The sequence below is a fragment of the Leptosomus discolor genome, chromosome 1, assembly GCF_034619465.1.
Source record: "Leptosomus discolor isolate bLepDis1 chromosome 1, bLepDis1.hap2, whole genome shotgun sequence".
Classification (NCBI taxonomy): domain Eukaryota; kingdom Metazoa; phylum Chordata; class Aves; order Leptosomiformes; family Leptosomidae; genus Leptosomus; species Leptosomus discolor.
Window position 1 is genome coordinate 121011960 of NC_141391.1, and position 72089 is coordinate 121084048.

Consider the following 72089-nt stretch of genomic DNA (forward strand, 5'->3'; position numbering starts at 1 on the left):
ACCCACATGCTCCAGCACCCACCCTGGAGCAAACTCCACCCTGGAGTTTGCAATCCCATGAACAGTTGTTTCCTTTTCTGGCAGGAACCGCTTGTCCACAAAAAGTCCCTCATCAACACAGAAAAGCTTTCCAGGTTAGCTTGCTGAACATGCTCATTCATACTTGAAGGAGTAGAGGAGGAAAGACAGGGGACAGAAGAGGCATTTGATTAGCCTGTATTATGAAAGAGCACCCATAACTATTCTGGGTACTCCTGCAAGAACCAGTGGATCCCTACCTAAGTGATCATAAATTCCCTCTAGAAGACAAGGAAAGAAAATCAGCACTGAGGAAGAACTCACAGCTAACCATTCTGACCAGAACAGGGGACCAATCTATGGATAAAGTTTGATCAAAAATTGCAAGTATACCTACCTGTTATGTCATGGCTCTTAATTATTCAAAGATGGAATAATCCAGACAGGATTAAGTAAATGCATTATTACCAAGACCCAAGGGAAAACAGAACTGGCTACTCTGCTCATCACATTCACCCAGCACCTTGGAGGCTGGACTAATAAAACACTCAATAAGCAAACACCAATAGCTGGCAGTGAACATCTGCTAGATTGCTTTGCTGTCTCAAAACAACAGCCACAAGCTTATCATGATCTCAGGAAATGGATCTTGAGACAGAAAGAGTGTTTCACCTGTCCTAATACAAGTATTCATGTAGAAGCTTGATGAAACTGGCAAGTGGTGCTGTATCTTCAGAAACAGATTTCCCAGAATCTAGCCTAGTCAATTATGATATTGCAAAAATTACTTAAGAAAGCAAGTAGTTAAAATGAAGCAGTACAAATTGGACATGCCACAGTGCTATGAATTATCAGCGTGCAAGTACAAGCAAGAAACAGGTTAGGCTTCTCCAGCAAATTATTTTAATAGCTGATTTACTTTGAAAGCAAATCAGTGAGAACACTGCAGCTTTTCCTTGTGTTCCATTTGTCAGGGGAAATAAGAAAACTAACAGATGCAGATTAAGAGCTGACCAAGGAAAGTAGTAAGTGTCACAGTTGTGTATGATTTCATAATTTTTTTTTTAAAGCAAAACAGCTTGGGATTAAATACATACTATACAATACCCTGCCAAGGGTCACATTCACAATCAAAATGTTTAAGAGTTCATTTTTAAACCCACATTCAAAGAGGATTAGTCTGTAACATAATTAAGAGAAAACCCTCTAGAGTTTCACACAAGGTCACCACTTGAAGGTGGTTAATTTTGTTGACTACACTGTATGCAGGTTAAGTTGATGACATTTTAGTTAGTTGATATTTGGCAGTTTCTCATTCCAAAAGATTGCCCCTCATTGCATCACACAGGAAACCTCATCTCTCTTCCTTGGACAAGACTACACTGGTTTAGCATTTTATCTAGAGGTTTTTCAATAGAAACAACAGAAAAGCCTGAACTCTGCAACTGATCACACCCAAGCTTTGGAGGATGACCCTGAATTTTTCAAAGTTTCTCTCCATTTTGAGCACAGAGTTAAATCAGCATATAAACACCAAACTGGTATACTATACCCACCTTAAACATCATTTGCTACCAGTTGGTTCTAGAGAACTGAGCAAAGAATGACCCTCAGGTAGCAAGTTTCACATCACACTTAATAGCTCAGGGAATCATAGAATAATATAGTTAAAAAGGACCCCCAGAGGTCACACCTACCTTTTTTAAAGCCAGTGAAAACAAGCAGTTCCAAAAGCGGAACGGTTTGCAACAGAAAGAAGTAGAACTCTATGCAGACACCCTTAGCTTCATACAAGGGAGTTATTAAGACTTCCCCACTTACAATATCATACAATAAATTTAATCTAAGCAGTTTCTTTTCTGGGTATAGTATCAACTCTTTCAGTTTAAATAGTCTCATTTTACCAACATTTTGTCCTTTTGGAGGAAAAAAGGAGATAATATTTTATTCTTCAAATGCTCCATTTCTCCAAAGTACAAGGTAAAAAAACCCAAACAACTAAACAACAGTTTCATGGTTTTTGAAAGCTACCTTTAAAGTTAAAATAAGTTTTAAGGTTTCAACTCCAAGAATTACATCTCTACTCCTATGTACAAAGAGTGACTGGAAGGAGGGAGGGGAAAAACAAACAAATACAAAAAACAAGAACAGTTGAGTCCATTACTCCAGCAGAGGAAACAAATGCATCCAGAGATGGACAAAAGCAGGACACACCTGTCATACGCACGTACAGGTATTAAGCACAAGCAAAAACATTTCTCATTTGAGCTAAAGTCTACCTCTAACCTCTCTTTGAGGACAGCATTGGACTTCAATGCTATTCAGTATCTGTAAACAGATGCCTCAACTGCAACCTGTTTTGTATGATCCCTTCCTTGCACACTGTAACACCACCTTGGCTCCCCAAAAGCACCACACCAAAAAACCACTTCAAAAATAATAATTGGCCTAAAATATTTTAAAAAATAAAATTCCCAAAACATCTTTGCAACATGCTTGCAGGTTGTATTGAGGTACATGCAGGAAAGGGATAAGAAGATACACCAACTTAGACCACAAATACACATACACAGCAAGCATTTTCAAGAAAACATTACTCATTTTAAAAGCAGTGTGATATTACTGAAACAACAACTCATCTCCTTGGTTTCTCTGCTACAATACTGGCTGCGTGAAGTTTGTATGTGATGGACAGTGGCAATGCACCTAACACAATCTATATCATAACATTCTGCAAAAGTTTCACACACCTCAAGTTGCTACAGCAACAAACAGTTGATTTATTACTGTTATAAAACCAAGAAGGATTTCTTTGCCAGAAGTTTCAAAATCTGCAGTGGCTCAAATTTTATATGAACACTGAATTTCCTTTCTGTCCCCTCTCTCCGTTCAAATGAACATGGTTTACATAAAATGTTTTTGCTACTGTCAGGGTAGGAAAGAGTACTACTTTTGATCAAAACTTATCATTTCAACTGTTCTACTTCAGGTAACACAGCCGTGAGTGCTGTGGTACCCCACAGGAGGTGTGTAGTTGCTTCCCTACACACTTCAAATATCCTTTGGCTACCTTTGCTGGCACAAAAAAGGAAGTTACTCTGTTCCTCAGGGAAGCATCTTTGCAGGTCCTCTGTATAACACTACCCAAAGGATTTTGACAAGCTAAGGCACAACCATGAAAATCAAGTCTGTACCACTAATGAACAAAGTCTAACATCCACTATCAGAATGAGCTGCTGCAGTAGCCACCCCTAAAGTCTTCCCTATTGACACCTACAAGCATTTTTTTTGCCATTTACAGATAGAAAGTCAGCTTGTTAAGTAAGTTTAGGATCACCTGTTGTCTTCCTCATTTGTCGGTTTATCTACTGGGAAACCAGAAGCCATGACATTTACCCTTGACAATTTCTGAAGCTAGAAGCTCTGCGCAGGAGCTAGGAGTTAGTTATTTTAAGTTTAGCTGGAAAGGGGGAATGTTTTATAAGTAATTATAGTATTTTAGTGTCTTCAGTGTACCATCATGCATTGTGATATTTCATAACCATGCTGGAGTCTTCTTCCCCTCTGACAAGCCACACACACAGGTTCTGCTATAAAAGACATTCCCACTTGATGAACCTCCAGTTGTTAGGGCCAGTGTAAACAAACATTTCTGCCTACCTGCCCTTAGCCTTGCTTAAGCAATCTGCAAAACCTTAAAGAGGACCCCCAGAGGTCACAGCCACCTTTTTTAAAGCCAACGAAAACAAGCAGGTCAAGGGGTTAGAGACTCACAGCCGCACTGACAGCAGACCCAGCCCTCCCTCCTCTTCTGCGGCGGCCGGGGTTCACCTTTGCCCTTACTCACCGAACTGGGCCCTGACACCTAAACATAGGCTTTTCACACGGTCACTACAGCTCAAGCACCCAGCCCTCGGCTCCCAAGCTCCCTCCTGGCCAAGCCTACGGCGACAGCAGCGGACACAGCAGGCCCTTGCCCAGGCACTTCACTAAGGTGGGACACGGCTCCCCTCAGCGCCAGGGGCCGCCCCGGCGGGGACAGGGCCTGCCGACGCGGACAGGCCCCGGCACCAAAGCAACCCCTCCCGCCCCCGCCCCGCCGCCCTACCCGGGATGGCCAGGTTGGAGAGCGGGTAGGAGCGCAGCGCCGCCGGCAGCGAGCCCATCCAGTCCTCGTTGCTCTCCGCCATGGCCCCCGCGGCCCGCCGCCGCCGCCGGCCGCCCTCCCTCCCGGCCGCCGGCCTCATCCCCGGCCTGGGGAGCCGGGCCAGGCCGCAGCGGCGGGGCCAGGGCCGCGGCCGGCACCAGGGCCGGCAGGGTCAGAGCCGGTAACAGCCGCCCGCCCCGCCTTATGTAACAGGTGCAGCCCCGCCGGGCGCGGTGCCGTCACGGCGTCCCGGCGGCCACCCATTGGCTGCCTGCTGTTCACCCCGCCCCCGCCCTGCCACGCCTAGGTCTGGGACTGAGAACCGCCGGCCGAGGGTCTCCATGTCCGGTGGCCGCAGCTGGTACCGGCAGCCCCAGCCACCTGAACTGAAAGGCTCCCGAGCCCACTGGATCTCCCGTCACTGTTGATGGCACTGATGGCGTCAGGTTTTGCGCATACGCGCGGCTTCGTGTCGCCGCACTGTGCGGTGACGCTGTCGGGGCTGCGCTCACCCCTGCGGCTTGCGGGGACTCGCACCCTCAGCCGCCCCACGGGCACATGGGACCGGCGGGGAGCTTGGCCCCTGAGGCTCGCTCTGCTGCAGCAGCGGAGGGGCTTCCCCGACAGAGAGGGCCCCGGCACGGCCCCACGGCGCCGAGGGGTCAGTACGCGTGGCGGCTGGAGCGACGTACCCCCCGCACCCACCGAGGGGCAACGCCGCAGCGGGAGATTTAAGGGTCGAGGGGCAGCAGCCTCAGCCCCTTCCACCTGCTCCTTCAGCAGCAACCTGTCCCCGGGAGTCCCGCGCGCGTTCTGCCTTACGCTGCACCCGGCTGTCACCTAAAGCGCTTTGTCAAAAACCATCTCTGAATTTGCCATGGTACGAGAAATGGACCCTCTAGGATATATTTGTTTCTCCCTGGTGTTGTTACATATTTTTGAAGAATAATGCTGTGCGAGAAAGTTCTCTTCTTAACTGCTTCTTACGAGGACGTACAAACATATAATTTCCACACTCTGCACTCAGGACGTAGAGACAGCCAGGTGCACAGCGCTGAAGTCTACTCCATCATATGGTAGTGGAAAAAAAAAATAATATTGCTCTGAAAGATAATTTTTCACTGTCAAATGACTAAAGCCTGAATATTAAATAGTAAGGGTATATATTTCGTGAGTTCCCTGTTTTGTCTGTAAGGGAACATTTTAAAACAAATAGAATTTTAATTTAAGTACTATCTAAATAAAAAGCATTTTTCATTCAACCTATTAAAGTTTGCGCATTATTCATAGAATGTTTTAATTAATACACAGTAAAACTGCTAATAGAACTGTATATTTAAAGTAGATACAAACTTAATATATCTGTAAATACATGTGTTAGGTATGTATTTTCACCTAATACAACCAGAATCTGTCTTCTTCCATAAATTTGCATTTTCTTTTTCAAGGAAGGGAACAAAAGCATTTTGCTTTTCGAGCTTTGATATTGAACCGTCTTAAAATTAGTGCCATTTCGATAATAGGTTTTCACAAAGCATTCCTGACCTGGGACTCCTCACTCTCATGGGCAAATATAGGTTTGATTGGCATTCAGCTGTCATAGAGTCATCACATCATTAAGGTTGGAAAAGACCTCCAAGTTCATCAGGTCCAACTGTCAACCCCACACCACCATGCCCACTAAACCACGGCCCAAAGTGCCACCTCCACACATTTTTTGAGCACCTCCAAGTGTACCTCCAGTGACTCCACCACCTCCCTGAGCAGACTGTTCCAATGTTTGACCACTCCTTCAGTAAAGACATTTTTCCTAATGTCCAATCTAAACCGCCCCTGGTGCAACTTGAGGCCATTTCCTCTCATTTCCTCTCATCTCCTCTCATCCTATTGCTAGTTACTGCTAGCTACTTGGGAGCCCTGCAGCCCTGGTCCCCTTTCCCATTAAGACCATCTAGTACACTTGCCTCTCACGTGGGAGAGAGCATGCCACACTATGCAAAGCCGTAAGCATGGGATCACAAACATTTTCTCTTGTAATTAAATTTATGTCTTGAACCAAAAGAAGGATTATTATGTGGGAGCTCCAGCATTTTCCGTTACACTACTGGTCCGTATCCCTGCAAGTTTATCTTCTTTAAATCACTGCTTTATGTGACTTCACTCTCTTTATCACGTTCCCACCATCACAGCTCGGGACTGCCCAGCAAACCAGCATGTGAGAGCTCTTCAGATAAGGTCGGCAGCCACAGCTGTTTCAGTGTGGCATAGGGGTAGCCATTTCACCAAGGCTCGTGTGTTCTCAAAGACACCTTTGTGTCTTTGGGGCAGTGTTTCACTGTGGCCAGTGAAACTGTTATCACCGAAGCTGCAGCCTAGAGCCAAAAGTATTAGGGCTGAGCGCTGACACGCTACTCTCGGTGTCCGAGCCAGGCCCCGTCCTGCATTTCCCGTCTTTCAAATGACATAAAGAAGATGGAGGGCGTACGACAGACAGCAGAGTCTGAAGGGGAGCAGGTAGGGTGTGCTTTGGTGTGGGAAAAAGAGTCTAATTGCCACTACCTTGGGCAGCAGCCTCTACCAGGAGAGCGGGTCTTAGCAGTCCTCTGCCATCCCAACGGATGGAAAAGAAGGGGGCTAAAGCTGTAGGGGGACAGTCTCAAATACGCTCCCGTCAGCCTCCCAGAAGTCTCTGACCCTTTGCCATCACTTTTTAATAGTACTGGAGCATGTGAAAGCGTCAGAGTGCTCCAGTGCTCCTGCAGCAGAGCGACTTTCTCACTTGTTCACAGCTAGTTTCAGCAACCCTGGGCTCTGACGTGCAGCGTGAGGACACTCTGGGTCTTGCAGTTAAGGTGGTTCCTAGACCTCCAAGCTGCAAAGGACATTTAGGCTGTGTGGAATGCCAACAGATCAGAACCCGAATGATGAAGGAAAGAGAAGGTGAGTCCATTCAGCGCTGCAGGGTGAGACTTCAGCCATGAGCATCAGATACTTGCCAGTAACCACTAGAAGATCTTTCTTATGGTCCAAAAATTCTTCCTCTGCTTTTCTAGAAAAGAAGAGCATTAAATTGCCTGTTCCCTTTCCCCAAACCTCAACCTTTTTCCGTCTCCACAAAACTCTGTAATTTTGTTCTGTAATCAGTGCCAAACCCTGCAATGATGAACTTTAATTGCGATGGCCAGAGGGAACAAATGTGCATTAATATTACAATTTTATTTTCCGCAGACTAAACTTATGAATTATCTAGGGTCTTGTCACTTGAGACCATTCAAATACTCCACTTCAAGCATGTGGCTGCAAAAATGAATGCCTAAGCAGGAAGGAAAAAAATCCCATCATACTATCAAGGGTTTTTTTAATTCTTTATCAAGGCGAGTAGGTTGTTGTGTTTTTCCACGTTCCTGGAGAATTCATGTATGAATGACATTCAGCAGTGAGGATGACCTGACTAAAACTTTACTATCCATTTTTCCCCACAGACAATATAGCCATATTTACGCCTTATGTGGATTTATTGAAAGAGCTCAGCGATTCCCTTGTGCCTCGGTGCAGAGTACAAGCCAATGTCACGGGCAGCCCAGACAGTCTAGCAGCTCAAATCTCATTCCCACACCCCTAACCCTCCTATTTTCAAATACATAGCAAAAAAGATTAGCTGTGCGGATCAGGCTGATGCTATTTAGGCACGGAGAGGCATATGGTTTTCGCTGTTAGCCAGTTCCACACACACAAATGTGTTTTATTTCAATTTTAACACGTGGCTCTTGGCCTGCTGTATACAGAATATAAAGTCAGAACACTGAACTTTTGAAAGTGCTTTAAAGCAGCTGAAAACAAGCTGACAGCATCAAGGGCTGCAGGGAGCTTAGCCGCCTTCTCCTTACCGCGGTGAATACCCTGATAACATATGTCCCATTATTCAACAGGACGCATTGCTACTGTTAAAAAGCTTTCAGTTCATGTTTTCAAAATCTTCCATTTCAGTCCAAAGTCTATTGTGCCGTGTAAATTCCAGATCTTTACATGCAATTTATCAGCAGACAATAGATCAAATAAGTTATTGAAATGGCTTCTGTGTCATCTGCATATTTTAAAGGTCACTTTGCTACTGATGAGAAGAAAACTGCGGGATTCACTCTCACAGCGAGAAGCTAATTGCTCAACATTTCATGTAAGTATACTCAGACTCTTCCAAGCTGTTCATTTCCATTTTTACCCTGACTGTAATGGAATTATTTAACATTTAAAACCATCAGACACACTCCATCACAAGGCTCTGCAGACATCACTGCATTTAAAACACCGCTTCTTCAAGTGCAGTAGACCAAATAGTGTTGTTCATTTCCCATTTTACATCAAGTCAGAAAAACGCCGTGACTATCACAGCACTTTCTGCATTTCCTAAATCCATTGCAAATACTCGGATGTCTGTCATATAATACACCTTTTGTAATATTGACTTCCCCCTCTTTTTCTGTCCACCACTCATAACCTCGGTGTCAGTTCATATCAATATATTACCTGCTTCTCTCTCTTGCCTTTGTTTGCTCATTTCTTTAAGCCGAGCCCTGGCATCTGCGAGTCGTCTGTTTGACAATAGCGAGCTATTCAATACTTCATTTACACCACATGAGGGTGTTTCAAGCTGTGTAGGATGCCAGAGTTAATTTGGAAGTCCTCCTGTTTGGAAAGGAACCGAGGGGCAAACAGATACTTTTTTTTTTTTTTTTTTTCCTGCTGATTAAAAAGCTTACCGGGGCAACCTGGTATGGGAGACTTGGAAAGGAAAGAGATGAAACATCACATGCTAGAAAACAGATGGAAGAGGAGTTTTAAAGGCATGATCTGTTGTTCCCTGAAATCAAATAATCTTTGCTGGAGCCTCCCCTGAACTTTGTCTTGTCCTTAAGGAATCATTTTAAATATAATATGATTTCATATTATTTCCATTAAAATCTCCTTAGACAGGATTAAGTAACCATTATACCCCTCCAGAGCTTTTCAGAAGCTTTCCATTGGCTTATTGCTCAAAGTTAAGTGCAGAGTCAGGAAAAATTACCCACTAACATAAACAATGGATAAAACAAAATTTCTCCTTTGTGTACTGCTTCTTCTGGAGTTTAAGCATACACACAGATCTTTCTAATGTGTGCCTGCTCTGATAAGTGGTGGCTTTAAATCCAGCAAAGACTACATAAGGTAACTAATACCCTGTTCTGGTTAGCAGTTATAATTTCTGGTCACAGCTTTTTAAAACAAACACGTACATTAAACTGAAGCTGGAGCACTTCACAGGGCTCCCAACACAGCTGCAACGAGAAAAACATCCCCCTAAAAGAGAAAACTGTGGGTCAGCATTGAGACGGGCTGTTTCCCCAGGAAATCCCAGCCAGCAAAGCGTGTCAACAAAGGAGCCAGGTCCTGGGATGGCTGGGCAGCCTCTGCTGTCCCATGGCCTGCTCCCAGGTACCACCGTGCTACCGCCTGTGTGGCAATGCCTGGAGCATGCCGCACAAACTATAGGGGTGCTTCTTAAATAAACAAGCCAAGCTTAATTAATTTACAGGATCAAAAGGTGCCTTGTAAGAAAAGCCACTGCGATGCTGTTTAAAAAAAAAAAAGATGCGTGATTCAGAGTGAGGGAAAAGGTGATTTAGGTGGATTAAGGCTTGGTGGGGCGGCACTCGGGCATGCCAGGGCCAGGGCATGCCCTAGGCTCACAGCTGTCCCCTTCGCTGTCAGAGGTGGGAACAGGCAGAGGCTGAGGATGCCTGCCTGCCCGGGCTCAGGGCTGGCAGCCTCTCCCCTGCCCCCCATGAGTGGGGCTCAGCACGGCTGGGATGCAAGCAGCAGGGTTGTGAAAAGTCACTTGCTCCACTGAAGTCCCCTGGCCCTGGCACTGACTTCTCAAGGTTCGTTAGTGACTGAAAACAAACAAATTTCTTGCTTTTATCCTCCCACCTGCCTAACATTTGCTGTCTCCCCAAAAGCAGGTGAAAACCACTCGTATATAAACCCACCTCACTGCTCGGCTTTCCTGTGTGCTGCTTTTACAGCTGCATAACACAGGTATTAAAGACCATGTACAGTGGACCCAGGTAGTGTCACGGTATTACATTTGTGTTATCCGTGACCTTAGATTCTGACCCAGGTCTGCTTTACGGGTTTCATTGTCGTGGATTTGCATTTAGCGACATACACTCAAGATGCTTTTATAAAATCTTTTTTTGTAACCATGCGGCAAGCTTTGAACACTTTATTCTTATAGAAAAGCTTTTATCTGACACTCCTGTAGCCATCTTCAAGCATCCGGTAACGATCTGGGCAAAATTATTCCAGGGCTGACAGAACCCAAGTCCAAGCTGAATAATTTAAGCCTACGCACTGGGGCAGATGATGCCAAAAATTATGGTTTGAGAGGCTGGGGTTTTCCCTCTTTAAATTAAAGCAGGGGTCAATTTTGAATGTAACCACAATTCTTGAGTAACTACATGTTACATGCTTACCCCGGTGAGGAGCAGGTGAAGCCAAAAAGAAAAATGAACTCTCTTACGCTCAATCTAGCTGCAGAAAAACGGGGAGATAGGGGCTGGCAGGTGGGGGTTTTCTCCCTCTTTCTCCACCTAGGTCCCGCCCTGATGGCTGCCCCCCCCGGAGCTGGCAGGGGAAGGCAGGCACCCTCCTCCTCCCCGTCCGCCAGCCCCGCTCTGCCACCCGGGAGGCGCCGCCACCCCTCGGCTCCCCTCGCGATGCCTCCGGCCGGGTCCGGGGCTGGGGCGGGGAGGGGGCGGGAACGTGCCCCGCTCGCCGCCGGCCGCTGTGCTGCGGCGCCACCTGCTGGTCGGAATTGGGAGCGCGGCTGAGATGGGGGGGGGGTCTGAGGAAGATCGTCCAGGAGAGGCTGGCAGCGCTCCTCGGCCAGGCGAGAGTGGCCTGGAGGTGGTCACATCGCTGGTCCGGGTGTGTGGAAGCAGCAGCAACAGCAGCAGGACCCTGCGGTGGTGGGTGGGCCAGGAGCCGGGCTGGCGCCCCCCTGTAGCTCTCCTTGCAGCCGGGCTCCGGGAGCGGTGGAAGTCACGCCAAGCCTGAGCTCTTCTCAAGGCGCCCTGCAAAACCTCAGCGTCAGAGGGAACATCGCTCACGTGAAGCGACTGTGGGGATTAAAATATCCGAGATGATAAAATTACCCCACTTCAACAGGTATGCCATGGGCGGTCATCTAATGACAAGGGAGAAAGTCCTGGCTCTCCACATCCCTTGGAATACGGCTATCCAGCTTTTTTTTTTTTTTTTTTTTTTTTCCTTTTCCCCCCGATTTGATTTTTTAGGAGCAAAAAGCTGCCTTCGTTGCAGTGACTGATAGTATGACAAAAGTTAAGCTACTTTGCTTCTACAAACGCACGCAGACAAGAAACACTCAAATTAATATTGAGCCTTCCATGCATGTGAAGTCTGTACAGTGTTGTAGGAAGGAAAGTGTTTTCTGTTCAGCACAGATAACCCCTTAGCGATGACTTTTAGCACTGCTTGTGCTATAAGGTAAATAATACAACAAAATACTTTAAAAATATCCGTCAGATCATTCTTTCCAGTAAGTCATTCATTCATCTATATAGTGCTCCCAACCCTGATACTCATCGACCAGTGTTTAGCAGTAAATACAGCAAATCCCATTCCTAAATCAGAAAACCGATTTCAAACTTGACATGATTGACTTTAGTTCATTTGCATTAATTACAGGAGTGCCATTGTGGCAACCATACATTTTCAAACCAGCTGGCAGGGACAGTTCCTTGGCTGTCTGAAGGTAATGTAAGACCACGCTGCTGCTGGCAACAGCAGTGCTCCTGCTGCAGCTCCTGTGCCTTGCGACAGTGATCACGCAGCTGCTGACCTGGGTGAGAACTGTGCAGCGGGCTGAGCGGACCCCACCCTCGGCACGGTCGTTTAATCATTCGTGTCAATGCAAGGAAATGCGCAGCCTAGGCACGATAGGCGTAAGACCAGACCGTCCCTTCCACCTGGGAAACTACCCCTGAGGTCTTGAAAAATGTGAAGGTAGCAGATGACAGAAGCTCATTAAGACTGAAGGAGAATAAAATTATTATAGTACTTTTTTTTTCCTTCAGTGTACCATAAATATAATTTCAGAAAAGCAGGCTCAAGTGTAATCATTGTTTCAAGGACACAGCACTTCCAAAAGGACTGTCATTTTCTGTTACCTCTAGGGTCTTTATTCACTTCAGCCCTTAAGTCTGATCCGCAGGTGGCTTGTACATGAGCCCAACGTTGAGTCTTTCTTGCGACTTCACCAATGGCAACTGAGTCGTCTTCACGAACGCTTCCACCAGGCCTGCACTGTGCCCTTTCATCTCGCCAACCCCTCCCCGCCACCCTGCGCTGCAGCCCCGTGAGGGCAGATGCAGACTATTTTCTTTCATTGTAAGGTGCTGATTATTTTTTGTCTGGTTTCACAGTGATAGGAAATTATGTATTGGGTCATATTAGTCAATATTTGTATAGTAAAATATAGTGATTTTAAGAACGGCTTACGTGAGTATCAAAAAGCTTGTGTTAAGCCAATGTTTCCCGTGTAATCGTGGTGTCCATACGGCAGAGCTGTCATCTCTATACACTTAGTAAAACAAAAAGCTTCAACACTCTTTAGGCAGGCTGGCGGAATGATGTGTTAATCTGCTCCCATTAACAAGACAGCAAATTCCCAGTTGATCACCCAATTCAGATTAATCGTGTAATCTCACAACGGTGACGCTCACAACGGTGTTAAGGTAATGCATACATAGAGATAGACGGGGTGAAGTAAGTGTCCTCAGGAGTGCTCGGCTTCCAACATCAATGTCGTTCAGGCATTCTGAATTTGAATACGGGTCATTAACACCGAACTCCTGCAATCACTGTTTTAAAGGCAGAGCCTTTTAACTGTGTCACCCTTCTGCGCCCTACACAAGGGATATAGGCGGCGTTACAGGTTTTCCAGTTCATGGCAGGACGGGGGAGTCCCATCAGACTCCACCATGGACGTGTACTTTATCGGAGGTGGCGGTGGCTTGAAAGGTGGAGGTCTGTTCATGCTGAAACAGAAGAGAAAAAACGCGCTATCACACAAAAGCAACATAAAAGACTGTTGTAAAACATTCACAGGAGGAGGTAGGCATTATAATGACACTAAGGCATTATAAGAGCACCTGAGATTTGCTCTAATATACTGCGACTTCCATGTTTCTGTTCTATAGCCCCAGTGCACCTCCTGGGATTCATTTGTCTTTCTCGGCTCCCACCTTACAGTTTTACTTTATTCATTCTTTAAAAGAACAGATCGTGGTCCCGGTGAACCGTTCAAAACCCTTGCAGAGATCTTCTGCTCGCACTGCTCTCTGAAGGTATATTTAAAGACTCATAATTTTTTTTTTTTTGTCAATTTATAGGCCAAGATAAAAAAAGGTCCCATCCCAAATCAGTGAAAAAAATCAATCCCATTTTTACCTTCGATATACAGGAGTTACAGTCATGAGTCAAAAGGGGTTTTTTTTAGAACTGCAAATGATTAATTATCACCATGAATTTTCAAACATTTTAGTAATGTTAGTAAGATTAAAAATAATTGGCTCTTAGACACTGCTTTCATCAGTGGATCTCTGAGTGCTTTAGTAGGGGTTTAAACTTTGGTAATAATTACAAACTCAGTGCTTCTTTGATTTGGATTATGTTTCAGGTAGCCTACTTTCACATATATTATTCACAACTCAAATAGAGTTGCCCTAGAAGTACAATTTCATTAAAACATGTCCTTAAGTAATCGTGCAAAATGAGACAGCAAAAGCAGTTGGCAGGGAAGCTAACAGAAGTGGGGGGCTCTGGGGAAAAAAAATGACTTGTATTCTTCCCTCACTCCCTGAAACTGCACTGCAGCTCTTTTTTAAAAGTTTATTTTATAAATAACCCACAGAACAGATGAAAGGACTGAGAACACTCCACATTTCGTACTGCTGTGTGTAAAAAAATGACATTAGTGATCCATGTACCTAAAGGCCTCATGCAGTACGGGTAGTCTCAAATGAAAATGCATAAATCTAAACAGCTGTGTTAGAGTTTGCGCTGTCCTCTGTGCCACCCCTCCCACCCCTGTTGTTCCCCTCCCTAGTACTTACATCTCTTTCTGGTATTGACACCATTTCCTGATGCCTAAAACTATTAGAAAAGTGCAGAAGAGGAGCAGGATGGCTACCACTGTTGGCCAGGGGAAGCGACTGGCTTTTGTGTTCCTTGCGCCACCTGGAAGGGACACACAACAGAGCTCAGCCGAACATCCTCAGAGAGGAGGGAAATCTGGGCTTGCTGCCTGTGGCTCGCTGCTCCCTGCCAGGCACTGGTGACAGCGCAGCCCCAAATCGATGCCAGACTGTCAGATTTCCAGGCTGAGGATCCCAGACTCTGAACATTGCAGCTCTAGTTTACGGACATATCCCACTTTTGTTCTGACCGGGTTTGCGGGCTGATTTCAGCCACCCATTTGTTCATAAGATGAGATAATTTAGGCACAGCCCAGCAAGCATTTCATCCAAAACCCATTGTTTTTCTCTGTTCCCCCCATGAGATTCTCTGAGAAGAGCAAGCATGTCATGGTGCAGCTGGGCACAGCTGCCCGCCCCAGCCGTCCTTCTCACCAGCTTATTTTTGTGCCGTTGACACCGAGCCCTGCCAAAACATCTGGCCAAGGATGCAGCCGCCTTTTGGGGTGGTCTATCATTGGCGGCGCAGCACCCCTGCCTCGCCCTGGCTGCCTCTCCCCACCACAGTGCTGGGATCCTCCCAGCCCTGCTTCTGCACAACCACCCTTGGGGGTGCTGACAATGGAAAGAGGTGCCCTCGGGGTCCCAGCTGCAGGGAGGAAGGAGAGGAGAAGCATGGTCCTCCTCCAGCTGCCATGGAAGGTGCAGCAGTGCGCTGTGTGCCAGAGAGGGCTGGAGCACAAGAGTCACTGGGCGATACCACCTTAGTGTCACCTCCTGTTGTGCTGGCGTCACGACACTTTGCAGGGTTGGTCATACTAGTACATCACCCAGCCTGGATCTTAGCCACAGTGGCAGCCAGTGCTGCAGCCAGGCACCAAGTCTACCACGCTGCATGAGCCGTGAGTGGCCTCTGGGGCGTGGGAGCATGACCGGCCAAATTTTGCTGCTGGAAGAAAACATGCACCGAGGCATTGCTTGCAGATGCAGGGAGAAGGCAGGAAATGCCAGAAACCTGAAACAACTCGTGGTATGGGGACACAGCAGCCATGACTCCTCATTTCATCTCTTTTTCCTTTTTTGAACTCCCCTGGTCAAATGTACAAGGTGCTCCAGGTTTTGTGCTTTTGTGCTTTTCTTGCTTACTGCAATGCATGGTGAAAGAAGAGGATTTGTAGGACAATGTCTCACCTGTACTGTTGAGCAGACTGCTGGTAGTAAATAAATTTTTCCTTCTGGTAACTGAAATTGGCTGGTCTGTGATGCTGAAGGACAGGTTACCTAAAAAGATATGAGCACAGAACATTTTTAGTCACTTATTTGGGATTTTTGAAATGAAGGTCGTGTTTTGAAGCTACTGTTGTTCACCCTGCTGAAGGATAGAAATCAGGGTGCCAAAATTCACTTGGCAAGATGCCTATGGTTTTGGCCTACAACCTGGTGTTAGACAAAAAATGTGCTTTTATCAAGTTAAAGAATAATAGAAGAAAGAAAGAAAGACTATTAGAAAACACCTGTTAAGGTGTTCCAGCAAGCCAGCATTGAGCTGCGCAGCGGTCTGGGAGAATGATAGGCTTTCTACCTCTTTGACAGTAATGAAAAAGCTAAAGATATTAAGTGGCTTAGCAGCAACACAAAGAGTCTGCCTCTGCTGTGACTGAGTGAAACCTCAGTCTCCTCTGTCAAGTACTGTGTCTGAACCACAAAAGTCATCTGTCATCTGTTTATAGACAGACATTTTGCCTTTCCTAATAGAGTTAAGCTACCTATGCTGAAGATCAGTGCTGCCTAAGGATACATTCCTGTTTTTTCTAGCCATCTCCATGTTCACGTCTTCCAAAATAATAGCTAAAATATGCGACTAGACAGTGGCACAGCATTTCCAGAGCTGCCATGACACTTACGATGCACCAGGGTTGTATTCTGGGAGGAGCGTGTGGCATTCCTGAGGCTTTGTGGGGATTTGGTAGTGGAATCGTTCAAATCTGTAAAAAAGAAATAATATCCTTCAATTATCTTACAAGCCTGTATGTGACTATTTCATCAAGCTCAACTATTTTATACCCTTTGCTTTTCTCTGATGTAAATGACAAATGAAATAACAGAGATACCTGAAAGTGTCTAGTATAATTGCTGATTTAGAAACTGAACAAAAAAATTCCACTGTTTAAATGATGTAAACGAGTAACCAGACAGAGCCAGGAAAATCTCTTTCTTATGAGATGCTGGTTCTGATTGAAATTGAGCACTCAAGTATGCATATACTTATATATATGTATTTATGTATGTTTTAAAGAGCCCTACCAAAATCAGTCCGATTTTAAGGCACTCTCTAAAAATTCACTGAGAATTTTGGACATTAATTCAATACAGTTCTTTTCTCCTTGTTTATTAGGTGTTTAATTTTATGGGGATAAGCAAGGTATATGTGGCATTTAAAAAAGTTATATATGTAAAAAAGGACATACATTTAGAGATCCTGTAGCACCATGCTCTATCTGGCATGCTGATGAGCACTACTTATCATTATTTACATTATAGCTTGTGTTAGAGCCTCCAAGAATTGAACTGGTAATGGTAATCCTTGTTGTATGAGCCTGCTGGCCCTGGGAGGGCACAGGGACACACGTTGGTATGCCTCAGCAGGGGCACCGGTGCCTGTGTGCTCTGAAATTGCCCCTAATTACGGCTGCTGGACTGAGGACCCTTCAAGGCCATGCCTCAGCTGGTGGTCAGGCGGGCATGGCTGTGGGGAAGCCGATGAGTGGTGCAACACATGGTGCCTCCTGCAAATACTAGTGTAACTCAGCATGCTTTTAGCAAAAACTGCAACTGGCAAGCTGTGCAAGAGTGGATCATGAGGTATTAGTTGTCACAAGGTTTTAGTCTAAATGTGAGGTTGTAGGTTATACGTGGGTAAATAAGCACCAGAGTGCCACCAAAAATATATTCAGAAAATGGAAAGCAGCTGCGACGTTTGCACTTCAGCCAAAAGACGATGGCCATACAAGTGCAAAAGCCCATTGATAGGTCCTGCCTGTTCTGAAAGCACAAAGACAAACCAAGATGTTAAAATGAAAGTCGCTTCTGGCTTTCGGCTGCTGAGCAGAGATTTTCTAAAGGGAAAGGTTTGTGAAAAAATGACCACCCCTAGTTTTTTTTATGATTTATTGATCTTTAATGAGAACACCTTTCAATGTTCTATTAGCCAGCCTTTATTGCACTGCATTATCTCATTATTTCATTGCTACTCTGTGATTTTATTTAGCTTCTCCAGTAATTTATTTCATCTATAAACTACTCTCAGTACTCACTACATTTGCCTAGCAACTATCTCAATTTTAATCTTATTAAATATGTCTAATAAAACCTGGATACTCAAATTTTTTTTTGTTCCTTTTTCACCATTGCAAATCCTTGAGCGCTTGGAAGACTCAAGGCTTTATCTTGTAACTTAGTGCAACTCAACAGGGGAATTGCTTCTGTGAAGTATTGAAAAGCTGGTACAGATTACACCATGCGACTTCTGGCCTCTGTTGGACACAACTTTTCCAGGTTTAGTGTTAATTTTTGCATGGCAATGTGATGACTATCAACTAGCAGCTGAAAGCACTGCAGAACTAATGCTCTTGGCAAGGGCATCACAAACTGAGGACCATGTAGAGCTGAGTAGCTGCTGCTGTACTTTTTGCAAGATACTCCAGATCTCTCTAGATTTGCAACTCAATACTTGCTAAGTTGGTGCCACATTTGCACATAATTGGCTTCATAACTCCCCTGTTACAGTCCTATGAGGCAAAGAAGATGCACCATCTACTCACGTGTCGTCATGTTGTGAGTTGCCAAAATCTCACTGAATGCTGTGGTGCTGGTATAGCTTTTTGTCTCAGTTGTAGAAATGAGTACTCCTGCTGAAAACCACACAAGCTTGTAAAAATTTCTCTAGAGGAACATATCACCTGTTTCTCATTTCCCCCTCTTTCTTCTCTGTTTCCTGAATAATGAGGTCCAACAGTGGTAATCTACTGCTTGAGATGCTGGCTTCCGTCAGACAAACACCACACAACTCTGTCTGGTTTGAAAGTCTATCACAAGATAGAACCTCAAGAGGAGTTTGGTGAGATGGATAAATAAACTTTGAGAAAAACCTATGGGGCATTTTAAGCACACGTTTTTGGATTTCACCTGAGTTTCCGCTGATACTCAGTAGTTCTGCGTGCACTGGCTTGTTTTGACCTGAAGCTGGTAGAACGATGAACAAATGTATGTAAATCAGAATTTAGACAGGGTTTCACTAGCTCCAAGGAGACAAAACTGTCTTCCCAACTAGCAAAGAAAAGTTTTGAAGAAATTAACATACAGGAGACACACCTGCAATTCCTGGTGCCAAATGCCAACTTATTTAACATTTACCTTTAATCTTCTTTTATAAGTGCTAAGTATTCTAGAGCTCAACTAGCTATTTATCTGATGTTCAAACACAGACAGATTGTGGTTAGCAAGTAGACCTCTCTTTTCCCAAGAGAACCATTTCACATTTACTAAAAGGAGTCCATCTTTCCTTACACCTGTCTCATTTTTGGAAAAGTATCATTAAGCCATCTGAACAAACCTGAGAAGGTGAAGTGCTGCTGTAACCCAGCACTCGAAGCCTGAGCATCTCTGGGCTCAGAGATGGAGTTATCGTGGAAGCTAAGCAAAGACCAGGCTGCAGTTTTAACAGCCTTAGTATTGTCTCCCCACCTCCTTCTTCTGCCTATACCTGTGTACTCTTCCCTCATATCAATTCTCAGCTGGCTCTTGGATTTCCGTTAAAAACTTGCAAAATAACAGGAACTGAAACAAACCCGTTTTCACAATGGCACACTTGGATGTGGCGTCCTGACTTGGCTACAGCCCAAAGGGTCTGCGCAAGAAGCTGATGGTGGCACCAGTGTGGGAACCAGCAGTGAGCCAGAGAGGAGAAGCACTAACCCGTGGTCAGCACACCATGACTGCCGCACGTCAGGGGCATTGGTTGTTTCCTGGGCTATTTACAGAGGAGAAACGGCTCAGCTCTGCCTCGCACTATGACTTTGATATCGTACCTCAACAAGTGAAGATATATAATCCAGGGAGGAGAATCCTCTCTGTTCACATTGTGTATTTATAGCCTTTGTCGTGAAATTGTTTGTTGAGACAGAAGGGCTTTCAATTCTCTTGGACAAGCACTTTGCTGCCCTGCTGACAGCCAGGCTGGGCACACGTCTCTACTTTGTGGATGAGGAAGGCAGCGTGAGAAGCAGCAAACTTTAGTTTCAGTGCTGCTGCAATCTGTGTTCTTGCCTGGCATTTCTCAATCTAGACTCTTTGTGCCCCAAGGCTTTACACTGATTGATTCGCTCCCAGCCAGCATCCTACTGGGGCAGGACAAAGCCTTGTATTCAGCATCTTCCTCCACATGCTACCCATCGCATTACTCGTGCATCTCTGGGTAAATACTGCTATAGCGTAAGGTAGGCTACTTCAAGTGAAGATTGCAGAAGTGAATTGTACAGCTTAAGGAAGATGTCCAATGCCCCACAGACTCATGAAAGTTAGTCTGTTGCAATCAATATTTTTGCCTGGGAGAACAAGGGCGCCACAAATACCAAGGGCCAAATCCACTCTTGCCAGCTTCTGCTTCAGCACTGGATCATTTCTGAGCCAAAGTTTTGGTGCTGCTATGGAGGGGAAGATGGTGTTTGGGAGCGACTTGCCACGTTGCCTGTTCCTTGTGCTGCCTGTGCTGCCATTCCGCACATGCTGTTTTGTCTCCAAAATGCGAGCGTGTGCCATGCCTGTGTTTATTCAGACCATATGGCAGCGAGCACACACCTTGTTGCTGGTAAGGGTAGCCCCAACGCCCTTCTAACTGCTGCTTAAAACCAGCCAGTCCTACAGGGATCAACATCTGGGCTTCAAAATGGAAAGAGACTTGAAAGAAAAAGTGTTTGAAGACAGGCTGTGCTGCAAGAAAATGAACACTTCTGAGACATACAGGCTTCAACCCTTTGCTTTGGGATCACAAGGCAGGAGGTTCACAGCTTCACCTGCTCTTGATTGAGGCTATTGTGCTATTGAGAGCATGCCAGCCACTGGTGCACATACCTCTCCCCAGGAAGCGAGGTTAAACCTTTCCAAGTGAGTTACCCTGCCCTCCACTGGCATCGGTGTCACCAGCCCAGAGAAGAAATCACTGGGTTGAGTCATCTGCTATAAATATTTTTTTTATCGGTGGTTTGTATTTGTACTCCCATGCTCCAGCGTTTGGGTTGCACTTTTTCTAGCTCTAATATCTTTCTATTTTTGTATAATATTTAATTAAAGAGATACAAAGAATAAGTGTTATAAAAATATATACTTGATGTCTATTCGCTTGCTGAAATTAATGTATATAGCCTGAACTGAGCATTAAAAAAGATAAAATCAAGACAGCATCTTCTCATATATTTGTTTTTGAACTGCGGACTTCCTAGTGTATAATGCACTAGGAAAAGGGCTTCAGTGGACATGAAATTGTTTGCTATAAAAATGCAAGATGTTTATTGTGTTTATGTATCTTTCTTCTATGTTCGTGAAGCAATAGAGAAAACATTTTGGCTGAATTCATTACCTTGTGTCGTGGAAGCAGGAGACAAGCTTGCTTGACTTGTGAAATCCAGAGAGGCTGAAGATGTCAACTGATGCTCTAAAGATGAATAGATTACATGGTATCATATTTAATTGATAGGGTCTTTTAAAAATAATAGCAATAAACAGTAAAACAACCTGGATCAAAGACTTTGTAGTAGGACTCCACAGCAGGAATCCTGCTGTTGGAGTCAAGGTTAAATTCCCAAAACACATCCCACAAATTCAAGGGTTACCCAGAGGCAGCTGACGTTATTAATGCTGACCCTTTCATGTGGGCTAGCTGTGTGCTTTATTTATTTATATTTTTATACCCAGGGTTCAGCTTAACTGCTGTGGGGTAAATTATGCACTTGATGGTGGTGCTTCCCTGCCTAGCCAGGGCCTTGGCAGAAATGGTCCTGACAACATGCAGCAGCCATATAAGCCCAGAAGATTGCCTACTCTCGCGGGTTTTCCTCTCAATTGCTGAAGGTAATTTTGTATAGTTACCCATATGCATGCCCTGGTAAAGCAGTGTTTTTTATATCACTAATGAATGGGAATGATGTGCTACTATTGGGTCCAGGAAAAGCGGTGGGTTTAACTTTTCTATCACATGCACTTCTGTCATAATAGGGAAAATTTGTTCATAGTTGTCTAGGGGCTTTTATTCCATTTTATAAAAAGGCATAAGAATAATATGTGATATTCATCATGCCATTTTACATAGTGTTCTAATGTGACAGTTTTAGTAGGATTTGTGTCAGATCTCCGCTTGGGTAACTTCATAGCTCACAAATTTCTGTCCAGCAGCACACAGGTACCATCAGTATGAGAGCACAGTGACCTTTCCCTGGCATGCCTCTGGCTCTGTGTATGTGGCATTTAAACAATCGTCAAGCAGAGATCATACATATATTGACCGAGTAATAAAGGCGGCTTTTTTCCGCCCCCTTACCTGAGGTAGTCATGACAGCTGATGGAAGTGCTGAATTTCCAAGGTCTGTAACAAATCAAAGAAAATACTTTTACTCAGGGTGAGAAAGGTGTTAATTCTACTTTAGAAAAGTGGATGATTCAAAGGCTTAAGGGTGAAAGAGTGAATCATACTTAATTTCCAAATAATCTTTCAACTCAGCCAAGCGGTCTAGCGAGAAACATGAAGTACCTCAGGTAACTGTGCTGTGAAATCCCTATGGAAACAAAGAATTGGGGAAAAAAGTTTTGGAGCCCCTGGCACCTCAACTCAAAAAAGCAGAAGTGAGTTACATGGTTTTATCCCATACAAACAGGTGCACCTTGTTAGCACACATGTTGAAATAACATATATGACCTCGTGGTGGCACCTGCATAGCACCATCCATGAGGAATTTCAGAGACTGCAACTCTGACAGGAAAATTGGGGGTCACTTTGCACTGAAAAGTGCTCACCAAGTCCTCAAAGAGGAGAGGGAGTTATTCCTTGTAATTAAAAGACTGCTAACCAGCCAGTCAAGCACAGCAGGCACCATCCTGCCTAAGCAGCATTTACAGCCTGAGTGAGAGATGTCTCACTTTTCTTTTTTTTTTTTTTTTTTCCCAGGAGGTGAGGCAAAGTACTCCCTGAGTAGGTTAGGAGGAAGGATTAAATGTCCCCAAGGGGCTCCATGAAGGAGGTGATCTATGAAAGTTCACACACCCCATTAGAAAAATATATCTGGGAAGGCAGCCAGAATGTACCTCTGTCTGGTCAGGCATGTTGGGAGGGCATTGGGCGGGGAACGACCCTCTGCAGGATCTTAGCGTAAGTGGGTAACCACCAACTCTCCAGCTGCTTTCCTTTGCAGGGAATGATTTATCTGTCTGCAGTCAGTTGATAAGAAAACAAACTTGCAGGGGAAGAGCATGGATTTACCAAATTTACACAAATTAAGAGGCATCCCATCAGTTCTTTAATTAGGCAAAAGTGTTGAGGATCTTGGCTGTGTACTCAAGCAGAAGGTAGAACCATTAGTAGGGCTGTTATTTTTAATTATCAGTTCAGTGATAAAAGAGCTATATTCAAATGCCAGCTGAAGCATCAGAAATATTGAGTGCCTCTCAAGGCTGAAGTTTAATTATGCTTGGGCTTAATTATGATAGATTACATCACCAAAATATCTGTTTATTTTGTTTTCTCTGAAGTCATTGCTGCAGAGAGGGGTACCTTACTACCCATACAGAAGCAAGTTTGCAAAACCATTTCTCCAGCAGCTTTAGGAATTTACAGATGCACCTCTAACACAACCCAAGCTATTTAGTTCTCTAATTTATCCTACCTTCTGAAGCCATGGTGGTAAAAGCTTCGGATGAGGCTTCATTAGACTTATTGTCTGTGAAGAAAAAAAAAAAGAAAGATGAAAGCAGTTCTTAAAAGTAGTCAGGCTTTTGTTATAAAGGCTGAAAATTTAGTTTGTGTCATACTGTGCATTAGTATGGCACCTTCACAGAACATAGTTGAGAATTAATTTAATTCTTTCCTTTCTGTCACTTCTAAATACATTAACATTTTTATACAGAGTGGATCTATCTTAGTGTTAGCATAGCCTGCAGGCAAGAATGTAGACTACTTTAATTGACAGCTCTCAAATTTGAATATATTTCTACAAAACTGTAAATTGGGTGAAATGAGTCATTTTGGAGAAAAATTATCATTTATCTCTCTTTCCTCTGAAGCTATATTTCCAGAAGAGTAAGCTCTGGCTTTTGATGCAGTCTTCTGTTGTGGAGAAACATACCCAGCCACGAGCGAACACAGCTGAGCTGCAAGTAGTCACTACAGTACTTGATGTACCTGTGGAGGCTGCTAAGGGACTAGCAGTTCAGTTGTATTATCTGTGCAGCAAGGAGCATACACAGTAAAAAAAAAAAGGTGTAACTATGCATTTGCACCTGACGAGGAGGCACGCACAAAATGGTGCTAAAGGAAATCAGTCTGCCCTTCTCTGGGGCCACCCTGCATCCTCAGAATTGCCATAAACATCTGCACTGCTGTGTCTCCTGTTTTCACCGACTACTTGAGAGAGTATTTCTCCACACTTCCTTAATAGCGTAGCTAATTGCTATAGTACAGGTTATAGGGGAGTTTCTCCACTGTCCAAAATAGTTCAAATGTTTTAGAGGCCTTTTGCAGGTTTCTCTGAAGATGTACAACATAAACCTGACTCTAAGGTTTTGATTTTCCAGAGAGCTCTGCTGCACACATGCAGACTTTCTGCCAGGAGTGCTCAGTGAGAAACACATGATTGTAATAGCTCACTGGTGCCATGTGGCTAAGCTAGTGTATTTTTGGGTATGGGAAGCGCAGCAAGATCCTGCCTAAACAAACAGCAAGCATCTTATGTTTGCGCAGGAGTTTCTTAGCTCGTTTAGAGGCTTGAGCAAAGACTTGAGCTAAAAAACCTGCCAGAAATTTCAAGCTGTGTGATGAATTTGTACAATAAAGCTTCCATACTCTTGGCATTTCTTCAGTGTTTTAAATCTCAGAGAATACATTTGTTTGGTGTTCTTAATGTTTTACATTTTAGATGTGTCCTACCTCTGAAAAACTTACCAAAGGAAACAAATATTTCTTCTGATGAAATATTCCATGTTTCATTCCCAAGGAATGAAAACAGGCATGTGCATGATAACACCTTATGTGTCTGCTGGGTCCCTTGCAACATCAGAGATGATCTCAGCTGATAGAAACCTTCACTGTCTTGCAAGTCTTCTTGTTCAACAGAAATTTCTTGGGGAAATAAAAAAAAAAGACCCTCTCATTATACACCAAACTATAAATCAGAGCTGTGCAAAATATTGGTACTGAAAAGCAAGCTCATACGGCTGCAGGTTTCTTTGCTGAGACACTATCAAAGATTTGGCAACAACAGCGTGGTTATGCGAAGCCATTGTTCCTATCACTGGCAATTGCAGGGGTCTATGGTCACTGCTGTTCAACAGCTGCTCCCTTTGAGGAGGCCCAATACTCTCCCCTTCACCCAGGTGGACACCTAGAGGCTCTTGTGACAGGAGTGGATAAGCAACTATCGCTTTTCTTGGAAATGACTTTTACAACTGCGCCATTGTCCTGTTGACAGGTTGTATTACCTCCAGGCTGCTCCGTCAGGCTCGCTCTGTCCACGTACCACACGAGGCTTGGCTTGGGAAATGCCTTCCTCACGACACAGCTCACGTTAGGCTATGGGGCAGTAAAAGCCAGTTGTTAGCCTCCATCATTTCTCACCTGGCTGCCAGCTTCCAAAATCCCTTATGGACAGAACTTATTTACTCACTGTCCTGCTCAGGAAGGAAGCACTTGCTTCCTCTTTATCGTGTTTCTTTCCCCTGTATTTTTCTTGTTGCAGACACCATTGAATGAGAGGCCAGGGGTACCCCCATCGCCCTGGGCCAGGTGGGGGGTGACGGGGCTCCAACACCCTCCAGTCCTGTGCTGTGGCTGGAGAGATGTAGGGTGACCCTCCCCGCCACCCTCTCACCAGCAGCCCAGCACCTCAATGACAAACACCCACATGGAGAAACACTGGAATCAGAAATGGGGGTGTGGTGTGGAGGGAGAAGGAGACACCTCCTGCCTGCCATGTAAATCCTTCCTTTGTTAGGCAGATAGAGACAAATCCATGAAAAAGACTGCCTAGTAAAATGATATGTTGAATATACAAAATTAGGTACCTTTGTAGAGGGCACGGTATGTAAGAGATTTCCAGAAGTCACAAGGACTTGCACGCTTTAGATGCAGCGGTTCTGACTGTATGCCAGTTGCTCCAAAAATCTGTGTTTGTGCTCAATTTAATTTCTCATCAAGCAATAAATGGGAAGGACCTCAAAATCAAGGCTGGATGAAGGGTTGGGCACTAGCAGGGTGGGAGGTCTCATGCTGCTTGCATGTTCCAAATTACATTTACTCAGCAGGTTATGGCACTAAGAGGAATTGCCTTGTCAATTTAAACAAAGAAAAAAAAAAAGAAAAAAGCATGTGCTACTCATGCAGCACAAAGCCCTCTTCCTCCCACTTTCGAAGAAAGTGGTTCACACATTTAGTTGAAAGGAAGCTTGATGCATTGCAGCCAGCAGAAGTCAATCATTCAGTATGGAGACTGAAACTACCCAGCTGAAACTCTCCTCTTGCCATGACAAATAACCTCTGAACTCTTAGTGTAGTTGCTTTACCCTCTTTCCGTTGTTCCCTTATTTTTCAGGCACTTTTAGTGCATAATATTTTTATAAATGCATCCTATGAAGAAATACAGATCTGACATCCAAAGTAGATTTAAGCTCTGCAAGAAAGGGCGGAAAAAAAGAAGAAAGGAGTCAGTGTTTGTTTGGAGGTGAAAAATGAACAGAGGTTCTTGGCAGAGTTTCTGTTGCCTGATCCCATGACAGCAAGACCCCCTTGCTCTGCTCAACAGGATAGTGCAGACAAGAGCCTGCAATGTCCAACACCACACCTGGAAATAGATCACCAAGAAAATTATACTGGTTGCAGAACCAACTGACTCATGGCTTGTCTGAAGCAGGTGGATACGGTTAATGCCAGGTTCTGCCTGGCCACAAGCGCACTTTCTTAATTTGGGATGCTCACAGATCAAAAGCTTCAACCTGGATGGATGCAACAGGAAGCAAAGTGCCATAGCTAGTAGCCAGAGCGGCTTGCTAGTCAGCCACATGGGCCACAAGTATATTTTATGTCGAGTATGACCAGTGCAGTATGTCAGACCTTTAGGTTTTGCCATTACCAAGCACATGATAAAACAGAGGTCCCAGAACACTGTTTAACTGCTCAGCTCTAAATAGGGGCCCTCAGACCTAGATCCAGTCACTGCATTGGCATCTGATTGCTCCATCTGAGTTCTGCTTGCAGCATGACACATTACACCTGTCACGATTGTCACCTCTCCATTGGCACACTAGGCCCTGAGCACTGCTGCCACAGCACCTGTTCCTCCCTGTTCGCAGGGGGGCTGTGTGGCACGAAGAGGCTGCTGCTGCCTGGCCCCTCGGAGCAGCATCCCTGGTGGCAAGTGACCTTCTTCAGATGGGGATTTTAAGCAGTGTGGAGAGGGCAGCTCGAGGCTGCCAGGTGATATCCGGCAGATGGGGAGGGAAAGGGAGCATCACTGCCCCCTGCAACATCATTAGCTCCTCATAGCCTCTTGATCCTGTCCTGGAGCCTCCTCTAGCACTAACACAAAACCAGATTTTGCCCACACCACAGAGAAGCCCTTAGCTAGCTCCAGTTTGTGCTCACTGAAGCAGCTCACTGCTGTGGGGAATGCGAATTGCTCAGAAGAAAGGGCATGAATGGCTGACAACTCATTGACTTGCTCGTCGCCTTGTGAGCTCAGTCACTTTGGAGGTCCCACCTATGTCTGATTCAGCTTAGCTTGGCTAGCCCTGCTGGGGTGGCATGGTGTCGGTCACAGGCATTACTCTTCACTCCAAAATTGCTCACCTTCTGCGAGGTGCCAGCTGATCCCTCCTGCAGGCTTACAGAGATCTCAGGGTAGGCTGGAAAGCAAACAGAAGTGTATTAGTGAAATGGATACTGAAGGTCACAGTAACAGCTTCTAACAAGACTTAACAGCCTTGTTTCATAAAAAGAGTGAAAATTAAATCCTACATCCACCTGTGACAATGTGCTCCCCACCGCCCCCAACCTGACCTGTATTTCCCATAACCCTGCTTGAGTGATAACCACCAGTGGCAGTCATAATGGATGCATTTGGTCATGATGGCTCCACCCAGCGTAAAGTGGATTCGGGAGACACAGTTAACCACACAATAGCTAGGGCCTAATCTGGATAATGCACCCACACAACCACAGTGCTGGCCAATGTCCAACTCAAGCCAGATTTGGAAGAAAATAACATCTGTTGTCAGTATGCAAATATGACTGAGTCCATCATCTTACTACATAAACTGTGGACAGCCCAGGGGTTGTTGAGCTCTCCTGCATAGCAGCTTCTCCCCTTGAGTAGGGATGCCTCTCAAGGTTAGTCCTTGAGGTTGAAAGAAACCTTATCGCATCAGATACTAGGTAAGTGAATTGGGAATAAGAGCACTGAAACTTTGAAATCTTAGCAAAGTGATATAATAGATTGATTGCACATATATAATCTTTTAGACAGAAACTGTTGACCAAGTCTGGGACTAAGTCTGGATCCAGTTGCACCTAAAATCCCCACTGAGAACGAGTTTAGAATGCAAGGGGATCCTTTCTGAACCTCATCACTCAATGGGAGGCTCTCCCTGACAGTTTTGTCTGACCCTGTCCTCTATGCAGTAAATATTCAAGTGTACCTTGCCATAGAATCTTGTCAGCCACTGTTGCATTTACCATTGAACTCCGTTAACTCACTGTCTTATATCAATAAAATATATTGTTGCTTCTCTCTCGTGAGTGAAGTGCATGACTCCATCTGCAACACCACCCACACACCTAGCAAGATAAAAGCTTGCATAGCTCCAATTTGAGGTCAAGGAAGTGGTTTAAAAGCATATATCAGCAGCTACTACCACAAGATCCATGATGTATTTCACTGCCTATCTAAACTACTCTCGGGCAGCTTTGCTGGAGAAATGAGCTGAAACCATCCTTCAGTCACAGCTCCAGCAGCAGAGCCACCTTTCCCGGGACTGCTGTCTCTAGGCATATCAAGGATAAGAGGGTCATTAGGAACAGTCAACATGGTTTTATCAAGGGGAAGTCATGTTTGACCAACCTGATAGCCGTTTATGAAGACATAACCAGGTGGATAGATGATGGTAGTGCAGTGGATGTGGTTTATCTTGAGTTCAGTAAAGCATTTGACACCGTCTCCCATAGCATCCTTGCAGTTAAACTGAGGAAGTGAAGTCTGGATGATCAGGTAGTGAGGTGGATTGTGAATTGGTTGAAGGAAAGAAGTCAGAGAGTTGTGGTCAATGGGACAGAGTCTCGCTGGAGGCCTGTATCTAGTGGACTCCCTCAGGGGTTGGTACTGGGGCTAGTACTAGTCAATACATCCATCAATGACCTGGATGAGGGAATGAAGTGCACTGTCAGCAAGTTTACTGACGACACAAACCTGGGAGGAGTGTCTGACACACCAGAAGGCTGTGCTGCCATTCAGAGAGACCTGGACAGGCTGGAGAGCTGGGCGGGGAGAAATTTTATGAAATACAAGAAGGGAAAGTGTAAAGTCCTGCATCTGGGAAAGAACAACCCCATGTACTGGTTGGGGCTGGGGACTGAGCTGTTAGAGTAGCATAGGGGAAAGGGACCTGGGGGTCCTGGTGGACAGCAGGATGGCCATGAGCCAGCAATGTGCCTTCATGGCCAAGAAGGCCAATGGCATCCTGGGGTGAATCAGAAGGGGTGTGGTCAGTAGGTGAGAGAGGTTCTCCTCCCCCTCTACTCTGCCCTGGTGAGACCCCGTCTGGAATAATGTGTCCAGTTCTGAGCCCCTCAGTTCAAGAAGGACAGGGACCTGCTTGAAAGAGCCCAGCTCAGAGACACAGAGATGATTAAGGAGGTGGAACATCTCCCTTATGATGAAAGGCTGAGGGAGCTGGGTCTCTTTAGCTTGGGGAAGAGGAGACTGAGGGGTGACCTCATCAATGTTTATAAATACGTAAAGGGCAAGTGTCAGGAGGATGGAGCCGGGCTCTTCTCAGTGATGGCCAATGATAGGACAAGGGGCAGCAGATGCAAGCTGGAGCACAGGAGGTTCCACATTAACATAAGGAAAACTTTTTCACTGTGAGGGTGCCAGAGCACTGGAACAAGCTGCCAAGAGAGGCTGTGGAGTCTCCTCCTCTGGGGACATTCAAAACCTGCCTGGACACGTTCCTGTGTGACCTACTCTAGGTGGCCCTGCTCTGGCGGGGGTGTTGGACTAGACTATCTTTCGAGGTCCCTTCCAACCCCTAACATTCTATGATTCTGTGACTGCTGAAATAAAACACTTCCCAGTTCTTGGTTCGTCTGGGTGTTTGACAATCAGTCATCTGCAAAGGCTTTAGCCATTCCCAGAGACATTGATTGATTTTGGACACAAGCTAGCCACATGCTGTTGCTTGGACAGACATATGACACTGTCACACTGAAGATGCTTCCTTCCTTGTTGGGAAGCCCAGAGCTCACCTTCACATCAGAGGAACGGGTTTCTGATGACGATATCCACAAAAAATGGAAAAAGTGTTTTCTGTTGTTTTTGCAGCATTTTTATTCCAGGCATGGCTGACTGTATAGATACAAGCTACAGGTACCATAAGCCTCTCTTAAGTTGGCTTTTCTAAATTAGCCGTTGGGATCACCAGTTTGCAGCAACGTTAACTGACTTGTTAAGTAAGGACTGTTGAAACTGTGCCAACATATAGCAAATCTCAAAAGCCTTGGATAAATTGTGCTTTCAGCCCTTTCTGAGCCTTAAAACTGGACTGGAAACAAGTGCAGCCCCTGGATTGCTTAGGCGATCCATAATTCTTTGTATTTCCAAACTAAATCTCACTTTAATCTCTACCTTTAAAATGATTATCTTTTTTTTTTTTTTCTAACCCTGTTAATTTATATCGGGTCACATCAGTTCATCACGTTCTCCTCCGAGGTGAATTGCTCAAGTTCCCCTGTTGTTTTATATAGCGAATCCACCAAGGACTGTCCCACCTTCTTTTTTTTAATTTCTATTTTTCTGCCTAGTATTGCTGATGGATTATGCCTGGGAGTGACCTGTGCTTAATTATCACGGCCTCATGGTTTTTGGGACTTAAGGTACATTTAAGGTGGAACTTTCTTTTTTTTTTTCTTCTGGACTTGAGGGGGTTTTCTTTGTGTGTGTGGATTCTTCTTATCAGAAAATTAATGTCTTAAGATTTCATTCTTGTTTCTGCCAAAACTGTACAGATGGTAGTGGGGCTGACAGAAGACAACCATACTTTTTCGGATGTAAGGTGAATTCTGGTAAACCGTGCCTTCTAATCTCAGCTAAAAGTTGGCTGGGAGACCAAATAACGTCTAGACTAGTGCCTGCTCTTCCTTTTCTTTTTTTTTGATGAGAATGGGTATGTTTTTCCACATCTGTATTGGATGCTGCCCTCAGATTTCTCAGAAGAGATGTTTGCTGGGTAACTGTTCTGGCAGGCATCTCTCAAGCACAGCTTTGAATGACCTAATAGATCTTTTCCATGTAACATCTCAGCCCCTGTTAACAGTTTGACACTCACTTGTCTTGCTAGGATATTTACCAAAGTTTTGGGTCTAGCAGAAATTCAGTATTTAGCATAGTAGTTTCTGCTGCTGAACTTGTAATCTTACAAAAAGGAGAAATCAGTATTTGGCAGTTAGACATGAAAAGGCCATACATTTTCTCAGAAACTTGTATCTAAAAGAACTCTGTTGTAGAAAAAATATATTTTAAAACATTTCAGTCCAAAAGTACCCTCTTAAAAAAAGCTCTCATTGTTGAATGTCTGTTTTTATTTAACCTATCAAGACTCTCAACTTCACTGAAAGACTTGTTCATGCCTTCCCCATCCTCTCCTGCCCAGCTCTCAGTCATACTCAGGCCACATCAGGCATCTGTGGGGAAGTGCCACTGCTGCCCCTCAGACTTGGCTTGTCTCTGCTGTTTAGCCCTGAAGTGTTTGTCAGAGGGACACTGCACAAGGAGCTTTCCCCAGGCAACAGTACTTTCCTCTCCCTCTCCTCCTCCTGCCCATTACAGCACCATAGTACGCTAGCTGCCTGCCCTCCCTGCCCTTCTTTCATGCCACTGAGCCTGTGGTGTTCAATTGCATGAGTGTTTGGGTGACTGGGGGGTGTGTGCTGACTTATGGAGATGGGAAAACCTCCCAGGTTTCAGTTGGCCTCGATCCTCTAGCGAAGTCCTTTCTAATGGCCAGGACGACAGATATAAACAATATAAGGTGCTGTTGACATTTCATATGCTTACTATCATGCGTTAGATCCTGCCCTGGCCATTTGAGGCTGAGACTACCTGCTAGGACATATATGTTCATTTCTTCACTCCCTGGCCAGCTTTGGCACAAGGAACAAGAGAGGTGTTGTCATCTGAAGTGGCTGTTAGTCTGTCCTCAGATGTCAACTGGAGATTGCTGGATTATTCCAGCCACTGTCTCTGACTGTTCCCTGACAGCTCCTGCCCAGCCAGTGCATGGGCTTGCGGGCTGGGGCAGGGGTGGCTCTGGACCATCTGCTCTCAGTTTCCCCTCCTGCTATAGCACAAGAGAAGTAAATGGAGAAAAGCTGGTTTGATGCAGCTGTGAGCAGCGTGACTTCAGTGAATGGTAACAGAAAAGAGTGAGACAACATGCTGAGAGCACAGAAATGCACTTCTTCCAAGATCTGGACTCCATTGGCCTGAGGTCTGAGAGACCTTCCTCAGCACCCACCACAAACAAGCTCTCAGGGAGGCCCTCCACCTAACCTTGCCCTCAGGACAACTACGAGAGAGGCTGATGGCACAGCACCCTGGTCCAAAGCCAGACAGCACTTACTTGGAACATCACAGGGTGTTCACCACCAAAGGCCATGGTTGCTTTCTCTTGTTTGCCTCTCTCCCCTGTTGCACTAATATGCTGATGTGAGTGCCTGCACAGGCAACCACACACAACATGTAATTCAGAGAATAAGCCAAATAAAGCAACCTCTTAGGCTAACAGATTCACAAACCAAGGCAAGAGCATCAGCAGGGATTGAGCAGAGAGAGAGTTCAAGTATGTTAGTATACTTGAATGATTACCCAGGTAACACTACTTATTTGACAAATATTGATTTTTAAAAGTAAGACCCATGTCTGAATCATGCAAACGCAAGAGGAAATTTCAGATCATTAACTTCTATTTTTATTTCTCTTGCGTCAGTGACCAACAGCCCCCCGAAACAGGTTTTGTTTCTTTTCTTTTTTTTTTTTTTTTTTTTTTTTTTCTTCTGCTCCGTGTTGAATCTTTCTTTGCATTCAGAGCGTCAGCCTCTCATGGCCATGCTGTCCCTGAGCTGCGGGCTTCCTTGGGCAAGCAGCTACAGTCAAGGGACTTTAGACAGACCCACTGTTTAACACCCATTCATTTTAAGAGCATTGGAAATATGTTTTCCAGATCCATTGCTCCATAAGCAGAAAATACAGCCCCGTTTTCAGTGGGCAGCATTCTTCTGATTCAGTTGTACCTCAGCAATTGTAGAGTAGTTCCTAAGCTACTAGAAAGAGAACAGAGCAAGTAACTAAAGATGGGCAAGGCTTCCAGCATGAAATGCCAGCCCACATGTTTGTGATACATGGACGCTGCCACTCCTGACCAGTTTGAGACCCCCAGGCAGGACCTCATTTTCAGAACCAGAGCCTTTGGCAGCAGTTGAACATCACATGCCTTCAAGGATGCGACTTTGCAACAATGGTAGTTTCAAACTGCTTTAGCTGCCTACTAAATTTTGGCCATGATTTCCTAACCACAGGCAGCATGGTCATTTTGTAACGGGAGCACAGAGATCATGACAACCAAGGTACTTACCTGTAACCCACAAAGTGCCAAAGTAAGCTCATGCATCGGGGTCAGATAGCGGCAATGTGCGTGCCAGTGGTGTTGATATATGCACAATGCATCTAGTATTTTTGATGCCAGAAATTGAAGGAATGTACTCAAACCCTTCCTAAGAACTATGGGGTTATTTACTAACGTTTTAACTCATTGCAGTGAAAAAAAATACAATGTAAATATGTATATATAAAATACCCCAGTGTGTTTCAAAAGCTATTACCTTCAGAACCAGACAAGAACGTTACCTTTCTAAGTACAAGTAGGCAGGCAATTGGCGTAAGTCCCTTACCAAATACTCTTACGGTGGTACTGCTCTTCTGGATTCTCTCTGGGTGGTACATCACATAGCAGGAAAACACCCGGCCATCATCCGTGATTTTGGTGGGGAAAATCTTTAGAGTGTTATTCAAACCCAGGTGGACTCTTTGCCTGTACAGCGCACTGCTGTTCCTGTACACTGCAGGACAGGAGGGCTCCTTGGTCACAAGTTCCTTTTCCCTGCCGTTTTCCCGCTGTGAAAAGAGCAACCCACATAATGTGTGAAGACCAGACACCTCCCCCCCCCAATATTTTTGTAGGCCAGCTCCATTCCCACAAAATCCTCCCTTGCACCCCTTGCATTGCATAGTAGTAAGTGGACATTTGCAACATCTATTTTTTTCCAAATACATTCTCTCCCAGAACTTCAAAACCAATAGCAGTCACCATCTTACCAATGAACTATGGAGTGAACAGCTGTCTTCTGAGTCCTGACCTCTGTAGCCTGCAGAGAGGGCAACAGAGTTGCTTTCTCACTGCAGCAATCTTTAAATTATGCTAATACTCCATACATATTAAATATGACTGAAATTCCAAGAAAATCCTTGCTCTTTCAGATTTTAAATGATGAGAACCTGATAATAATAGCTAAAAGTAATCTTCTCTCAATGCCTGTGTGCCAGCCACCCTTAGATATAGGTGCAGCCAGCACATCCTGAACATCTGTGCCTCGGTACATATTTGTCAGCTATACTCTGAATGACGCATGTTGACACATATTGTGATTGTGCTGACCTTTGGGGTTTTTTCCTGCTTCCTTTGTTACTTTCTAGAGTGAACTAGCGATGCTAAAAAGTAGCAATGACAAGGGTGTTCCCTACAAAAATTTTAAGAATTTTAATGTTAAGAAAGCACTGCAAGGGGGAGTTCTAAATAGATAATGAGCTAGGACAAAAAACTAACAAACATAAAATATTTGAAAATCACCTTTAAGAAAACCTTCAACAGTTACAGCTTCTCAGTGATAATAGGTAGAAGTTAACAGGGAAAGCTCAAGGACATTGCTGGCTGATACTTATCTCTACATAGTGAAATTAATGCTAAAAGGTTACATTAAAACATGCATGCAAATATTTATCCAGAAAGTGAGATGCAGACAAAAATATAATGAGCTTTATATCTCTCAGCAAATTGCTTAAAAATAGTTTTTATATGGTTAGCAAGATAACTAGGTTTGCATGTCTTCGGCATGCATCCGTGACACAGAGGTTAACAAAACCAAGAACACTACAATCAGCCCCCCCCCTTTTTTTTCTGTTTCAAAGCAGCGTGATATCTCACTACCCTTCACAGCAACCATGTATGTTTCAGAGATACTAAAGCTTCACTACAGCAAAAATCCCCGAGAATATTTTAGTTCTGTTACATTTGCTAAGTTATTTGCCACTTTCCATGGACCTGCTCTGCATGTACTCCTGAAAAATTAAAAGCAGTTAAGTTAGAATTTTCCCTCTTTGTTTCTTTAACAGATACTGTTTGCTGTGTCTAAGTTTCAAAACCATGTTTGTACTTTTTACTATCACAGTCCAACATGACTGATACCTTTTGTTTAGCAGATTCTGCAGGATAAAGTAAAGTCTAACATTTCTATTTCAATCTGCAAAAATACCCTGTAGTTCTGTCTGAAATTTATACCTGAGATGAAAAATACTTACCACTAGCCATTTGAAAGGATAATTGGACAAATTTTCTGAGGTCATGTCCTGAAGGCACGGAATTTCTAAAGTCTGGTTTAACTGCACTTCCTTCACGTAGTGTTGCTCCTCTTTTATCATTGCAACAACAACAACAACAAAAAAAGCCCAAGAAGGAAAATCAGAAACACGATGTTCATTGTGCTTTAAAAACTGATGCAGACTAGTCTTCTGTTCAAGGGACAGGCACTTTTTTGATTAGAAAGGAACTGTGATTTTCAACCATTACCTGTAGACACATTTGTTAAGTGAAAGCCCTGCATCTGATTCTAGATGCAGTTTCATTACTCTAAGTCACATCTTTACCTGAATTTTGGGGCTATTCATAAAAACCTTTGCTGAACTGCAGGATCAAGATCTCTTTTTGGAGCTGAGAATAAGTTGAAGCTTCAATTTTTCTCTTACAATTTTTCTCATACAATTTTCATCTGCGGCAATAAACCTTCACATCAATTTTGTGAACTGGTATTTCCTTTTCTCTGAAGATATTGACAGACCTTCTTTTCACTAAGCAAGGTGTTCAGCATGTCAGGCAGGTTAAGATTAACCCCGTTGTTCAGTGTAAATGCTCCTTTTGTTATTCTCTAACCTGCCCACTACCAGAAGCAGAGCTCATCACTCTTTCCTTTGTCATCGATTTAAAAAAGCATTTCAGCATCTCCTACCCTACCCATTCCCAGTCCAGACCACCTGTGGAAAGGCAGTGATGCACCGAACAGAGCACAGCTGCAGTTCAAACATCAGGTCTGCACGTGTGTATGCATTTAAACAGGAAGAGCATTGGTGATGGCCAGGAGATGCTACAAGTGCCTTGGTGAGCATTCTTCTGTCTGACCCTCAGCCCGGCTGTGGGTGGTAGCACTGTGCAGCCTGCCTGCCGCAGCCTGCCTGCCTGCCACCGCTGTGTTGCACAGACCTGCCTTCCCTTTTCCCTGTGGGGAAACTCTTGAACCTTGCTCCCCTGGTAGCCCTGGCTTATGTGTTGAGACAGAACAGATACGTGTTTTATTTATATTTTCTTTTACCTGGAGGGGAGGGATAGTATCATAACAGTCCTAGACTGTTATGCTATTTGGCAGTAGGGACTTTCTGGTGACTGTAACTTCCTTTATGTCTGGCACCCCAGCATGGGGTGACAGTGCCAGCACGCAGCCTGTGCTACAGGAACGTGAAGAAAGGCAGTGCCCAGAGTGGTGCCCAGGAGACCCAGTGGCAGAAGCAGCTTGTCTCTGCTCTCCATCAGAGTGAAGCAGCTGAGGAGCCAGTTATCACAGCAGGACGTGGAGTACACAAGCCCTAAAGGGGCTGGATAGTCTGGAAAGGATAAAGAAAGGGCAAAGGAAGCAAATCTATAGCTTCCCCAGGATGAAAACCACAGAGGAGTCTTTGCTGGGGCAAGCTGCCGTGCAAAAATGCTGTGCAGCATACAAGTAGTACGAAGATGAGTAGTTGCCCCAGGAACTCAGTCTGCAAACTGCCTCTGCCTGTTCTCACAGTCACATGTCCCAGCTGCTTATTTTTCCCCTGTCTTTGATTTCCATCTCCATTAACACCCTGTTGGGTAAGGTCCTCCGTGTTTGTTAGTCCTATGTAGGTCTGCTTCTCTGTGGGCTTTTCACAGTATCTGGATTCACTTCACTTTGATGTAGTTGGGAGATGTACTTCATTAATGACTAGTACCCTTCTCCATCCCACTCGTAGGCTGGATTAAGGTCTTTTGCCTTCTTGTGAGTGGAAGTGGTTCATTGCAAAAGATCTGGTTACCTTAAAATAGAGATCTGCAAGATGTATGTTGCAAACTGTATTTTTTGATGCTCTCTAGCAAGCAGTTATCAGTAGCAAAGCGTGCTACGTCATGCAGATGCCACAAAAGTGCTGATATGAACAAGAGCTGCCCACATCTAACATGTAGACAGCAATAACAGCATTGAACATGCCACTATCAACCAAGGGCACCAGCAAGAGAAAATGAGCAATGCCTCATTAGCACTATTACTGTATCAAGGAAGAGACAGACAAAAATTGCATGAAGAACAGAAGCCTGAGAGTGTTTCACACGGCTAGCATCACTGTTTGTACCTCACTGCTCTCTGCTTTTTCCAGCCCCTCTGCCCTCTGAAGTGCAGAAAAATTCCCAAAGGGGAGCCTACTGCAGCACACCCCTGTACAGCAGGTAAAGTGGCAGTTTCGTCCTTGACACAGCTATCCAGTGTGTTTAAACACACTCATCCTCTATGGGTTGCGCAGAGATGTTGGCTCTAATTTTGCCTTTGTAAGTTCAGCAGGGCAGGAAGGTGCTGCTGGGTTGCCCCTGAGATGTTTGTCTGAGATAACAGCACCAAAATGCACCACTGGCATGCACGGGCCTTCAGGGTGCGAGGCAGTAGCTTCGGTTAAACACTCCTGTGTGTGACACTTGTGCAGGACCTCCTCATGCTGCAGGAGCAGTGTGATCCAGCATGGGGACCAAGGTCCCTCCTGCCACCAGTCTGGCCTCACAATGCAGGCCAAAGAGGCAGTGGGAGCGCTGCTGCCCTCTGCTACCCCTAACACCACCTGCACCCACCCTGCTCCTAACCCTTGAACACGTACTGCTTCCACAGCCCTGGGCACCAGCAGAGCAAGCATGTTGGCCTCACAGCTCTGAACTTAAACCATGACAGGTTTGTTGCATTTACTTTAATCCTTCTTGGCTTGTTAACAGAAATCTGGGTCAGGAAGATGTTTCTGGGGTCATCAAAACCTGTCCCCCACGTGCACAACAACAAGCTTACCTAACATCCCTGCCCAGCTCCATCTTCACAGCAGTTTGGACTTTTGCCCTCATGGCTGGCATCAAACAGCTGTTCCCAAAGTTGCTGCACTAATGGTTGCCACTGTTGTTTAATTTGTAGTCAAATCCATTCACGTCCTATTTAAACCCATTTGTTCCTTTGCCAGGATAGTTTAAATATTCTCCCTGGAGTTCACACTCTCCCCTGAGGCATACTTATGAAGAGCAGTCATGCTGCTTTCCAGCTTCCTTTTGGCTGACAGAAGCAGCCAAGTCTCTGTTCCTGTGATTGCCCTAAGCAATCCCCCGCTTTGCTCCAGTTTGGTTTTGCACGTGCCTCCGCTAAGCTAACACTCAGCATGCCCTGCAGATGCCAGCCCTCAGCCTCAACCAGACAAAGGTGTTTTCTCTTTCTGGTGCCCAGCGCTGCACACCCATAGCAGCAGCACAACGTGGTTTGGAGATCCAGCATCCTCAGTCCCACCATATTCTGAGCCGCTCATCCAACCTTCTCCATAGCATGTTTCTCCAAAACAAAGATGTGCAAACTACCCATCTCACCACCTTTTTTGCCTTCCTATCTAATTTCATATTCCTCCAAACAAATAAGGTTTGCTAATCATGAGATGGATAACAACAGCTAAAGAGTGCCTGGTAAATAGGAAACTGTGTAGACATCAGCATTCAGTGGCACCACAGTAAACATCAAGCGAGTCACCATCACGGACCAAGAAATGTTTATCTATCCTGATATTGCCCCCCACCCGCCTGTCCCTGTCATGAAAAAAGCAACATCTCATTTGTAATCACTTACCTTCTGCGTTGACAATAAGTTGAATTTTTGCAGCCTTTGTCCCATATGGGTAAGTAGCAAAACTGCACTCGTACTGCCCGCTAAGGGAGATGGTAACGTTTTTCAGGTGCAGAGCCCACCGATTGCATTCAGATGTGGTGTTTGGATCAGGGGAACACAAAGCCTCAGCAGCATCCCAGTTACAGCACTTCCTTGTGCTGAATGACACTGAGAAGTTGTAAGAAGCCTCAGGAAAGGTGAAGTAGTGGGTGCCATAAACGGGGTGATAAACAGCTATTCTGGAAAGCTGGTTGTCGTCGGTCTTGGACCACTGTGTCTGTATTATGTAGGTGGTATGTGGTTTTGGGAAGCTGCACACCAGGGTCACATCAGCACCTGGCAAAGCATGGACCACTTCTGTTTGTGTAATGACGTCTTCAGGCTGGCCTTAAATACAAACGGGACCATTTTCAGTGCAAGTAATGTTCAAATAAAGTTTTCTCTTAAGCCATCTTTGACATGATTCGGTGCCTTAGCCACAGACAACTATGAAGACCCTACAACTGTAACAACAGGCTTTCCAGTGAGGAGCTTTAAGCAGATCTCCACCAGTACAGACTGTGGAGAGAGAACTGGGAGAGCAAACACACGCTTGTCTGGAAGAAGGCAGGAAGCTCCTGACACACTCACGGAAGAGAAATGGGAGCTCTCAGGGCCTCTGTGAAAACTGAAGTCTTTCAAGTAAGAGCAGAAGCTGGGCCCAGTTATTCCCTAGGTTTTTTTTCAAGAACAAACAAGTTATCCCCACTGGCTAGTTCTGCCCTGCACCATTCCCCATGCCCATTGCCATTGCCTTCACTGCTTTGACAGAGGAAGCAGTTCTTTTCCCTCCACATTATTAAACCACTCCTGCATGGCCTAAACAAGTGTCCATTTCAGTGTCGAAGTGAGCTGCCCTGATGTGTATTGTTTCTTTCCCAATTAATTTCATAAAGCATGTTGGCAGTCCTTAGTGTGCCATATAAAGGAGTAATGGATCAGTGAAATGAAGGGGCTTTCAACAGGAGCCCTGTATGGCTTGGTTTTGCTGCTGCTGTCGTAAAATTAATTTCGCTCCTTTTCTCTGTCCTGTGAACAAAATGCTTGCAGTCCCCAAACCCCTGTATGAAGTTTGCTGACAAACTCAAGGAGATGAAGAATTTATGGATGGGGGAGTCATAGTGAGACAAGTAATCAATCACATCCATAGAGCCATACACATAAAGGCCCTTTTTCAAAAGGAAATGCAGGTCCCCAGAAAAAAAATGAGTTTGTGCAGATGATCTTACATATGGACATGTCACCTCCCATCTCCATTGGATTTTATCTTCCCTTTTTATCAAAACATCACTGTACATTTGCTTTGGGAACTTGCCCTGCAGTCCCACCAGCCATACAACTGACTCCCCATGGCAGCAAGCGCACACTGCTCACCTCCTTTACTTGAAAAAAAGTGGATACCCATTTCGTTGCTTTGACATCTTCTCTGCCATGCGGTACAGGGCTCCGGGGTGCCTGTAGCCAGGGGATGCCCTGCCAGGGGCCAGGCGACCTTGATGGTGTCTACAGGGGTGCTGGTGTGCCCCATGCTCTGCCAGCTCAGCTGAGAGTGAGACAGGGACTCAGCACGCCCACAGCTTTGGTTTGACAGGGAAGAAGAACAATGGCAGAGTCCCACATCCCTGCAGAGCTGGCTGAGATTTGGTACCTGACCCCTGAAGCACGTGTGACATGAACACATAGGGACTAAGTGTATAGAGAACAAAGTTACTAAACAGCCATGTCCAACATTAATCTATGTTTTTTATTGCTGTGTATGCTCAGTTCATCTTTTGATAGACTTTCAAGAGAGAGGATGATGTAAGAGGGTAAATAAAAACAAGCCTGAGTGACAAGTGCTGTGAGAAAAATTACTGAAAACTGGTTTTGTCAGTCCAAGGAGCTTATTATAGCAAATGCTCACTGATTTCACTACAACTTTTGCATCAGCAAAAAGTGATTAACCATGTTGTCATCAGACTAGCAGGCAAGGGACACCTAGTAAGTTATCTCTCATATTCATAACGATGCTGTATTAGGTAAAGGACTGTGTGAAGATTGCCTATCAAGAATTACTTGAATATTAAGATGAAAAATTTACATATGTAGAGACAACATTTAAATTTGTGTTTCATTAGTAGCCTAGCACTTTAGGTTATTTTGACTGAAATCCTTTCATGCAAAAGTGTTCTTCACTTTTTCTTAGCATCTCAATATAAAGTTTCATTTTATGTCAATTTTATTTTTCCAATTCAAATGCTGCCCATTAGCTCATACTTGTGCTGTATTTGAATTTAATAGAGTATATCCCAGACATTTAGATGTCTGAGGGTTTCACCCTCAGGGAAAAAACCCAACAGTCCTATTTTCCCCTAAATAGTAATGCTTTCCTGCATGTGCATGTCTTGAGGGTTCTAGTTCTTTCTTTGCATCTGAGAACTTTTGTTTTCTATGAATACACATATGAAATATTTTCTTTTCTTTTTAAATCCAGTTTGCCTTAGTGATGTAGAAAATAGGAAAAGCCTATGCCAGATTTTGAGATGCATCTTACCATGCCAGTCAAATACATGAACTTTTTCCTTTCTTAACTGCAAAAAAGGCATATCCCAGAAAATTCTTCTTCCTAGTTGGTAGTAAGTACTCCTGAATTCAGCACAGTCAGCCTGTTGGGGGCAGGGGAGATGGAGGGAGTTGTGATCATCAGGCTTTTTCATGGTTTTCCTCATATCGTTTCTGGTTTAAACTCCCTCTGATGGGGATGGAGTTCTCCTTACTCAGCTTTTCTGAAAGTTTTACTCCCAATGACAAACTTGGTTCTCAGACCCTTAATGCAGCACATAGGGCTGGGTGGGGAAGAGGAAGGGAAGAATCTTTTTAAGGGGTTGCAGCTGCATAACTTATCCTTGTCTTTAATTGTTTCAACTCTTGCTCTCTCTGCATACACAGGTATGTGCATGAGAGAGATATAGATATTTTGTATTTGCTCTCTGACAGCAGTTTTCCTTTTTGCCCATTAGAGATGAGGACACATTGCCCTAAATACAAGAAAGCTCATCGTGGTGATTATTCTGGTGAAAAAAGATTAGGCATTTTGAATAAACTGATCTGCTAGTCAGCACAAGCCATTTACTCCTTACTAGCTGCACATTATAACTAGGGTTATTAGAAAGTTGTCAGGAAATGGAAAATTCTTACCAGTAGCTACAGCTTGCCCTAGTGAGACACACTGAGCCCAGCCTGCACACACCACCCTGCCCCTCTCCACCCTCCTTCGTAAGCTGAGTCAAGGAGTCCTGCTGGCATGCTTACCTGCAATGCTGGGAACCAAGAGAAAACAAAAGAGGGAGAAGAGCCACCTTTTTTCCATCTTCACTTGATGAAGTTTTGGTAAATATGTAGCTCTTTTAATCTCTTCCCGGCAGCATCTCAGAAAAGGAAGTCGAAATGGTCTGCCCTGTGCAGACAGGCAGATATGCAACACAGTCAAGCTCATCATTTTAGCGTGACTTCAAAGAAATGCTTCATTAAATGTGAAAGCCTCGGTTTCCTGCCAGAGTGATAACATTAGTACATCTTGTGAAACCTTTATGTTGAAAACACTACCTATACTGTAAGCCCATGTGTAAGCCCATTTTTTATTCTTTGACTTTTCAGATAAACTCCGAGTAAGCAGTTTACTGGTTTACACTCTCTCAAAAACTTATCAGGTGTGTAAGGTTGAATATAAGGTACACAGCATGCAAAAAAGCTGACTTTCCCCCCCCCCCCTTCCTTTCCTTCATGTTAGTCCAAAGTAGCTCAAATATACTCTTTACAGACTCTACACTCACTATCTTTTAAAAAACCCCAGTAAATAACAAAACCAATCCCCTTAAATTAAAACAGAATTAATTAAGAGTTTTCCAGATTCACTTTCCTTGCCCCACCCCCCCAAGAAGAAGACCATTAATTATTTTCTGCAGGATGAGGAATTACAGCATCACATGTGAAAACATCCCTCGGTGTAGTTAGCCCTCCTACCTCACTCCATTCAGCTGGTAGCTTTGGTAATGGCAGCACCCTCAGGCAGAAGCACGTGGCTCCTGCCAGTCCCATGACCTGTCTTTATTGCAGGTCACCTATAAATCCTTCCTAACTGTCCTCGAAGCACACTGCATTTCCATCAACTAGGCATACACCTGTCAGCAAAGCATCTCATTGCAGGCAAGTCTTATGCAAATTGGACCTGCTGTTGGTGACTTTTCAGAAAGAAACAGATTTGGGTTCTTGCTTATTTTTCTTGTTTACCCAAAACCAAAAGAGCAGGGCAGGACACCTCATGTACACAGCATGGACATATGTTATCTGCTGGCTCTTCCCAATGTGGGATGGGTATTTGGAAGCACAGCTGGGCCGGAGGCTCGTCCCCAGCTGGAACAGCTAATAATGCTGTCCAGGCTATGGTCAGGCCTCCAGACATGTCTTGAAGAATAAGTGCTGCTGCACAGTTCCTTTTTTGTTTCCATTGCTCCCCCACCTGAGGAAACACACTAAAAGCGGTTGTGGTAAATGGACGCCCAGGTTACTGCTAAGGGAATTGTCTCTGCAGATGAAAACTCTGATTGTCACTCAGAAGCCTGACAGAGAAAGATCTGTCTCAGAGGATCAAAAAGTCCTGAGGTTGAGGATGAACAGAATATGCAAGCCATTGTAACTGACAGCCACAGAAGGGAGTAAAAATGTTAAAGATACATGCTCTGGTCTCCAATTCAGAGCAGAGACCACAAAGAACCCCAAGAGTATCTGCAAATACTAGAGTCCAAGAAAAATTTACTTCAATCTAGAGTCTGGACTTTCATTCATAAGTGCAGTTACCTTAGCTTCTCCTGTGGATCAGTTCAGGTAAGCTTTGTACCACGAGAGAATCTATTTTGTGTAACACAGAGAAAAAAAAAAAGTCTCAAATGAGACTTTTTATTGATCTGAAACATACATCACAATTTAACAAGACAGCCCAAATGCTATGTGGTATATTCAATAGCCACAGAAATCCCAGAGCTGCTTGTTGGAGTTACTAGATCACTATGTCTTGCCCTTAGAATTTGTTCCCTCCCCCTGCCCCAATAACATCCTAAAAATATACTGTTGCTGTGTTGCATTGTGTTGGCTGAATGCAGCCACCCAGCGTTGTTGCTGTGTTTAGTGATGAAAGACAGACAAGAAAGAAACCTCCCAGCCTGATGGATTTTTGTTCACCTCAGAGCTGCATTTTGCCCTAATTCCTACCTTAAGCCCAAGGTCTGAAATAGCCATTCACCCTGCTGCTGACATTGCTGTGTGTGAACAGCTAAGCCCTGCCTCTGCATACAACATCAAAAAACACTTCTAAGACACACTGCTTATCTGAGCCTACTGGCAGGGAGCCATCTCTTCCCTGGAGCCAAACATGAGGTCCCGCTCATAGTGGTGCAAATTATTTATGGTAGGTTCCTCCCCCACGACCCCTTTCCTGAAAAATTACTCACAGACAGCTTGGTAGGTACCACGGTGGGATGTTACACACCAGGCTACAGATGACAGGGATGAGAAGAGCTACTGAAACAGGCCCAGGGGCAGTGGACCTCATTGGTAGCTGGAGTGAGGTCATATCTGTAATTGGCTTTTCCTTGGTGGGGCAGCTGCAGGGATGTTTGTCTCAGAGTCTGGATCTGCAGGTTTTTCCATCATGCTACACGTGCCTTTCCGGAGAGACCCAGAAACCACTGCAAGGCAAGGAGGTTTTAAAGAAAAAGAAGCTATGCACAGGCAAGTGATATATGTTGTCAGGGAACATGTGAATCACAAAGTTTTGTTTTGGGCTGGACAAGAATTTGGCCTGTCTGGTCCTTCCCTGTGTCTCAGGTGGTGGCAGCGCTGGCGGGAACTGATGGGCTCTGAGCATTGCCCCGGATAGTGCCCCAACAGTGCACTGCAGTGCAGGGCTCTGCCTGCTGCTCAAGGACACCCCTGTGACATTAATTCTTTTTCCCCTTGGGTGGGAGTCGGGGTGGCAGTGTGGGATCCTCTAATTATTTTCTGCAGATCTGTTCACCACTGGAGAAGGCATTTTGAACACTACAAATGGCTCTTTCCATGGCAATCAGCCCTATTATGCATCATGCTCACAAAACTCTCGAGTGTGATACAATTTTTCTGCCTCAGTTAGAATAAGCTGCACCTAAGGAAGAAGCAGGGCTGTAGTCAGTCCCACAGAAAAGGAAATCTTGAACTCCAGAGACCAATTCAATTATTCACAAAGAGAACCTTTTCAGAAATGCTGGAGCACGAGCTCTTCCTGCCAGAGGCGAGGATGATTACCCTTGCAGACTGGTGTCCTCTAAACATTGCTTAAAGAAAGCATTGCTCCCCAGTGAAAAAGAGATGGAGACTTTGAAGCAGGAATTTCATTAAAGAGTAAACTAACCTTTCAGGTTTGCTTGGCGCTTGGCACAGAAACTCCCACTTTGTCATTGTGTTTTGGTTTTGAACTTCTTTGAAAAACCATAGTAATGACTCTGTAGCTGGCAGGCTTTGGCCATGGCACCTCACGGAGGGGTGGACAAGCAGGCGGCCCAGGCTGGGGGGGCAGCATGGCAGCGGACAGGGCACTGAGGTAGCGGTGGTCTTTTTCATTGGTCTTTTTCAGCAGTCCCCTGCTTCCCTCATCTCCCCTTTCCTCCCTTAGCTCTCATGCCTCTCTCCTGCTTGCAGCACCGCCTCTTCTTCATCGGGGAGGAAAGGGAATCTCACCCTGATTCATCCTCCTCCTTCTCCCTCATGGCTACATACACACATCTGGATGCTGTGTTTGACATAACGCAGTCCTGGTTTCAGCCAGGATGTTTAAGCAGCATGGCAAAGCATACATGCTTCCCTCTCAATATCAATTTTTCCAACTGAAAGATATTTAAAGATCTGAAGGGACTTTTCATCCTTACTTCCTCACTGACAGCTTGGAGTACAGGAGAAAACCAAGAATTCAGCTCCAACTGACTCCCTGCTCCTGCCCTGGCGCCAGGGCTGCTCTGCCGCCTTCCCCAGCTCTGCTGCCACTGCTCCTGGTGCCAACATTAGCAGAATTCAAGACAGCCGTTTCTACAAATGTTTCATTTGCCATTACATCCTACAGACATTTTGGGGCCAAATCCAACTGGACAATGGCTCTTTAATTACGCCTTTTGGTCATCCCACTGGTAAATACGGCTTTCTTCACTTTGTTCACAGGGGACTTGCCTCGCCCGAGACTACAATTCAAAATGAATGGATAGGCAAGGACTATAGCCCTTAAATCATCTCCTCTTGCTGTCTGTAGGAAGAATCTCTTTGTCACCACTCTGTGTTTACAAAGCCTTTCAGATAAGGCAACAGGTCTTCTTTTGGGAAAGCAGGAGGATCACAGGGAGTGATCTAGTGCCGAGTTCCTCTGTGTGCACATCTGACTCTCCATTTCTGTGATATAAGAAAGGGACTGCAAAAGCGGGCTGTAGTTTTTCTAGTTAGGCAGCCTAACTTACAGTTCACATTTAAGGGAAAGAGAGCATACGTTTGGGGATAAATGAAAAAGAATCAGCTCCTTCACCTTCTCTGCCATTCTAGCCATAGGTCCCTGTGGTCCTCTGCTCCTCTTTAATGACATTTCTGATCAATGATGGTCCATCAGGGTAAGCTGTTGAACATTACATTGTGCAAAGTGCAAGTTACTGAAAAAGCAGAATATAAAAACTGCAACCAGTGAACAAAACAAAACAAGTATAAGGCATGTTGACCCAATGACTACACAGCAATGAAAAACCATGATGTGAAAGCCAGCCGGTCATTTAAAAAAAAAAGATTAAAGACTCTACAGAGTCATTACTTTCAAAATTAAATGGAAGGCTCGTGTGAGACCAGCCGTGCTTTCTTTGGTTGCTTTCTCTTTTCCAGCTACAGCACAAACTGCACTTTCCCCTTGTTTTGCACAGCATCAGCTAAAGGCTTTTCGCTTGTACATCTCATCTTCCACATTTTGCAAGAAAATATTTCTAAGTAGGTTAGTAACTCTGTAACAAAATGTGATGGCACCCATAGCTTTAAAAAAAGGCATTTGTTAGGAAAGGGTAACCCACTGCCAGTGCTGGGAAACGTCTGCTCAATTTAGACTACAAGGTTGAGGTTTCCACTGAAGTCTCCCAGAGGGGCCCTGTCATCCCCTGGTCACTTTGGCAGGAGCTTCAGAGGCAATGCTTGGAGCAGCTTCCATGAATCATGCCAGGAAGAGAGAACAGGAGTCCACTTGAGAAAGGGCTTTTCATGAACACAGCTTGTGGGGCTTTATCTTGAGGTCTGCATAAAAGAGGGAGTTGTCAAGACAAGCAACAGACTGCTCGGTCAGAAATTAAAAGCTTAGGTTCACATCCAAAGTGCTGTAAACCTAGATGGGTTGTACAGCAAATTTTACTGTGCAGGCTATCTCTAATGGATTTTGTTCCCTGATTTAAATTCCTCCGTACTATTGTATGCAAATACCTTCTCTCAGACACACAGACGCCTGGCCAGAGCTCAGCCCAGCAGACTGGTTAGAATTCACCCCTGAAGAAACACATCAAATAGAAAAGATTAAAGGTGTGAAAGTTAACTTCAGATATAGTAGCAGTGACAATTTGAAGGCAGCTGCCTTTTAATTATAAAAATATCAAATAATCTACAGCAATAAAAGGCCAAGTTACAGTGACACTGAGAATCATAACTTGGATTTTATTTTATTTTTTACAGAGTACTTTGAAAGCATCGGACATCAATGAGTTTGTTTGCACACAGAATCTTTGTAGCCCTATGAATAACTTCCATGCTAACAGCATGTCATAAGCAACCACAAGAAAGTGAGATACTGCTTCCATCACATCCATCATCTATGAAATTGTCCACTACACCCTAATTCCATGTCTCTTTAGAAAAGGTGGTGAAGTGCAAATGAGAAAAGCGAAAGAGAGGTTGTATTTCATGTTGAGCCTGACTCTGCCGAACTGTACCTCTGTGGAGCCTGGGTTAGGACGACTGAGGTACTTTAGCCTGGAGCCTTACAGAGCAGGATGCCTCAACCAGGTCCTGGAAAGAGGGGGATCATCTCCAGAAATCAATGCAGAGCTGAGTGCCCCTTATACAAAGGCAGCGTAGGGCAAGTGCATTCCTAAATCTGAGTATCTCAATAGAGTTAACAGCCTGCAGTTAGATGGCATAAATACAGTGCAGGAGCAGCTAGAAGGTAAAATGAAGAATCAGAAACTTCTGGGATATTTCTGCATAATGATATTTTCCAGACCATAAACAGGCTAACATTTTGCTACTTCAGATGTGGATCCTTTTGGTTCACTCCATGCTTGAAGGCATAATGTGAACCTGCCCTAAGGAGCCTGCGAAGACTTGTTAGTGCAGCAATGTGTGCTGAACACCGATCTCCTTCCACAGCACTCTCGGCTAAGCAGCTGGAGAAAAGGATGGGGAATTAAGATAGTTTTCAACAGATAACACCTCTTTTCAGCATTCAATATAAGTTCCTAACGTTTCAACCACCACTAAAATTAAGAAATATTTCTAGCTTTTTGATGGTTTGTAAGGATCACTGCCCATGTAAAATGGATGTTCAGTTTTTGGCTGAGTCCGTCACCTCCTGTAGCAATATTAGGATGGGCCTGAACTGTTTCTTCTTGTTTCAGTGAAACATTATATCCCAGCTAGTGGGGATGTAAAAGAGTCACTGATCACGTATTTGTTGTCCAAAGTGGAGGAGGGACAATCATGTAATGAAAATTGTCCCTGAGTGTCACTTGGTCTGGAATTTTGGTTGCAAGCAAAGACTTGGTTGGTAGTCACCTCTTCCAGCCCTCCTCCTAGTTTGACCTCTTGTCCTAGATACTATTTCCAACCCGGTCACTGATGCATGACCTACCTGCTCACGAGAGTCTGCTCACGGCCGACCGACACACAGGCACCACTCAACTGAACACTGCTCTTCCTCCCGCCTGAAATGAGGTTATGCTTTAACTTCTCCACAGCTGATTAAGCTTAGCAATGCTGCTAATAGCAATGAAATCATCTGAGACCTCTACCAGAGCAGTTAACTTCTATTTTGCATGATTGCCTCCAGTTTCGAAATGAATATGAAGCAGCTCAGTGGGTTTAAGGGCCTAACCAGAGCACTGCTCAAGTTGATGGGTGGTACCTGGGCTCTTCCAGACTGTGTGTCCCAAAGAGAGCACCACTATGTGGGCAAGGGAAGCTGCTTGTGTTGCCCAAGTCTTGTTTCCCAAAAAGCTGAAGCCACTTTCTGCCCCTTGGAAAAATCAATGATTCAGTAAATTAATTTCAGTCTGGTACTATAATTGGATTTAAAAAAAAAAAAGAAAGCATCTTGCAAGACTTTCCTTAAAGTCAGTAAACTGGAGAATTGCACTGTAACTGAGCACAAATCAAATACTTCTAACATTGTTTGACATTTTAATTGCAAATAAGGAAAAAATCTCTCATTACAAACCTGAACCAAGTTGGCTTGTTGTGAATCAGACTCTCCAGAGGACACTTCACTTCCCTCCCCTACCCCTTGCTCAGCCACACAGCAGCCAAAGAAGCAAACATCATGCAAACGAAGGCAGCCACAGCCATTCCCAGTCATCTTTTCTCCCTTTAAAATTGCACTGTCTCACACAGTGTATTTCTCTAACAGATGCTACCGTGCAGCAAAGAGCTTGTCTAAGAGGAAAAAAAAAAAAAAAAAGCCCACCACAGAGTTGCATGAAAAAACAAGTTTAGAAGTGCCATAGATCTGTTTGCAAGAGACTAGATCAAAATCATTTCAGGCTCATTTCAGTGATTTACCTGAATACGCCAGAGATGCATTTGGCTTGCAGTGCTTCTGGAAAGCTGTGGTCTTTCAGGATGCAAGAGAAAGTACTGGGGCTGAGGATCAGTAAAGCTGACCATATGCTCAGAGTATAGGTACAATTTTAGAAGTCTGATCTAATATCTTGTTCTACCAGCAATGCTTCTGGCTAAATGGGAAATAAAACTAATCTATCCTTATTAGATATGGGCTGTAATCTCATATCACCCTCAGATATTGGAATTCCCTGGCAGACTTCCTGCTTTGCACTGCCTCTGGTTCCCAGGAAGCTGAAGAGGGCAATGTGGATAATGAAAGAAATGTAAGTTCAAAGAAAATTCATATATAGTTTGATGGTTTGAACAGTAGAAACACTTAACAACCCATATATGAAACAAAAAGGCAAAGAAGTGGTCTATGGATGTGGCCCGTTCACCCAGAAGAAATGTTTTATTATACCTATGTGGATGCTGCCTGTGTCTGAAAACACTACGTGTAATAACTGTATTCCTTTGAATCTTAGGGAGGATTGCCCACTCCTTCTGAACAGAAAAAATACATGCCTAGCTTTATGGGATCAGCACCTACGTCATACACTAGTTGCCCACAAAAAAGAGCTAGGATTTTTTTCAGGGAAGTAATCTGCTGTTTCATAATGGACAAAACATTGAACAGAGCAAGTATATTAGATATCTTATGCTTAGAATTATTAACCAAAATTAGCTCAGATGCTGTTAGTCTGGCTTTGGCACAAAATGAAGAATTAGATCTCCTGACAGGCTCTCCAGCCTGTTTTCCTGCAATTTTCTATTTTTCAATTGCGGTGGCAGTTTCCAGAAATCTTACTCTATGAGTGACCTTTCCTTCTCTCACCAGAATTATGTGATTCCTGACCTCCTCTTCATACAGCAGCTCAAGTAGTTAAGCAGCTCCTCTGGAGAGAAAGTCCCCAGAGCTAGGAGAGCATTACCTCTGTAAGACCTTGCCTGCCACCCCTCAAAAGTCAGGGCCAACAGCATCCTGGCCTATATCAGAAATAGTGTGACCAGTAGGAGTAGGGAGGTGATTGTGCCCCTGTACTTGGCACTGGTGAGACCATACCTTGAGTACTATGTCCAGTTTTGGGTGCCACAGTATAGGAAAGATGTTGAGGTGCTGGTGTGTGTCCAGGGAAGGGCAGCGAAGCTGGTGAGGGGTCTGGAAAACAGGTCTTATGAGGATCGCCTGAGGGAACTGGGATTGTTTAGCCTGGTGAAGGGGAGGCTGAGAGGAGACCTTGTTGCTCTCTACAACTACCTAAAAGGAAGATGTAGTGAGGCCGGTGCTGGTCTCTTCTCCCAAGTAACTGATGACAGGACAAGATGTAATGGCCTCAAGTTGCACCAGGGGAGATTTAGATTGGATATTAGGAAAAATGTCTTTACTGAAGGAGCGGTTAGACATTGAAACAGGATGCCTGCGGAGGTGGTGGAATCACCATCCCTGGAGGTGTTCAAAAGACATATAGATGTGGTGCTTAGGGACATGGTGTAGTGGTGGGCTTGGTAGTGTTAGGATAATGGTTGGACCTGATGATCTTAAAGGACTTTTCCAACCAAAATGATTCTATGATATTGTTTTGTTATTTAAACCTCTCACACCAATTCTCAGACAAAACTTTACCATCAATCATCTATACAAAAAGACATGAGCTCCTTGCTAAAAACAACAGCTTTTTTATAGAACCTGAAGCATATCTAAGAGCTCAACATTTACTGGTTTGCATTTTCTAGGAAGCAGCAACCCACATTTAAACACAACAAAGAAGCTTTTTTTTTTTTTTTTCTTGGTTCCACATGCCGTGTACTTTCTCTTTGGGAAACTGCCAGAGTCCGTCTCAGGAGGTTGTTACTTTGCTCCAAGAGACCAAAATCAATCAATCAATCCGTGGCTTGGCAGTGCTGGAACAGAAGATTAGGACTCTCAAGGCAGATTATAAACACAATCCCCTCAATTAACTTCTCCAGGATGGGATAGAGGCGGTTAGATCCTCGTTAAGTCAATTATTAACACAGATGGTCAATGTGCATATTTTTTATGACAAATCTTATTAATTTCATGTGAAAAGCAGTATACCCAGAGAAAGGCTAAGAAGCAAGGCTGCTGCCCTGCTTGCCAGGCCAGCGGGGAAAAGCTGCATGGAGCGTGTCTGGCTGCTGCCACGTGTGAACAGCCATCCCCTCTGGCCAGCAGTGCCAGGGCTTTCCGCTTTCTGGTCCCCCTTGGTTTTCAGGCATTTGAGACCCTGGATCCCGCCAGTCCTTCCTGAGATACATTATGGAGACGTCAGTAATGAAGAGGGCTCTGAATTATGCACCTGATACTGTTTGGGTGGGGTGGTGTGTTTCTTTGTTTTTGGTTTTGGTTTTGGTTTTTTTTTTTGGTTTTTGTTTTTCCCCAAGCTACTGGTTTGCACACCAAGGCTAGTGCTCTTGCTTTGGAGCAGGGGGAAAAGCTGGGTAGGGCACCTCTAGCACCACCTTTCACAGACAGCCTCCTGTGGCTCTCAAGAAAGACAGCTCAACAGGCACCCATGATCCCTACCTTTTGCATGAAGAATCAGCTGAAGGAAACATTTCGTGCCTATATGGTTTAATCCGTAACTACTTAACTTTCAGTCAATTTTAAGTGTTCTGTTTTCTGGGCCTGAAAAAGCTTGCTAGCTCTTGCTAGTGTATTTTTTGCAGCTGGAAAACAGGTGCCAAATATTGGCCCTGAAATTGCTCTGACAACTTAGTCCTAATGCAGTTTTGCTGCCAATACGATCATCATCCTCAGAAAATCCTTCCATAACACCTCTGTGCGTTTTTAACAACTGAACTTTGTCTGCCTTCTTCCAGATTTTTTCAGGGTTTAGCCTTAAAATTGTATCAGCTGGAGTTCATCTTACTACAGAAACCAGTTACTTGTCAAGAGGACGGAAGCTAAGTATGCAAGTCATGCTTTTTGGGTCTCAGACCTGCGCATAAAGGCCAGTTTCCCCTGCTGATCCATGTCATGCCTATGAGGCAGCTTCCTTATGAGAGTTAGGAGATTAGCCTCTCTATTTGAAAAATGAAGGCATTCAAGGCTCTGCCAAAGGGAAAAAAAAAAAAACAAACCCAAACAACAACCGTTAACACTGAGCATAGATTGAATTCCCTTACAGGAGTTCAAAGGAAAGAAGTTGAACCGTGACCCAGAAAGACTGAAGTTGGTTTAAAAATGTCCTGTTCTATGACACAGCACTATATCTACACTCCTTGCTTGGCAATAATTTATTAAAACTCCTTGCTGCCTGAACAACATTTAAGGGCAGCTAAAGGAGCAGCAGCACTGGCAGGCAGTACCCTGCACTGTCCTATTGAGTAATTAAAACGGTGCCAGGCAAGCGTCTGATTTAACCTTTTGTCAGGCTTCTGTAGCACCCGTAGCACATCATGTTGTGTAAGGTCTTGGCAGGACTGCTGACCTCCAGCAAAAGAGCCCCAAATTGTTCCGCTGTGAAAGGCTAGCAGATGGAGCAGCTCTGGTGGCTGATGTACTTGGCATAGCCTGGTGAGTGCCTGGGAGCAATCAAATGAAGAGAGGGAGGGGTTGGCAAGCAGCTGGAGACACCCTGATGCTCTCAGCAAGGAAGACAGCACATCAGCAAGACCCACCAGTGAAATATGTGACTGGCTAAGAGCAGTGACAGCTTAAGGCCAAAACTGATTCTTGCGTTCATCCATCTGGATAAATATTTGTTGCTGTTATGTGTGCTCACCAGTGAGAATACATGATTAAAACATTTCTAATTTGAAGTGCTTTCAAATGCATTCAAGTCAGGCTCCCTTCTCCAGGGGATAAATGGCATTTATAAATCCTCAATCTTTTTTGAACTTCAGGTATTATTGCAGGTGAAAAATCAGAATATTTGTACTTTAGCAACCTGTTAGGCACGTGTTGCCAGTTGATGAAGATTCAAATGTATATCTGCGACCCCAAGTCAAGCTCATCTTCCCAGTGAATATGTAATTGGTATGGGTCGGCAATTGAAAAAGGCAATAAGCAGTTTCTGTGAAAAGGTAATCTATCCTATTTTACTCATCTTTTCAGCCTCTGGCCATGTGTTAGCACCTTTTTGGTCTGTTCAACATCCCAGCTTTACAGGATTGAGCATCCAACATGCATGACCACAGTTTTTACCTTATACCATTGACTGCTAGCAGTGGTAACATTTTCTTTCTTACACTTCTTTCTTCTGTTCTCTTTATATAAGCTAAGGTAGCACCAGCCAGACCAGAAAAGCAGGAAGCCTAATTACAGGGGCTGTGCATCCGAAATGATGGAGTTTCTTAAGCCTGCAACTGAGATAAGAAGCTGCCTAATATACAAACAAGCAGGATGCCTGTAGTCCATCAGAGGAGTAATCGAAGCCTGGATAAGACACTTGGGATACTTTAAGACAAGGCTGTGCAGACTTGGAGAACTCCAATTACAGCATCTCAATTTATACAGAATAAATCTGAGACAGGGCTGACAGTGAACAGATCCGGAATGAAAGCTGAGCACTTGGCAGAAGGCAGTGATTGACAAGGAAATGCACAGTTCCCTCTGTAAAGAACTTATTTAGTTTATGTGAAAGGAGAGCCCAGCTCCAGCCTTCAGAAAGGGATTTCTACAATGCTGGACCCCACCAGGTGCAGTGTTGCATTTGCTACTTTCCAGCCATTCTACTTGAATAAAGAAAGTTGGGGATAACAAATACAATACTGAATCAGATCTGTGCTTAAAGACAGCTGAGTAAATTAGGATTCCTGACTGGGGAACAGGAGGAGGCAGAAGGGGCAAGGACAGCCTGCTGAGCACTCATTCTGACTAACTGGTGATTTAAAGCATCCAGCCTTGGCGGAGTTCGTCAAATTGCCACCATGCTGGTAGTGACTGGTGGGAGAGGCAACTCCTGGGGAGAAAGCAGCAGCCATGGCTGCATGTCAGTACTTGGACAGTCCAGCACAACTTTCTGACAAGTAAGGTTTGAAGCATTCATAATTAGAGAAGTGGCACAGTTATGAAGATTTTATCTATGTTAATTTGTATCATGGCTTTCCAAAAAACGTAGACAGGGCCATCCAATTTTTTTCCTAACATAAAAAGCAATCTGGGAAAACAGAGTTGCTTTTTTTTAAAAAAAAAAAAAATCCAGGTGTATACATTTTATCACAAGAGCTTTAATGGCACAGAAGAACAGAGTATAGCTCTTGAGCTGCTCAGGCTGAAACCTCCCACCTGCTCCCCACACACTGTTATACTTACAGGGCTGCTCCTGGGACACCAGCACCAGATGCATCAAACTCTTCGATGCCTAAGAAAAAGATGGGGGGAGCAACATGACCCCAGTCTTTGTGGCCTATGAAAGGACATGGTCAGCCTCCATCCCAGCCCTCAACAAGCCCACAGTTGCTCCCCACCTTTATCAGGTTTGTGACTACCCTTGAACTTTTCTCTCTCTCTCATCTAAGGTACAGAGAGCTGCTGCCTGTAACATCATGTTACCACACTGCAGACCTTTAGCTACTCAAAGAAATGAGCTATTTGGAGATCCCAGAGACCTCCTGAGGCCAGGCTCAGCTGAACCCACACAGCTCTGCTTGCCCCCCAGCCCAGGCAGCCATGCTACAGACACCCCTCCAGCCATCATCTTTGTAATCAGAGCCTCAATGGGATGCTAATAAGACAAGCATTCCTGAGGTTTAAACATTTTTGCAGCTGGTGATGCCATTCCTCCACAATTAAAGGCAAATGTCTCAAAGGTACTTAAATTCTTGTTTGCTGCCAAGACAACTACACTTCTTGGAACGATAGGCTTAAATCTTTCAACAGAATGCAGGTTGCTGTGCCCCTGTCATTTATGGGCTTTACAGATATACAACAATTGTTATGCTTTGGGTGAAACAGTGTAAAACAAAAAAACTCCCATAAATCAGAAATATTTTGCTTCAGGAAAAGTAGAGTCATTAATAACAGCAGCACGGTAATACATGTTAATTAGATTTTTAGGAAATGTTTTCAAAGAGACACAAGGCTGTGCCACAGCCCAAGCCATTAACATTCGAGGCTTTAGCTTTAAAACAGAAGCTGGGCTTAGAGATATTTTGCCTGGCAGTAACTTGTCCCACCACCTCAGCAGGGCCATCAGCTGTCTGCTCTCACATTTTTGTTCACACGTGGTGGCATTCTCCGAGCTCTGCTCTCTGCAGGGCCAGGCTGAGACGGGCTGCCACAACTTGTTTTAATTTCCCCAGTTAATTTCTTAGGGCTCTTCTCGTCTGATACTGCTTTGAAAGCCAGTGAGTATCTCACTGCTGGTTGCCTTATAGCAACCTTCTTCCATTTTCAAAACTCTCCATCTTCCATCCTTGGTGTTTGCTATTGAGGTCTGGGGAGTCATTCCTAGAAATTAGATTTTTAGTTATTATTGTTGGTTATTTACAAAAATGGTTTTGATCTTCTGTTCCTCCAACTAGGACATTTTAGTATGGAAGCTTGTTTGCAGGTCCAGTCTTTGCAGAGGACTTACAGAAAAATCAGCTCAGCTGAACTTAGGCTCAGCTCTGTCTATGCCCATCTCGGGGAGAGCAGATGCTCCTCAGTGACACATACTGACCTACATAATTTGTTCTGTTTCCAACCACTAATCTCAACCCAAAACCTACTGAAGATAAACCTAGCAAACCCTCCATTCCCTTGGTGCTTTGCAGAAAATCATCTCCAGACTCCCAGCTCAGCAAGGGGTAGCAACGCAGTCAGGTAACCCCATCAATGCCCACTGCCCTATCCACAGAGACACCCAAACACATTGTGCCTGCTGTCAGATCACTGGGGCAAGACCATCCACCTGAAAGGCAAAGGCAGCACCGCAGCCTGCCCGCAGCCTGGTTACCGCGGCAAGCCATGCGCCTGTCTTGAAACGCAGGGGCACCAGCAGAGCACTGCCCCTCACAGCCGGTGTTGCTGTATGTGTGGTCGGTAAGGTGTATCGGAGCGGGGAAAAAAAGAGAGGAATCAAGTGCCTGCTCCCATCCTCCTAAATCCAATCAGTTCCCTCTCGCTGACTCTGCTTGGCGGCGGCAGCAGGGACTGCACATTGAAAACCAAAACAATAAAAAATCCCAGACTGCCTTTAAAGCTGGGGCATTTCCCTGGCCCAGCCCACTGTACTGCAATGGGGTTGGTTAAACAGGGGCAGCAATGAGGATGGGGCAGGAGCAGGAACACCCGGAGCCCCCGTGGTCACCAAGAGAGGCATGGCTGCTGAAGCAGCCTGCTGGCACCATGAGGTGGGGACATGGAGTTAAAAAACCCAACAAATCAAAATCTACATAAATAACCTTTTGAAAACATGTCAGCAATTTCTTTGCACACAGAAAATCAAAACATGTCTTACAGGAAAGCCTTCCCCATCCTTCTGTCAACGCTGGCCTGCTCTCTGAGCACATGCTGTCTCAAAGCTTAGGTTTCCTGGTGCCTGTGGTTTTTCAGCCACAGGCTTTTAGCACTAGCAGGCTTTGTCTGGGGCTTTGGTCAGAAGAGATATCTGTGACCCGTGGCAGAATTTTTTTTTTTTTTTCCCCTTTCCAGTTTATCTGGTTATTGGAAGGCTCCACCTCTGAGCCCATCAGTTAATTATTTTCTTCCTGCCTGTCATTTAGCAGTCACCTCTGCTGGTTCAATACACCTAGTGACAGTGCATTTTCAAACAGGTTTAAAATTCAAATTATCCCAAGGTAATTTACCCATAAAATGCCAAGGTAAGAGCATCAGACTGTCCAGGTATCACCGAAGCTAAGAAACAAAGATACCTTGAGTACACAGGAGCAAGCTCCTTGGTGCTCGCATCTTGAATCCTTTTTAGTTCAACAATTCAACTTAAAGCAGACACAGAGCAGAATATCACCCAGTCACTGCCTCTTAATGCATTTTGCAATATATTTTATTTTAATATCAGAGTATTACAATTTCCAGTACCAAGAGATAATAGGCGAAACACAAGGGCTTCCATGGGACACTAGTGTATTTTGTCTTTTATATTCACTCTGTGCTTTGCTTTGGTTGTACAATATGCTCGTATGCAGCTACCATAAATTCAATTGTTTGCAAATTCTTTCTCAATTTTCCATCCTCTGGCAATAAAGCTACATTTAGAAAGGGCTGTCTTTAGCGATTGCTTGCCATCCTTTTATTGATGGATTCTCTGAACATCTCATTGCACTTTTATTCTATTATCTGTTTAATGGTTTTTCATTTCCTCCAACACAGACAGCCCAAGGAATGTTTTACCACAATAGACACCACTTCCACTCTCTGCCTGGGGGTAGGCTTGGAGGTGGAGGGGGAAGAGTGGGGATTTTTCCCAATTTTTCCATGAATTAATTTTTAAAATGAACTCTACTTTTATATACTAGATCTTTAGTGCTTTGAGGAGTCTTCTTCCTTATTTCTCCTCCCTAAAAATATAGGGATTACGTATTGAAACAGATATTTAAAATTCTGCTAACACGTGTTGACTGTTTAAATCACCAGATTTGTATCACAAACAACTTAAACTGAATAATTTATTTTGACAATTATTTCAACCAGATTTAGATTACTAAATTTACCCAAAGACACTGCTGTTAACTGGTAAAATCAGGTGATAGATACCTAGTGAATTATTGTTATTTATTGTTTGTTTCAATGTCTTTCTTTTCACCTGGTTGCCCAAATAGGATGTGCCTCAAATAAAAAGGTGCAACTGTTTCTTAGAAACATGGTGGTCTTTTAAACCAGTTGATACAACCGTAAAAAACCAGGAACCAGGCACACAGCTGGGGGTTTGAAACTTCTGGTATGGAGCATAAGAAGGTATGAACAATTTTAATTATGGTACACAAAACTTCTAAAACCAAAATTACAGTGGACAAACCTCAGTTTCATTCTTACATATTTTATTAAGCCAAAGGTTTCTGTTAATAAACACAGTCTAGTCTAACAATTTCTAAGGAAGTGGTATCTATTCCCTCTATGGTTTCAACAAAATCTCACATTCTGAAAGAATCATTTCTCTTCATTAAACTGTTTAATGTCCATCTCCATCAATATTAACAAGGTCAACCCTTTCATAACAGCAAAGACATCTTAACACTGTTTTGATGGTCTTGCATGGAGATGGCACTGTAACACTTAGAGAAAATGCATCTATTTTCCATTATGTCTACAGCAGGATGTGTATTTTTTCAGGAGGCTCCATTCACCCATAGTATTCCATGAACCACTGCATAATGAACAGCAACATAGGAGTTATTCAAGGCATTTTTAGGATAAACCTGTCTTATTAAATGTGGTTTGAAGAAGCTATTTTCTATCCTAATGAGGTGCTGTGAGCAGAGATTAGCTCCCAAGCTCCAGAACAGCTGAGATTTTGATTCAGCTCCATGGGAAGCTCAGGCACATGAGAGCGGTGCCATCAGCCTCTGAGGGACTCATGAAATACAGCCTGCCAATCGGAGGTTTCCACCACACAGGGTGTAGAGAAAAGTGAGTCCTGGCCATTAGCAAGGCACATCAGTCAAAATGTTTAGCATAGCACACAAAACATTTTCTACTTAAAGATTGAGTAGAAACAAGAATGAATTAAATCTGGTATATTGAATAAGTACAGTGAAATACCTAACATAAAAAAAAAAAAAAGTAATAAAAAAGTAATTAAATCTTACCTTAAGGTTAAATGATCACCAGTTGAATTCAATAATGTTTGAATTTTGGATTTAAAAACATCTACACAGCTAAAATTAGAAGTAGCCTTCAAAATAAATCTCCTTCTATTGCAGATGTTTGCCTGTCTCGTTTGAAGGGGTTTTTGTCATTGAAACATGAAGCTAAGGCACACACTAGATGTCTTCTTCAAAAAAAAATCATAAAAAATAGCTGAAGGCTGAATAATTCTCCATAGCATTGTGGCTGAAGAAAAAAAAGAGTAAAACCCGACCAACCTCAAGAAACTCTTACATTACAAGGAAAAGTAAAACATCAGAATTAGAAAATGAACAAACAACAAAAATAACACCCTTTTCCTACTGTTTTTTTTTCCTCACTCACAAAGAAATGGTCTTCCATTTCATGAGTTCCAATGGGGTTGTGTACAGGGGTCAAAGCCCTCAGGACCCCAGAGGCTGCTGCATGTGTTTAGCAGAGGGACAAGCCTGGTACCCCAGGGCTGGTGGCACTGATGCCACTTGCTCAGAGTAGTTACAGTTAAACTGAAACTACTGCTAAAAAAGACTAATGTAATCTTACTAGGAAATGGTAGGTTAACAGTACAACTTGACTGGGCTGGTTTGAAGTCAACTGCTTATCGTCTGTGGACCAAGCTGGGTTTTATTAACAGACATGGGCATTTTGCAGTTGTTTAGAAGATGAGTTCATTTACAGGACAATCCTGCAGGACACAGACCGCCTCTTCCCACCTCAAACTGAACAAACTGAGTGACTGAACCCCAAGAAAGTGAATAATCCTTCAAAGAGCGAGACTGGACTCCAGCGGGATCAGAAGTTTTTGTTTGACCACAGAGAAATCATTTTATTTTCTTTTCACTGTTCTGCAGCTGAGAAAATAACCATCTTGTCATGAATTTACAGATCATTTCATTCATGCAACAAAAGAAAAAAACCCCCGAGAAGCACGATCTCTTTGTTTGAACTCAATAATTTATTCTGCTCAACACGATTCCAGGCTGAAATTAAATATTTTTCTCTTCTCCACCTAAATAAAATGTGATCCAACATATTATGCAGTTCTAATCTATTTTGGCCAGCTACATTTTTATGCTGATAAGGGAAAATTAATTTAACCATATATGCACAGGACTATCATCACATTGTGCATGGAAGATAAAATCTCACAAGGCATTTGGCTTGTGAATGTAGCTTCCAGGAGGATGTTCATTTCCAATTGCATTTTCTCCCAATAGATTCTTAATTTGCCTTGTTCTATATGGTTTCCAGTTATCATTTTGTACGGCAATAAAAATCAGTGAAGCAGCAAAAGCTTACAGGCCTATGCCTAGGTTTGATTTATATAATGGATGGCACAATATCGTTTGCCTGCATAATTGAAATTCATTCAGCTCCCACTGTTCAGAATGCTGTTGTAAAGTGCATTATGTATTTATTGATAAACAATCATTTTATTTGCAATAGTGCTGGAAAAAGAAACGTTTTGCCTTCATTTTCTTGTTCCATGTATGCTTTATATGTATGAAACTTGTAGAGCTATGTAAAACCTATTTATTCCTATCACCTTCTGCCTCATATCCTTAAAGTAGCCTGATATCTCCTTATAAAGCACAACTGGTTAAAAAAACAGGGTGTGGCAAAAAGGTCAGAATTTTAAGACTTGAAGTAGCACTCATCTATATGTAAAAAGTTCTGAGTAATGAGTAAATTCAACAGCTGACTTGAACAGGTCTCAGATACCCTGTCTTCTCCCACAGCAGGAAAGCTGAAACTCCAACCACTTTCTTGAAGTTAAACCTTCCCCTAATCAGGGGGAAAACAATCAAATTGTCATTTTCTGAGACATCTCCTGTAAGGATTGTTTTTTTTTAAATAACATTTGTTTAAAGAAAACACCGAGGCCTCACTCAAAAAATTTGTAACTGTCTTTGCACAAATTTAATCAAGTGTCTTAATCCTACCGTCAGGAAAAATTGCATGCACATTTTTTTTATTATTTCCTGGCTTTTTTTAGAAATGCTACGTGTTATATTTATACCTCTGAAGGCATCATTTTACAATCCTGTTTTCCCCTTTAATTTCCCCTTTGCCTTGTGGTGCAATTAAGCAAAACTGTATTTTCCATAAAAGCTGTATTAGTTCTGCTGAGGGTCATTAGACTGACAGCTTTGAAGCAAAGAAATTTTCATTTACCCTACAACAAAGCAGGAGAAGAGCAATAACATGCCTTTATCCTAACCCTGAATGAACCACTTCTGAAGCCTGGTCAGAGTAAATGCAGTCTCGAGGGACTGCTCCAGTTCATGACACCTCTCTGGGAGTGCTTGCAAGGATCAATAGAATTTCCTGTACAATGAATGAGAATTCAATAATGTGTCCCTTTCCATAAGGGATGCACCTGTCTCCAAAAAACTCATTTCCACTGGCCAAATCTAAGTCACGGGAAGGTTAGCGCTTTAATTTACCTCTGTATTGTACTGAGTACATTTCAAGTCCTGTTTTCAAAAATGTGGTATTATACTGCACCAGAACCTGGATTTACCTCATGAAGGTTTCAGTAGGTTTTACTGTGTGGTGGAAAAGCCAACCAATTTATTGTATTTTGTTCCATGGCTTCAACTGGAGTTCTTCTGGATATGTCTCAGGCCAGTGTTTAGGCTTGGCTCTCTCCTGCACTGTCTCCTCACTTTGGGATCTGCAACCACACCTTCCAACATATTCTGCTTCTTGATAAATGACAAAAATGGGAATGAATACCTTTGGTGCTGAAACATGCTGCCAGGGTAGGGTGAAGAAAGTCATGTTGCTCACTGCTTATCCACGTTTCTTGCGGGGAGGAGAGGCAGTGGTGAGGGGAAAGGAGAATTCCCTCTCCATAGCAACTGAACTCACATTTCAAAGCCATTGACTGAAGCATTGCACACAAACACATGCCTTTACAGCAGACTGTTTGCAGTGCTAGAGGCAGGATCTCTCTTTTACTGCTTCTTGGGGACAAAAAAAAAGAGAAAAAATCAGTTCTCTAAGATGTCTTCTTCAACAAGAAAGCCTAGATAATGACTCCATTATCCTGATATTTATCTCTGGAAATGTTCCACCTGTGAATGTGAGGCAGGTGCCTTTATGAGTTATTGCAGCCTGGTATCTCTTGACATCTTCTGACCAAACCTCCTTTCCTAGCAATCTAGAGGATTGATTTATGGTGTTCAAAAGCCCTTCCTGACATATATAGAGTCATTGATATTGGCACAGAGTGCTATTTCAAATGGACCTTACTATTTTTGCTCTTTTAAATGTAGCTGGTTGTTGGATTTATGGTCCCTTGTGAGGCAGCTTCAGCTGCTGTGCCCACAAGTGTACACGGACTATGCTACTTGCCTGTATACCTTTGATTTCTTGCCATTGAATAAAAGATTTAGGAGATAAATGGGGGACTGATTGATAAGAGCAGGGTACCACACCACTGATTTCAGGTACCAGGTCCCTCTCATGGCGTTTCCTATTGGGTTGTTTTTGTGGTGTTTGACTTCAGGAAGCTGGTCCCAGGGCCCCCCCTCCGTGCCAGCATCATTCTCTGAGGACAGGGAAAGCCCCCAGGCATCTGAGATCTGGATGCCAAGAGCAGAAAGCCCCCAAGACAAGAAAACCTCAAGAATAAGCTGCTCTGAAAGTATGCCTGGTGAGGAGCCACCGCACACCCCTTCGTCACAAGGCTTACGACAGAGGGAGCTGCCGGGAAGGTGAGCTGAGGAAACCAAAAATGTGTCAGGGAGCAGTTTTTCAGGGGCATAGCTGTGCCCTGGTGTTACTCTCACAGTGGCAAGGTGTCACCAGCACAACTGAGGAGCTATAGGTTTTCTCCACTGGGACTGGAATTGTGTGCCAGTTGCATTTGGTCTATAAGGTGTCAGAACCAAGGCTGAGCCAGCCCACTTTTATTGCTAGCTAATGAAGTCTGGAAAACAATGATTTCCCTGTTCACCCACCTCACTCACAAATGGGGGAAAAAAAGGAACTAATTTTGCTTCACGTAAAGAAAACTCTACATTTAGGATGGTTTTAAAAGTTGAAGATGCTGGAGCTTGAAGGGGTATATGGTAATTCCCTTTTTCACTTATTGAGAAGTAACATTCTGTTGTACAAATATTTTCCTTTGTCAGATTAATCTAAAAGTTGCATTTCTCAATTACTTTGGTCATCTTTAAATTACTTGGACTATTCAAACATTCATCTGAAACCTCTCATGAAACTTTTGCTAATATTTAATGACATTAAAAAATAAAACATTTTTTCTTATACTTCCCAAGTACTGAAATATCTTTCCCTTTCCTATCCCTTATTTGATTTTTCTCTTTTGAATCCTTACACCTTGTACATGCCAGCTTCATTGACAAATGTGTAAATGAGCCATTATCTGTGATTTTTGGTTCAGGGAAAATGATATGACACAACATACTTAGTGCACTGTAAAACTGAGCACAGAAAATTGTAGGACAACCAGGGAGGGAATATGCAACCTGGAAGGAACATATTTGAGTGTTTAGAGCTTAAAAAGAAATACCTGGGATTGAGGATTTTTTTTCTAGCACTTGCTCTTCTCCACCCCTAGAGAATACAAATATTTTTTTATAGTTGTCATTCAAATTTACAGCATGTAGATTTATTAGTGCTTACCTTTCCTTCCCCTTCTTAACTGCCAAACTTTATTGTTTATAATACAATCTTCAAAAGACTTACCAAATTCTAAAAAAGTATTGGGAGAAATGGAGAATTCTCCTTCCCCACCTCCAAAAAATTAAAAAACCCCACAACAGTCATTGATTCTGCATGAGAATAACATAAAGCTCTTCTGGAAATTCACGTACCTTGCATGTTTGTAAGGTAAGATTGATGTAATTTAGCATGCAGTTCTCAAGACACTCTAGCATGTACTTAAAAAAAAATCCTGCTTTCAGTCATGTGCCAAAGTAACTACGCATTTTTAATTTAAAGAAGACATGCTGCAGAGAGACATCAGTGAAGTTTAATGGTAGAAGTTTTTACACCCTTTTAGAAAAGTTTTTCTAGGAAAAAAAAAAAATAGTTACAAGAATTATTAAAACCCAGTGGGCAGGCTTCTCTCTCTCAAGTCTGTGATTTGCTTATGATTTACAAGACTACTCAAAGCAAGAATCTGGCATCATAACCAAAAGTATGAGACTTCTTACCCTTCCCTGCAACAATGCTGACTGGCTGAATGTGCTGCCTGTGTATGAGATGGTCACAATCTAGTTGTACTTCACCAAAGATGATGCCAGTCACATGGAACTAGGTTTTCGGATGATTAATCACTTTAGAGACTAACTGCAGTAGTTGGCTGGGATAGCTTTTTTTAATGCCCAGCAAAACATTGCTAATACTTTTTTAAAAAGTTTCTAGAACATTTTCTTTGCCACAGGGAACTTGTGCTCCAAAGCCGGTGACCTGAGCAAAACTGTCTATGACCTGCTAAAATAGAACTCTCTATGACTAGTTTGAACAGGCATGGCTGTGACTGGTTACTTGAAATCAAGTTTCACATACACTTGCCAGAAACATTGGTTTGTTTTTCAGGTTATCAAAGAAAGCCTTGAACTGGTTAGGAGGTTAGCCTGGAAAACACTATGATGGTGAAACTTCATAGCTTGCATTCAGTCCTTTTTGTGTGCTTGTATCACTAAATGTGCGTGAAGATCCATGAACAGAGATGCCTGTCCAGATTAGTGTGAGACTAGGGAACAACAAGTCCATGTAGCAAGCTGAGCAGCACATAGGATGAAAAGAAAATTGTATGGCACCTAATTGCATAAGCTACTGAGTAAACACAATTAGGGAGAAAACTGAATTTTTAAAAGGTACATTTGTGATTCCACAAAGGGATGTTTTGATTCTCTCATCCCAAAGGTATGTATCTGGCCACTGGAGATGACACAGCAAGTATCATATCACAGCCTCTCCTAACTGCACCGCAGCATCTCTTGACTTCTGAATGCAAAAAGGAGACACATCCACGATAAGAACTGTTTCCAATGAATAATTCAGCAAGCCTCAGTCATGAAACCCACAACAAGCACTGCAAGGAAGATGAAGTACTTTCACTGCCCATCATTATGTATGTTCATGCCACAGGGATTTTTCAATTATTGAACAGTGTAGAGTTGCCTTTGTTTGTAGAAAATGTCAGTTTGAATTGTGTGGCTTCTACACATTCATTTAGGTTTGCCAAAGGCTGCTTAATATTAGCTTGGCCTTTTACATCTTTGCCATGTGAAGTTGCAAATCAAAAATACTGAATGATTACTGATGTTTTATGAAGCATCTTTATGAAGTTGAATTCTTTAGCTGTCAAGACACTTCTAATAATTTCTTCCGATATTTTCTTATCAGAAAAAGCTCTATTAATTTTGCTTTTATTCACCAGCCTAACCATCGTAAAAAAACCAGTAATGTTACAGAAGTATAAGTGTCACAAGTAACAAGAAAGGAAAGGTGAAGTAACTAGTGTTAAGTTTATAAGCTAATGTACTGGAAAATGTTACTGCTTTTATTTAATTCATATCAAAATTCAACTCACAGCTTAAGAAGGAGCTGTCTTTTCAATTTACAAAGGGTGTGAGAGCAGTGCTTTGTGCAGGCAACAATGTTTCGCATGTAGATATACTGAGATTCAGTTTGGTGATGTAAACTATTTATTTTAGCTAGTGATGACAGAAATGAAGGAGTTCCTGATGTGTGAGCTCAGGAGGCAAACATCTACCGTTTCCTAGGGCACCATCAAGAATGGAAAAACACCTTGTACATTACTGTTGGGTGTATTGTGTGGCAAGAGCTATTGCATTTAATGTATTTGTGAGATATGAGGAAGAAACTCGAGTTTGTTCTATAACTGTGGTGTAATCAAACCTGTACCTGCTTGTATATCCAGTGTATTTATGCCCTTAATTCCTTGGGTTCCAGGATTTTAGCAGATCTCTGGTTAGTCTCTGCACAGAAGGTTCTGTGGACTGATAAGACAAAAGATGGACAGAGGCATGCTGTTGACTGAACTCCTAGTCACCATCACAGCAAAACATGTAACTGACTTTCTCAGGAGGGAATTTTGAAAAATGTTAGATTCCCCCAGGTAGATCCCTGTTCTGCGTAGAGCAATCTCTATGCTTCAGTGTGCTGATGAGCATTCTAGGTAGGAATCTGGCTGTCCCAGGGATTCCCCAGGCAGTTCCTGCTGCCCAACTGACCAAGTTCTGCATAGGTGGGATACTTGGAAATAGTAGGAATAGTTCCTGCAGATGCAGAAATGGTCACCATCTCTTGAACAGTTAGGTACTTTGTATGTAGTTTAAGACTATCAGTTACAATGGATACAATGCTGATACAAAGGCCCTTGTAATGGAGACTCCTGTTGCCATCCAGCCTGCAAACACCCATCCTATTCAAGACCTTTGAGTCCCTGCACAACTATTATCCTTACACAAAGATTCCAGGTTGCGGAATTCCTCCAGAGATAGAAGGTTTTAAATTTTGTGTTTGTTTTGATTTGTTTTTTTGAGCACTCTGTCCACATCTGCAACAACTGAGCACAATAGGATTGTACATACTACACTCATCTGGATGGTTTCTCCATTGGTTCAGGTAAAGACTGCATACACTACAAGTCTTATGCTAAATAGAGTATTCTGTTAGTCAGACAAGTTGGAGTGATCGTGAAAGCGGCATCACATGTTTATAACAAAACAGCTGAGAAATGTGAAGTGACAGGTTTATTGAACCAGAACTTCACAGCAGGGTACTCTTTTTCATATCCTCTGCGTCATCAACATCTATGCATGATAAATCATGCTCAATAGCAAGCCACCACCAATAAGGTAATGACGAAAATCACAAATAGAAACTTTCCTGGAACGTCACCCTTTCCTATTATTTTAAACTTATAAGTAACATCTCTGTAGCCTAAGATCAATCACTCTGACAATCAGCTGATAAACGTTAGGCACCAGATCTTCATAATCAGCTGCTTGTCTAGAAGCCCACAGAATAGCTCCTTTCAAAGACAGTCCACACTTTCTTAATTGTTTAACAGCTGATATGGAACAAGATGATCCTTGCAGAGATGAATACCTTTCTTAACCTTAACATAAAACTTCAATGTTCCCAAAGTGATTTTGTTCCCGTGGAGACAAATTTAACAATTATCGATGTTATACCCCTCAGTGAGACCTGAGAGACAACTTACTGATTATGATGAAGTTTAACTAAGCAAGATAAACTGTAAAACATAAATGCAACAAAGTTATTCAGCAATTACAGTCAATTAGTTCAATAATTTTGTCTGGAAAATGATTTCTCAAACACAGAACTATTTGTATGTGTGCCCATACACATACTGTTTTAACTTTTTTGATTTACTTGATGTTCTCTGAGCACTCCCTGCTGTTAAATAATTGGGAAAAGCCAATAAAGGAAAATTCAAAAGAAAAGAACAGATATTGTTACATCTAAGGATTTCCAGAGGCTTACAAAGATTCTACTAATTTGCACACAGCAGCCCATTAATCACCACGTACTTTTTCTATTTCTAAATGTCTGTAATCATCATATTTTTTTCCTCAGTCCTGCACCCTATGTCTGTGGCATAAACATTAGAAATGCTTATACTTACCCTAAGATACTTCTCTGATAACCATCCAGCACTGGATATCCATGATAGGCATTATGGGCATCCAAATCTAATGCTCTTACATGCCGGATACATTCCCGAGACACGAATGTGTGTAAGCATACGTACCGATGCACTCTACTGACCCAGCTTCGTTTTTGTGAGTTGCAGCCAGAATCTCTGCCCTTTATCTCCCCCATCTGAACTCCTTTCTTTAGGGACACCTTAAGTGAGAGTTACTCACTTAATATACGGGCCCTTACAGCCATCACCTTTACCAAGTTCATGATAGCAAACTGAACACGCAGCCCATAAGCAGAGGGAACACAACCGTCACCGCAGGCTTTCCTGAGAGAGTCAGAGTGCGATCTCAGATCAGCAGCCCAGGCTAGCTAACCCAAAAATTCAGTAAAGAAAGCTACAACATTAAGACAGCTTGGAATTATTGCTGGGCTGTTCACACAGCCCCTCCTCACCGTTGCTCTATTTATACCCTGCTCTGAGGTAAGATCTCAGCTTTGCTGTGGCAGCTCTCATGCACACACAGATCCTTTCCCTGTATGAGCAACTCCTGGCAATTCTTGCCATCAATAGTAACCTACAGCAGGCTGAAAAACAATTATTTGATTATAAGATGCAACAATCACTCATTGGCCTCATTTCTCCTTGGAGAAATGCATCTGAATATACACTGTTCTGATACTCTAACACCAATACACAGGGAAGAATTACCACAGGAGTTATCCACCGCTGCTAGAGTTAATTTAACTCATGGTATGATCCTCTCTAGACTCCATTTCCAGCTATCTGCTAATCAGTGTATTTTTCAAAGGTATAAAAGGACCGATGCAAAGGAATTAGAGAAGGGACTCATGATGAATATGAGGTCACAAGCAATCACTGTGTCCTGCTCCTGACCTTTCTGATAACACACCACTTCATAACTCAGAGATATTTACGACATCCCCATTACCTAAGCCCATTTTCCCACTTTTAATTTGCATAAATCAGATTGACTGTTACGCATCTGTCCTCTCTATAGACATTACGACAGTACCTCTAAAAAATGTTAAATAAGGTAACTGACAAATAAAAAGTTTAGCTGCAAATAATGATCATAACTTCCATGCTTCAGAAAACAGTTTGTCCTGCCACAAGCAAGTCAGGGCAGCTGGTATTCCTCAAAAAAATCTGGCTTTCTATGTAGCTATAGAAAGAAACACAGAGATACTTTTCAGACTCCAAGTGCCCCAACTCTGTTCTCAGTTCCTGCAGGCTTTGTAAACCTGGCGAATCAGCTTCACCTCTCTATCCTTCAGCTCCCTACATACAGATCCGAGCTCTTTTTTCCCCTGTCCTTCAGGACAGGATCCCTCCAGCTTACCTGCCAAGCCTGACAGACCTGGTTATTCCAGTCAGTGATATCCCAGAAAGCTGGCATGTTTAAGCTATGCCAAGCAAAAGTGCCAATTTCAATTGTGCACGTGGGATCTGACACAGTGACACAAGAAAATTCAGGCTGGAGGGGACCTCAGGAGTCTCCAGTCCAGCCTACTGCCTGAAGTGGGGTCAGTCACAGAGGGCTCAGAGCCTGAACCGAGGGGAGGGAAAGGCTACAGCGCTGTGTCATCACCGTGTCACCAAGAACGTGTCAGGCCAGGCTGGGAAGAGGCAAGAGGAGCCACGGAGCGAGTCTGACGTCTACAGCTGGGGACACAGACCAGTCTGAAAACTACTGATTGGTTTTAGTGGAACAGGAAATTAATAACATTAGGAGCATAATTGTGGGGCTGGTACAGATAAAGTGACTTGTGAGACTAACAGGTGAGGGAGAAAAAATACATACACAGGTAATAAATTTTAACAGAGAAGGGTGCTTTGGTCAACACCACCCCTCACCCAGCTGCTTTTTCAGCTCTGAAACAGGCTTTCACCTGCACATAGGTGTAGCTGTGAATGAAGCGGTACGTTGCTAACAGGAAATACTGAGGGACTTCAGGCTGCTAAACTGGGGAGATTTTCAGGAAATGGCCTGACACAGCTTTGGTCGGTTTTGGTTGGTTTTCACCACAGTTACTCATTTGGGAACGTGTGCAACATCAGTAACAAAGTGCTTCTGTTATTGTTTGTCTTCTGACACTGTTTTTTTCATAAAAATACTTGATGGCTCTACTGTCCAACCTCACTTTCTTCTCTCTGGCTGCTACCTGAGCCTTCACTGGTGCAGAGCCTTAATGACATTATGGCTCACCTAAGACAGCATCTTTCCTACAGAGGCCCATTAAAAAGCTCATGCATTTTACTAGGTGCTTATCATGTCCTCATGATATATTCCTCATTATTGTAACCTGAAATTTCATTTCCATGCCAATGACTCAGAACTGTCATAGTGATGGAAAGCCCATAAACTGCTCTAAGTTTCCCGGTTGACTGTAGGACAAATAAAGGCAGAATCAGTCCAGGCTTTCATTCTCAAATGCATCCTGGAAAGGCTTAAAATGGGTACTGCCTGCTCTCAGCCTCAGTTCATGATGACTGTCTATATATTTTGATGCTTCAGAAACATCACTTGAAGTCTGAGCAAAGATCATGTCTGCAGGGAGAAAGCTTATTCAGAGCTGATTTTCAATTAGCTTTTTAATTAGGCAGACCGTGAGAAAGACGAGGCTGTCTTTCAGAATACTGTATTTTTTCAACCAGGTCTGTTGGCAGCGTCCGTAAAATCAAGTCACACACTTTTCCTTTGGACACGATCAGAGCAACACTCATCTGGTAATCCAGCTCCATACAAAATGACCTCTCTTCTTTCATCAGCATCTTCACAGAATGGCTGCCAAAGAGCATTGGTGTGAAAGATAGTTCAACGGGTATCACAGCAACTTTGCTTGCAATAGATATGAAAATTCTAAAGGAGTAGAGATTAATTTCAAGGTTATGGTGCTAATGTGCAAAACCTTTTTAAGGGCAAAGTTCTGACTCTATTTGCAGTTTCATATCTGTGTGTAATTTGCTTATGTTATTAATGGTCTAGCAAGTGACTCCTCCTTGGCATCCATGTGTCTTAGCAGCTACAACTCGCTAGATTTATGTTCTGTTCATAAAAAACTCCCTTGGGACTCTGTGCCTTTGAGTAAACTCTGGTTTATTTTTGCTTCCTGAATTTTCTCTAACTTTCTATTTATTTTGGAATGGTTGTGCTTGAAAGGATCTGTTGGGATGTGCAAGGGCAAATCATGCTTCTAACAAGCAGGTATCATGCACGGAGGTAAGCAGCCAGTTTGGAAAGACTGCATGATGAGGTTCATCAAATAAATTGATAGCACTGAAGGGAAGCGAAATCTAAAAAATTCCAAACCCACATAAGCAATTATATGTCTCAGATTTTGAGCTTATTTCTTGCCTTTGCATTGATAGAGGTAACTAAAGGCAAATACCCACACGTTGGTCAGATATGGCTGTGGAGGCAAAGAATTTTGCATTAGAATAACAGGAAGGACAGGGTAAGA

General features: G+C 43.6%; 2 protein-coding genes across 2 annotated transcripts in view; both read right to left on the reverse strand.

Annotated features, from left to right (window-relative positions):
* The window catches only part of PLCXD2 (phosphatidylinositol specific phospholipase C X domain containing 2), a 17431-nt gene extending 13166 nt beyond the window's left edge, over positions 1-4265 (reverse strand). The window contains exon 1 of the mRNA XM_086463440.1: positions 4127-4265. Within this exon, the coding sequence (XP_086319566.1) occupies positions 4127-4265 (139 nt within the window). The remainder of the gene's footprint in view (positions 1-4126) is intronic.
* An 8886-nt stretch (positions 4266-13151) lies between these two features.
* CD96 (CD96 molecule) lies at positions 13152-42629 on the reverse strand. Its single transcript, XM_086463449.1, has 15 exons — positions 42572-42629; positions 39203-39628; positions 35577-35686; positions 33893-34115; positions 27521-27576; positions 25159-25249; positions 24623-24799; positions 23349-23402; positions 22010-22054; positions 21053-21127; positions 18240-18329; positions 16323-16424; positions 15610-15699; positions 14338-14461; positions 13152-13260 (listed from the first exon to the last, which is right to left on the reverse strand). Exons 1-15 carry the CDS (start codon positions 42627-42629, stop codon positions 13152-13154), a joined length of 1830 nt encoding a protein of 609 aa, XP_086319575.1.
* Between the last annotated feature and the right edge of the window lie 29460 nt (positions 42630-72089).

Excerpts from the sequence above, each read along its gene's own strand:
- CD96 (XM_086463449.1), bottom strand. The coding sequence starts at position 42,629 with ATGGAAAAAAGGTGGCTCTTCTCCCTCTTTTGTTTTCTCTTGGTTCCC. Across the intron at positions 24,800-25,158 it reads CCTGACGGAGCAGCCTGGAG|AAATTTCTGTTGAACAAGAA; the intron begins GTAATACAACCT and ends TATTTCCCCAAG. Across the intron at positions 22,055-23,348 it reads TACCACCATGGCTTCAGAAG|ACCTTGGAAATTCAGCACTT; the intron begins GTAGGATAAATT and ends GATTTGTTACAG.